General features: G+C 33.9%; 2 protein-coding genes across 8 annotated transcripts; both read right to left on the minus strand.

The window, feature by feature from the left end:
* Positions 1-21,406: 21,406 nt before the first annotated feature.
* Positions 21,407-24,988, minus strand: LOC107926773 (probable low-specificity L-threonine aldolase 1). 7 transcript variants are annotated; one of them, XR_005920653.1, is made up of 11 exons: positions 24,309-24,459; positions 23,768-24,215; positions 23,558-23,669; positions 23,336-23,386; positions 23,046-23,117; positions 22,828-22,960; positions 22,647-22,705; positions 22,337-22,437; positions 21,981-22,047; positions 21,739-21,894; positions 21,407-21,654 (listed from the first exon to the last, which is right to left on the minus strand). XR_005920653.1 is itself a non-coding variant. In XM_041104566.1 (11 exons), exons 1-11 carry the CDS (start codon positions 24,442-24,444, stop codon positions 21,820-21,822), a joined length of 1,149 nt encoding a protein of 382 aa, XP_040960500.1. In that variant the 5' UTR covers positions 24,445-24,459; the 3' UTR covers positions 21,407-21,819. The 7 variants fall into 7 exon arrangements, 5 of the variants coding, with proteins under 5 accessions (XP_040960500.1, XP_040960501.1, XP_016713190.1 ...); XM_041104566.1 differs by having other exon boundaries at positions 21,407-21,894; positions 23,768-23,912; positions 24,018-24,215; XR_005920654.1 differs by having other exon boundaries at positions 21,407-21,894; positions 22,647-22,721.
* A 569-nt stretch (positions 24,989-25,557) lies between these two features.
* LOC107926813 (cell division cycle 5-like protein) lies at positions 25,558-31,001 on the minus strand. The gene is made up of 4 exons (XM_016857741.2): positions 30,649-31,001; positions 28,147-29,859; positions 27,358-27,639; positions 25,558-26,554 (listed from the first exon to the last, which is right to left on the minus strand). Exons 1-4 carry the CDS (start codon positions 30,823-30,825, stop codon positions 25,841-25,843), a joined length of 2,886 nt encoding a protein of 961 aa, XP_016713230.2. The 5' UTR covers positions 30,826-31,001; the 3' UTR covers positions 25,558-25,840.
* Between the last annotated feature and the right edge of the window lie 30,055 nt (positions 31,002-61,056).

Raw genomic sequence — 61,056 nt, forward strand, 5'->3', positions numbered from 1 at the left:
CCTGCTGGTTTACTGGTTAAGCATCTGTCTGTATTCTGTTTAATTTCGAGTTTGAATCATATCGTACGCATTAGGAAATATTTTTTTTTGCAAATGCCGGAAGGGGTGGTGGTTAACTTAAACATTCTATCGTTCTTTTTTCTTTTTTTCTAAAAGTTTAGCCCTTTGTTTTCCTATTCTTCCTTCTTTTATTTTTCTTCTTTCAGCAATTGATTTTTTTTATGTAAATTGGGAAGTCTTGTTGCCTGTGAGGTCGATATTGTGTAAGTTCCGTTGTGATTCCCTTACATTTGAGATTTTCGTTGTGTTAACAATTTTCTGTCAAAACGGGATTTTTCTCGTTTACTTGACGTTCTGTTAAACACTCAATTGGTTACTTTGTTTAGGAAAAGATATTGCAAGAAACGTTAATCTGCTGTGTTAGTTTGATTTCACCTATTTTGTGCGATGTGAGTGTGCGAATTGAATTGGAATTGCGTCGAATCTTTCAACATGATCTTAGCGGTAGGTTGATTTTGCTAAATATGGAAATTGATGGTGTAATTGATTGTTGAATGATTAATTAGGTTCCGGGTAGTCTCTGTACTGCTTTCCCGTCAAAACAGAATTAGGTGCGTACCGGGAACCTTAATTTTGAAAGTTTTGAGTCACCGGAAATGGTGGATGTTGACGTCATACGGCCAGACACACGAGCGTGTGACTAGGCAGTGTGAGCTACATGGGCGTGTGGCAAGTCGTGTAATCGACTGTGTAACTCATTTTTCATTGAATTGGGGCCACACTGGCTGACACACGGACGTGTGTCTAGGCCGTATGTGGCCATGTTAGTGCAGGTTCACACGGGCAACGGGTATGGGTGTGTGTCTGGGCCGTGTAATTCACTATTTGTGGAATGAGACCGCACGGCCAGGGACACGGGCGTGTGCCCAGACCGTACAACTCATTGTTTGTGGTATAAAAGCCACACGGGTAGGGACACGGGCGTGTACCTAAGCCGTGTGAGTCACACGGGCAAGGACACGGGTTTGTGTCTAGGGCATGTAACTCATTGTTTATGCTTAAAAAAACCACACGGCCAAGGCACATGGACGTGTGACTCAGCCATGTGGCAGCTTATTGGGCTCGAGAATTGTCTTTTGAGGCTGAAAATGTTACTTAACCATGATATTGGTTTCCTCAATATACGAATTATATGTGCACTGTGAGCAACATAATTAGATGTACACTGTAATACTTAGTCTGCTATTGAATTGTCTTATTTAATTGTATATTGAGTTCGTATGACCGAACATATGTTACGGGTAATTGTGTTTTGCATTGCCATGTATTAGGGAATTGTGAAGGGGAAATGAGTTTTTTTGAAATCGTGGCTATGCCACAATGAGTATTACTCTGATTCTGGTGCTTGTCGCATATTAATCTAGCAGCTACGCTGCGTTTCTGTGAATGTGTCAATGAACACTCTAAAGGTGTACAGGGTTGGTGGGCATTAAATGTCCATAGTGGTGTGTTGGGATGGCCGAAGATGGTGTGTAATGGACTGAAATAGGAAAATTACATCTGAGTCCGATTTGAATCATATTTGAACTGAAATTGTATTTATGCATACATATGTAACTCATCTGCTCTAAATCTAGATTGAAATTACTTCTATATCCAATCGAATATCTGAATTTGGAATTTCTTTATAAGCGAACATTATTCAATTACATTCTTTTACGCACTGAGTTCACAACTCACTTTGTTATTGATTGGATTTCAGGTGATCCCCAATGTTGATCGGGTCAGAGTCTCGGGAGCTCGGTCAAGCTTTTATTTTTTTTCTTTTTAAGCATTACTATTAGGGCTTTATGTTCTATAATGTTATGGTATTTATGAAGATTATATATTTAAATTATTGTTGTAATGAATGGTTCAATTCGACTGTGTTATGATAGTAGGAATTTCAGTATGGGTGACGTAACTCTCCAAACTTAGTTTGGACGTCTAGGCTGGGTTTAGGTTGTTACATATCATATTTTCATAAACATATATCAAAATCTGTTTATGAAAATGTTGTATTACCAGAAACATATATCAAATCATAATGTCATATTTTCGGAACATATTTTGGATTGGAATATCATATTTTCATAAACACATATATCAAACCAGAGTGTCATGATAGACTAGAACAAATGTAGACACAGATCCTACTTGCATCCGCTACACACCAACTCCATCCAACCAATCACACCAGTTAGGACTACAAGAGTCCATCCATCAATCACACCAAGTCGTGGTGGTATGCCATGCATATAAGTGCAGTTGAGCTGCCAAACATAAATATTGTGGTAGTCCGCCTGAATCAAATATGTGGTCAAGCCACTATAATTGCAGTCAAGCTGTCATAACTGATATTGTGGGTACATCGCCAGAAGATGCAGTAATACTGCCTGAATCACACTTCCTACATCACATATCATATCCTACCCCAATGCTCATGCAAATACTAACAGACATCATATGCACATATGTCATAAATGCTTTTCACATCAGAACATACTAATAGAATTATCAGATTACAGATCATACACAAATTTCACATTTTACACATGCAGTTGTAACACATACCTTATCACTATCACGTACATTTGCAAAATATCATATTTCATATTTTAGCATCATATTTAAGCCTAACAAACCCCATTGAAGGTCTAATTACAAATTTCAGAATCTAACGGGCGTAAGTAAAATTTTCTAGAAAATGGGCCCACAGGACCATATGGCCCACGCGATCTAAATAGCCCAGCCCGTGTGGTCTACATGACCTGGGACACTGTCTAATACACACTCATGTAGCCCACATGCCTGTGTGATTCTAACCCAAATATATGAGTCGTGCACTTACCACTTTAAAGCAGCGTCCAAACGAGCACTACCCCATTGGAGAAACTCGATCTTCCAAACCCTCGCCTAACTAGCAATCATGGAACCATTTAAGCATAGAATAGGATGGCTAAAACTCAAAGTTAATCTTGAATCCTAAACAAAAATACAACTAGTAGTCAAAAATAATGGTCGAAACATACACTATTGATGAATTAAAATCACAACAGACTTTCAACGTAGCCCGACGACAATCGAAAGGTAACGAACAAGAAATGAACCAAGAAGAACAAAAGAAAATCCCAAGAATAATCGAAGGAAAAGAAAAGAAGGAAAGAGGAGAAGATGATGAGAAAAGAAATAAATGTGAAAAACTGAATGGGAATTTTGGGAAAAGTGGAAAAACATGGACAGTTGAAGGGAAGCAATTTTAGGGGAAATAAAATTGTTAATAATATATATATTTTTTAAAACCACCCATATCCCTACTAACTCCCACCAAATCCAATTAGTTATTCTTATCATATTTTTCCCTAGAGTTTAAAAAAACTAATTCCTACTTTGCATAAGTAGGGATTCGAACACAAGACTAAATGGTAAGCTGACACCTTACCACTGAACCAACAAACTCATTCTATCATCAGTTGAGTGAAAATTAAACTTAAGTTTGATGTCCAAAGTTAGGGATTGAATAAAAAATTAATAAAATCATAAGGGAAAGGGTCGAACCTAGAACCTTACACACACACACAAGCAAAACATTTATCCACTTAACCAAATCACCCACTTTACATAATTTTCAGTATCTTAACTTAAAATCAGGACGTGACCACTCTTGGTTTCACTATCCAAACTTTTTCTAACTCGATTTTTGGGATGTGACGTCTAATCTAGTGGCTTGACCATACTATTTGATTATGGCGGATTACCACACTATTTCTAGCAGTTTGATCGCACTATTCTGAAAAGTGACATATGCTCACTTATAGATGTTTGGGGTTGGATAGGTACTCATTACCCTATTTGGTTTGATTGTTGGGATGGAGATAGTGTGTAGCGGATAGGGTTAAGATATATTTTTATGTCTATATTTGCATTTGTAATTGTATTTGTATCTGGTTCTGTGAATGAAATTGCATTCTTATATGAAAACACAAACTGAGCTTGTAAGCTCACCCAATTTTTCTGACTTTTCAAGTAATCGGTAGATTTACGAGTGGGCGGCTTTTGGAAACTCGGACTGATTTTCTTGTATAAGATGTTTTGATTTATTAATAATTTAAATTTTCTAGACTTTTCATTTTTGGATAAATTTTCGGATTTAATTTTGGTGTTTGTTATTTAGTTAAAGTTTTCTGCGTGATTTTTGTCAATTAAAATAAACGCTTGATTTTCAAAGTTAAATGAGCCAAGAATTTTTCACTGCAAATTTGAAAAGAGTTTTACGAATGTTAATAATGAGAGTTTCAGAATATGCTCAATCAAATAAATTATACATTTTCAGTTATCGAAGTCACGAATTTCAACTTATCAACTCTGAAATTTCTATTGAAAAATAAAGTATCAATTTAAGTGCTTTTTCGCAAAACAAATAAATTACGTGCGTGTGTTTTTGTAAATTACATGTAAGAGTATTGCCAAAAATAATATTTTTGATTCACATGATTTCAAAAGCTAGATTTCATTTTCTGGTTTTTTTAAACAAGCTAATGTAATTCCTCCATATTCAACCATAACGTCTAGGTCGGGTTTGGGTTGTTACACTTAGTGGTATCAAAGCCCGTTTCAAAACTCGGACTGTGTTTTTTGGGTTCAAAATTTTAGAGAAAATTATTTTAAATAATTTAATTTTTTATTGATTTTTATATATGAACTTATAAAAAGAGAATCTGAATCTCTAACGCCAATCCAAGTAAGATACTTTTTACTTTAGTTCCTTTAGTTATTTTTACTTTAGTGCTTTAGTAAAATTGTTGGACTTTAGGGATTGTAGAATAAAACATTCTCTACTTTAATATAACTAATCATTTTTGCTAAACTTCAGACTTAGGACTTTTTCTTAAAAATAACCTAAGCTAAACTTTAGAATTTTGGACTATAGATAAGTTAAATGAGTTCACGCGATGTGTATGGTTGGGGTGCACGAGGACGAAATGGACGTAATCAAGCAGCTCACATTTAGATCTCTACTTTAGGTAGCTTGCTTATTCTAGAAACTAGCTAGACTGTGAAGATGCCCGTTTCTATGGGCGGTTATCAAAGAACAGGGGACGATGTTGCGTCCCAAGGTATGCTTGGAGATTTGCAAAGGGTTGTCGTGGCCTAATCTATACCTCTGAGCTAAGGGTTAGTGACTAAGTGAGTCCAATCGAATGAAAACAATTTGGTTGAAGAAAGTAATCGCTTGGAGGGCGAGGATAAGGAAAGGAATAAATTGTAAAATAGGAAGAGTTCTGGTCCTACTGGCTCGAATTCTCAACCTTGAAAGTGAGTCAGAATGGACAAACCTCAATGGGTTGACGCAGCTATGGGTGTGGATCGGGCTTTGATTTATGATTCCTGTGATAGGCACCAACTGGACGATTGTTAGAGGAAAACGGAACCATATTTTAAATGTGGATCCATTGAGCATCGTGTTAGAGATTGTTCGCGATATTATCTTAGTTGGATGGAAGTTTCATATCAGAAATGGAATTGGAGACCAGTCCATACAACTAGGCGTCGAGAGGATCGAGATGCAACTAGCAACAATACAGGTACTTTTGCGACCCATTTCAATTGTACCTTGCATTGATATAGAATTGTTTGTACCCAATTTTTTGTTGTAAATGGTGTTTCTAAGAATATGGGGTAGAAAGATCGTTAGTGATATTTATATAGGAAGTTCTAGAGACAATACGAGATAGTGAATGGGAAGTTAGCTAGAGGTATTGTTTGGATTGCATTAAAATCAGAGTTGCACAGTGGTAGCGTGATGGTCAATTTGGAATGAGTTGTCAATTCGGAATGGTCTAACGGTAAAAATTTCGAGGACGAAATTCTTTTAAGGAGGGGAGAGTTGTCACATCCCAAAAATAGGGTTAATAGAAATTGGGTTAGTGAAACCGAGAGTAATCACATTCTATTTTTGAATTTAAGTTGTGAAAATTTTTCCAAGTGATTCATTTAGTTCAATAGGTAAGAGATATGTTTATGTGCCTAAGGTTCTGTGTTCAAATCCCTTCCCACGAAATTTTTGTTATTTTATCCCAATCTCTGACTTTGGATATTAAGCTTATCTATTATTTTAACTCAACTAATGACAAGAATAAGCTTATCGGTTTAATGGTATGACTTCAACTTACTCAGAGGTCCCGTGTTTGAATCTTGCGTGTGCAAAGAGGAATTATTTTTGTTTTAAACTCTGGGAAAATTCTGATAAGGATAACTAATCACATTTACTAGGAGTTGGTGGGTGTTTTTAAAAAAAAAAGAAAGAAAAAGAAGAGAATTATATCCTAAATGCTCTCACATGTTTCCCACTCCCTCTCACGTCCCGCACTCTCTCCCTCTATCATTTTTGTCGTAAATTTGTTTTTCTCATCCATTTTTCCTAATTCTAGGTTTTCTTCATTTTTTTTCTCTTTCTACCAAAAATATTTCTCAACCATATTTTTTTTTGTGATTCCAACCTATATTCTTTTGTTTTCTATTAACCATTTTTAAGATTTCTTCATTGATGTTTTGACCTTTTCCGTCTATAGTCTCTGAGTGTGTGATTGGTGTGTAAGAATTGGAATAATAGAGTTGCTGTAAGTTTCACATAATTGGTGTTCGTCTTATTTTTAGATGGATATTTTGAGACAACCTTATTTGAGAATTTTTTTGTTAGAGTTGATTGCATTTTGATACCCTCTTTTGTGTGGAAATTTGTGAGGTGAAGTTCGCGAAGCACCCAAGACTTTGTCGACAAGCGGTGTGTCTTAAGAATTGGTTTATTTTTAGGTAAGGGCCAAATACCTTAACATTTATGGTGGAACAATTGACTCAAGATTGGTAATCCTTGTTAATTTGTTTATTTTGAATGACATTTTAGGGTCTGGAAGTGTGCTGTAACGTCAGTTTTTTAGAATCGACTAGGTGTGTAACGAAAATCTTGAAAAATAGTGAAAAATGCAAAGCCGAAAAGGCCACTGTCGACACTACACAACTGTGTGGGTCACACAGGCTAGGTTAGTTGGGCTGTGTGGGTGACACGGGTGTGTGCTAGACCGTGTAGGTCACATAAGTTGGGTTATTTGGGCCGTGTGGGACATACAGATGTGTGTTCGGCTGCATGGGCCAAATAGGCATATAGACCCATTTTTTTTGTAAAACTTTGCTAGAGCCGTATTTGAAGTGCGATTCAAAAATTTGTCACTTCATAGGTTCCGAAATGTGTTATGTAGGTATTATGGACATGAAATCTTGTATTTTTCCTTTCTTAATGTGATTTCTGAAAGCATGATAGTATGTTCTTATATGTACGGTATGTATGATACATAAATACATTTGTTATCTAATTAGTGTTTATAGGTGAAACCTGAAATTTGAAATACTGATATTGCATGTTTAACATTCGAGAGCATGTCTATGGTATAATCTCTGCTTCTGATCTATAATTTGAGAAATATGTATAAGCATGATTCGTTTATATGCACCTAAGTATGTAATATGTTTAGACATGTGCATTCAGGTGGGATAATGATGTGATGGTGGAAGTGTTCTGGAATTTTAACTGCATACTGATATTACTAAGTCATCATTATTGGGTAAACCAGGGTGGCAGATCATCGTTGTCAGGCAACCCGAGATGACTTATCTAATCTAGTGGCTTGACCACACTATTTGATTTTGGTAGATTACCGCATTATTTCTCTAACAATTTGACTGCGCTATTCTGAAAAGTGACATACGCTCACTTATAGGTGTGTGGGGTTGGATAGGTACTCGTTACCATATTTGGTGATTGGAGGGACAGAGATGGTGTCTAGCGGATGGGGGTAAGATTTATTTTTGTGTTTGTATTTGCATCTATATCTGATTCTGGGACTGAAATTGCATTCGATTCTGAAACTAAGATTGTATCTGTATCTGAATTGCTTCTATTTTTATAATTGTTACTATATTTGAGGTTGTTCTATTTGCTTGGGTTGAGTTACGCACTGATCTTGTAAACTCACCTAATTTTTCAAATTTTCAGGTAATCTGCAAAATTAAGAGTGGACGGCGTTTGGAAACTCGGACTGATTTTCTCGCATAAAATGGTTTGATTTATTAATAATTGAACTTTTCTTGAGTTTTCATTTTTGGATAAATTTTCGGATTTAATTTTGGTTTTTGTTATATAGTTAAAGTTTTCTGCGTGATTTTTATAAATCAAAATAAAGGATTGATTTTCAAAGTTAAACTAGCCAAGGATTTTCGCTACAAATTTGAAAAGAGTTTTACGAAGGTTAATAACAAGAGTTTTAGAATATGCTCAATCGACAAAATTATACATTTTCACTTATCGAAGTTACAAATTCAACTTATCAACTCTGAAATTTTCGCTAAAAAATTAAGTAATAATTTAAGTGATTTTTCGCAAAATAAATAAATTTTGAGCATTTGTTTTTCTAAATAACTGTAACGCCCCAAACTCGGCCTAGACAATATGGCCAAATCTAGAGAAATTACATTAGTTAACTTTTAAAGAAAACCCAGAAGTTTAATCCTAGTGTTCGAAGTTGATAATTTTGAAATTAATATTTTTAGGAAAACACTTACATGTTATTTTGGAAGTTACACACCAAACTTATTTATTTTCCAGAAGAGCTCTTAACTTGATCTTGTTTGAAACTACTGATTTAAATGAGTATTTAGAAAATAAAAATATGGAAAACATTTCTCAAAAGCTATTTATTTGTTTACAGAAAAATACTTAAGAAATTACTTAATTTGCAACAGTAAATTTTTAGAGTTTTAGCTTTGAAAACCGAATTCAATTTTGTTAACTCGTGTGATTTTGTAATTTTACGTTCAAAAATATCAAACATCGACAACTAAAACAAAAAAAAACAAAGCCCAAAAACAGATTACAGTCCCAAAAGTCCAAAATAGATAATCACGAAATCACCATATTTTAATTAACTGAGAAAAAATTTTGAGCTCTCGCATGCCGTCCGGTCCTAAGTCAGAAGATTACCTAAAAAGTCAGATATTAAACTAAGGGGTGAGCTAATAAGCTCAGTGTGTAACAAACTCAAACCGAGAACTCAAATAACACAACCAACAATTCACAAAATCGCAGAGAATTTCATAACGATCATTTGAGCAAAATTTAGAATGCGTGTTTATGCCAATGCAGTATTTTTCAGAAAACGTAATGCAGGTTTTTTTCTAGAAAACATCCTATTCAACTCTGCTACACACCAAATAGAGTTCCCCAAACCTCATCAATCCAATCACACCAACAGAATAATTGTGGTCAATGCCATCAGATATTGTAGTTAAAACTGTCAGATCGGATATATGTGGACAAGCTACTATATTGTAGCCAAGCTACCAGAACAACATATGTGTGTGGTCGAGCCACCATAAATGCAGACAAGCTTCCAGACAGAAATGTAGTCAAGTAAAACCACCAGATAATACAGATAATTAAATTGCCAAAACTTCCTCCATACCATAATATCCCAACTCCATGCAATGTGACATGGTATGCATAAACTGAAACAAAATGGTAAGCATGTTGAACATGCATTCATATTCTTAACAAAAACCAATAAGCATGTGATTTCATGCTTTGTAGATAGATATATCAACATTACAAATCACCTTAACTAGAAAAGCCACAATGTCACATGCATAGTCATATAACCGATTCAGAAATACAAATTAACAAAATCGCACATCATACACGCATATACAGACATAACAAATCAGGACATACCATCAGAACTATCAATATGAAATCACGCAAATATATTTCACATACCTTAAACACATCATACACAGAAGCATATTAATAGATACATTGTTTCTAAGCCTTAATTAAGCAATATGGGCCCTACGAAAAATCTAATTACAAATTTCAGAGTTAAATAGGCCTAGGTGAAATTTTTAGAAAATGGGCCCAATTGGCCAGCCCGTGTGGCCCGCACGACCTCAAACACGCCCGTGTGGACCACAATAAACTGACATGAAGCCTGTTGAGTTATCAGTGAGGCTACTATCTACGAGAAAGGTAGCTTCTACATTAGACTTTTGGGGAAAAGTAGTGATGTAAACTGGGCAGTTGTAACAAATAAATGCAATAAGTGAGGTATATCTCAAAAACTTTCCTAGTGTTTTACACTTTGGCTTACTGTTGTCTTGGCAAAGACACGATGCCTTTTCAGAGTTTTGAAACAGGTAAGTAAAGGAGCTTACAAACCAAAGTTAGCGGTAATACTCAAGGTTAACCTGATGTTCAAACAGGTGCTCCGAAGCCTATTTGTGCGGATTAAAGGGATCCCGACCGAGGCAAGTCACAATAGAGCCAAGTAAGAGTGGTGGGCTCTTGAGAACAAGATGTACCAAGGAGAATAACAATTCAAGTTAGGCGACAGAGAAAATCGAGGCAAATGTTTCGAGGGGCGAAACTACCCGACAAAAGACTAGTTAAAAATCGACCGAGAGGTTGAGATAGTTCGAAGACGAGTCAAACTAGTGTCATTTTAAAGAAGCGATGAGGGTGTCGCAAGAATGGGTGGGAGAGAATGTCACAAGCCGCGGATCCAAGCCCGTGACTAATGCACAAAGAGTATCCCATAGAGGTCAATTGATTAAATGGGGCTAATTCAACTCACTTGAACTGACGTAATCCGTGGAACATGTGGAGAAGCCCATCTACTTGAAGCTTTGGTGACCTAGTGAAATACTTAAAGAAAACTAGGGTTGTCATGGTAAATATGGAAACTAATATTAAAATGTATTGTTGGATCTGGGTGAGTTCAACTATAAATAGAAAATTTCCCCCTCATTTGTAATCGTGTCATTAAAAGTAATCAAATACTTTTGAGAACATTTACTCAAATACTTGGTGTGCTATTACTTTCCTGTATCTTTTTTGTTCTCTTGTTGCATCCTTGTCTTTGAGTTATTTTTGCTTTACTTTCGGCGCTTTAGAGAATTTTCGTTAAGAATTCTTATTTTCAAGATTTAGGAATTTGTAACATGCGGATTGCAAGATTAAAGCTCTAGCCCTGTGACACTAACACATAGATGAAATAAGAGTGTGTTTGGATTAGGAATTTGAAGGAAGAGTTTCATTTATATCAAGGTTTTCAAATTTCTAAAAAATAATTTTTCTTATTTGGATAAAAAAATTGGAGAATTTTGAAACTTGTGAGGAATTTCAATGAGAGATTTGGGTTGATCAATTTTCCTTTTTAAATTCCACATAATTGAGAAAAATATAATGTCGGTAATGACAATATATCGCCAAGAAAAATAGAAATAGAAAAATAAAGAACACACAAATTTTACGTGGAAACCCTTTCGGGAAAAAACCACGGGCAGAGGAGAAGAAAATTCACTATGTCGAAAACTTAATTACAAGAAGAGTAGACTATGCCTATTTATAGGCTTGTAAACCTTATTCTAATAGGAGTGAAACTCCTTATTCAAATAATATCAAATAGATGGAGTTTAATAAGGTTTAGAAACCTTATTCTAAAATAAAATAAAAGAAGTATAATTCTATAGGGATTTTACTTTTATTTTATTTTACCACAGCATTTTATTTAAATAAGGATTTGGGTCACTTAATTCTAACAATATCCACCTTGACACGAATTCTTAATGAACAAGTTCTTCATCGCGAACTCTCAACGAACAAGTTTCTCCACCTCTTCCATAAAACCCCTTAAGGGTTTATTTGCAACAATGAACACCAACCAAGTCTAAGCAATACTCAAACTTGGTTATAGGAAGTGACTTAGTCATCATATCTGCAGGATTTTCATGAGTACTAATTTTGCTCACAACAATATCACCACGAGCAATAATATCACGAACAAAATGATACCGAACATCAATGTGTTTTGTTCTCTCATGAAACATTTGATCTTTTGTAAGGAAGATGGCACTCTGACTGTCACAAAATACTGTATTGATTTGAAGGTCTTCATTGAGTTCACTAAAGAGTCCCTTCAACCATATAGCTTCTTTAGAAGCTTCAGTAATCGCCATGTACTCAGCTTCAGTGGTAGACAAAGCGACTGTAGTTTGCAAAGTGGCTTTCCAACTGATTGCACAACCTCCGATTGTAAAGACATAACCGGTGAGAGATCTTCTTCTATCGAAGTCCCCAGCAAAATCAGCATCAACATACCCAATGACTCCATCTCTAGTTCTTCCAAACTGTAAGAAAACATCGGTAGTATCTCGTAAGTATCTTAAAACCCACTGAACTGCTTTCCAATGTTCTTTACCAGGATTCGCCATGTATCTGCTAACTGCACTAACTGCATATGATAAATCTGGACGTGAACAAACCATGACATACATGAGAGATCCCACTGTACTAGAGTATGGAACATGTAACATGTACTCAATCTCATCATCTGATTGTGGAGATAAAGACGATGAAAGTCTGAAATGGGCTGCTAAAAGAGTACTAACAGGCTTAGCATTCTGCATATTGAATCTGGAAAGAACTTTCTCAATGTACCCTTTCTGACTTAGATACAATTTACTTACTTTTCTATCCCTGAGAATCTCCATACCAAGTATCTTCTTTGCTGGTCCCAAGTCTTTCATCTCAAATTCTTTACTTAGTTAGGCTTTGACCTTTCTTATCTCTCATTTATCTTTCACTGCTATCAACATGTCATCAACATAAAGGAGTAGATACATAAAAGAACCATCACTGTTTTTCTTAAAGTAAACACAACTGTCAAAGCTACTTCTTTTAAAATCATGAGAAGTCATAAAGGAATCAAACCTTTTATACCACTGTCTTGGTGACTGTTTCAAATCGTAAAGGGACTTTTTCAGCAAGCAAACATAGTCCTCTTTTTCTAAAACTGTAAAACCCTCTGGTTGTTGCATGTAAATATCCTCCTCAAGTTCTCCATGCAAAAATGCAGTTTTTACATCTAACTGCTCAAGCTCCAAATCATGCATGGCCACAATACCAAGCAAAGCCCGAATCGAACTATGCTTCACTACTGGAGAGAACACATCTGTGAAGTCCACTCTTGGAATTTGACTGTAACCCTTTGCAACAAGCCTTGCTTTATATCTGGATTCTTCAACTCTTGGAGTCCCCTCTTTCTTTTTAAACACTCATTTACAATGGACAACCTTTTTACCTTTAGAAAGTTTCACAAGATCCCATGTTTGATTTTTGTGTAGCGATTCCATCTCCTCTTGCATAGCAAACATCCATTTTTCTGAGTCTTCACAACTAACCACCTTAGAATAATTAGATGGCTCTTGATTTGCATCTATATCTTCAGCCACATTTAAAGCATAAGCAACTAGATCAGCCTCGGCATACTTCTTTGGAGGTTTAATTTCTCTTCTAGTTCTGTTTTTGGCGATAGAGTATTGTGGTGAAGAAACAACTCTATTTTGATTTTTTGTCCTGGCTTTAGTAGTCAATTCTATTGTAGATTCTAGATCAATCTGATTCTCCACCTGCTTTTGATTTTCTTTATTGGAAGAGTCTTTAAGAGATAAGTTAGGTAGCATAGCAGTTTCATCAAAAACAATATTTCTGCTAATCACAACTTTTCTATTTTCAGGACACCATAACTTATACCCTTTTACACCAGCTTTATAACCAAGAAAAACACATTTAATAGATCTTGGTTCCAATTTCCCATTATCCACATGAGCATACGCAGGACAACCAAAGATCTTTAAATCAGAATTGTCAGCAGGATTACCAGACCATACCTCTTGTGGAGTCTTTTTCTCAATGGCAACGGATAGAGATCGGTTGATAAAAAAACATGCAGTAGAGGCTGCTTCTGCCCAAAATGACTTTAATAAGTTGGCATTTGACAACATACATCGAACCTTCTCCATGATCATTCTGTTCATTCGTTCTGCAACGCCGTTTTGTTGTGGAGTATGACGAACTGTCAAGTGTCTCATGATCCCTTCTGACTGGCACAATTTATTAAATTCATCAGAACAGAACTCTAAGCCATTGTCTGTGCGGAGATATTTTATTTGCTTTCCCGTCTATTTTTCAATCATGGTTTTCCAAGACTTAAATGCGGAAAACACATCGCTTTTCTGCTTCAGGAAGAATGCCCACACTTTTCTGGAAAAATCATCAATAAAAGTTAGCATATAATTAGCTCCACCTCTCGAAGGCACTCTGGATGGCCCCCATAGATCATAATGTATATACTCTAACGTTCCCTTCGTGTTATGGATTCCTCTGGTGAATCGAACTCTCTTTTGCTTCCCAAAAATGCAGTGCTCACAGAACTTCAGTTTGCAAATTCCTTGCCCATCAAGAAGTCCTCTTTTGCTCAATTCTGCCATGTCATTCTCACTCATATGCCCTAGGCGCATATGCCAAATTTTAGTAATATCATCATCTGACAAGGAAGAGGATGACACAGCTACATCACCAGTAACAGTAGAACCCTGCAAAACATATAACTTGGCAGTCTTTCTCTGCCCTTTCATCACAATGAGGGAACCTTTGGAAATTTTCAAAACCCCACTTTCAGCTGTGTATTTGTACCCTTTTGAATCAAGAGTACTCAATGAAATTAAATTTCTCTTTAATTCTGGAACATGTCGTACGTCACTGAGTGTTCTAACAACTCCATCAAACATTTTAACTCTAATTGTTCCAACACCTGCAATTCTACATGAAGCATTATTTCCCATCAACATAATACCTTCAGACACTATTTTATAAGCTGTAAATCAATCCTAATTGGGACTCATGTGGAAGGTGCAACCCGAATCAAGGATCCACTCCTCGCTCACTTTGGAATTATTGACAGAAGCGACTAGAAGTTCACCATCGCTGTAATCTTCTACAACATCAGCTTTACCAGAATTTTCTAGTTGTTTTCCATTTTGGTACACAGCCTCCCTTTTAATCTTATTCTATAGCTTATAGCACTCAGATTTAATGTGCCATTTCTTCTTACAAAAGTTACAAGTTTTACCTCTGTTTGAAGACTTCGATCTACCTTTAGATTTACTACTAGGATTCCGTTCCTGTGTCCTTCTACGATCATCATCAGCATTCCGATCTTGTCTCCCACGAACAATAAAACCCTCTCCTTGAGAGTCGGTTTTAACCACAAGATGCTTTATCTTATCATACGAGGTTAAAGAAACATAAACCTCATCAACTGTGAGAGACTCGCGACTATATAAAATCGTATCTCTAAAGGTTAAATAAGACGGGGGCAACGAACAAAGTAGAATCAGCCCTAGATCTTCCTTATCATACTGAACCTCTATGGTCTCCAAGTTTGAGAGAATTTCTTTGAACACTGTTAAGTGTTCGTGCACAGATGCACCTTCCTCCAAACGATGAGCATAAAGACGCTGCTTCATACTTAGTTTGCTAGTTAGAGTTTTTGACATACATATATGTTCCAACCTCTTCCATAATCCAGCGGCAGTCTTTTCCTTCATCACATCCTGCAAAATTTCGTTAGACAAATGCAGATGTAACTGTGTTAACGCCTTTCGATCCTTGCGCTTCTTCTCTTCTTCCGTCAAAGTTGAAGTCATCTTATCTACCCCTAGTAGGGCTTCCTCTAAGTCCATCTGTGCAAGAACTACTTGCATCTTTATCTGCCACAATGCAAATCTGGTGTTGCGATCCAACAGCAGAATTTCGTACTTCAAAGACGTCATTACCCTGATTGAGATGAACAACCCGGAAACTCGGATACCAATTTGAGAAAAATATAATGTCGGTAATGACAATATATCGCAAAGAAAAATAGAAATAGAAAAATAAAGAACACACAAATTTTACGTGGAAACCCTTTCGGGAAAAAAACCACGGGTAAAGGAGAAGAAAATTCACTATGTCAAAAACTTAATTACAAGAGGAGTAGACTATGCCTATTTATAGGCTTGTAAACCTTATTCTAATAGGAGTGAAACTCCTTATTCAAATAATATCAAATAGATGAAGTTTAATAAGGTTTAGAAACCTTATTCTAAAATAAAATAAAAGAAGTATAATTCTATAGGGATTTTACTTTTATTTTATTTTACCGCAGTATTTTATTTAAATAAGGATTTGGGTCACTTAATTCTAACAATAATAAATAATTTTTCATAATTTTATTTCATTCAATACATATTCTCCCACCATAAAATAAAAAATTTACTTCAAAATTATTTTTATTTAATTCTATTATATTTTAAAATTTTATTTTATTAAAAATATTTATAAAATTTTAATGATATTCATATTGAATTTTTTATATTATTTATTTTTAATACCATTATCCTTTTTATAATTATTTATAATTTGTAAAATCCCAATAACCTAAGTTTTCCTTATACAATTATTTATCCAAAAAGAGTAATTACAATTGTTAGCATCCTAAGTTGATAAAATCTAAAATTTTAACATTTTAAAAACTTTTAAAACTCTCCGTCCAAACCTTCACTTTGGGGGATGCCAAAAAAATAAAGCCCTTTATTTTCAATTATTGTCATGGGTTAGTATTTAGTGCATTGAGAGTGTACTTTTCTTATTTCACAATAGTCTTAAAAAATGTCATGCGTCTTTTTTTTTAATATTTTACTAGACTACCCATAAGACACTTGTTAACCCCCTGACCCTACTTGTAGAATCTAAAAACTCCACTGATAGTGTACCAAATATTAATCCTATTATTAAATCTCTATATATAAATTTTTAATTTTTTAATTAGAAAAATATTAAGTATATTTGGATAGCATAAATAAATTGCAAGAAAATATAATACTAAACTAGTAATTACACTCATGTAATTGCAATGAATTATCTTTATCAGACATATTTGGTACATGGGCATAACTAGGGGTCGCAGGGCCCCGGCCTCCCTAAAATAAAATTCTTTTTATTCATGCCCTTTAAATTTTTTAAAATTTTAAATTAATAAAGATAAAATTGTAATTTCCTTTTCCTAAAAAATGATAAAAATTTGATTTAGTCTTTTAAAAATTATAAAGATATAAGATATTAAAATGGTGAAATTATACTTTTGCTATCATAACGTTAATCATCTCATGTTATATCTCTAATTATAACATTTTATTATAAATTGAAGAGTATAATTAAAATACTTTAACTACATTAATGGTCTGTTTGATTGCCAGTAAAATATTTTTCGTAAAATGATTTAGGGAAAATGTTTTACTTTTCTGTAAAATGAACTGGAAAATATTTTCTGGTGTTTGATTGAATCTGTGTAAAATATTTTCGGCTGTTTGGCAGATTTCCTGGAAATATTTTTCGAAAAATTGTTTTTACATATATTGATATATATTAATAAATTTTTATATTTTAAATTATTTTTACATATATTGTAATGATTTATTTATAATAATACACAATTATTAAGCTACAATATTAATCGTTATAAATTGAAAAAAATTAATATCAAATAAAAAAATAAGTTACTGGAAAATCGATAAACAGAAGCAATTTTCTACCGAAAATGAAGGAAGGAATGAAGGAGGCGATAGAGAGGAGAGCATGGAAAATGTCCTACGGAAATTGAAAGGGTAAGACATTTTCCCTAAAATGTAACCCATTTTCCCTTGTTTTGGAGTTCATTTTCCAAATGGAAAATGTTTTCCGCCAATCAAACGCTGAAAAAGTTGGAAATGATTTTCCGAAAAATTAATTCCTTCAATCAAACAGACCATTAATTTAATGAGATCCATTAATTACATAGTTTAACTAAATATATTGTACATATAAAATTACGAACAATTACGCCAAAATTGAATCATTATTAGATAATTTTATGTATATAATATTAATTTGTACCATTAAACAATGGTTAATATTTCTTTCCTCGTAACAATAACGGCGAGCCAAGAGAAATAGGACCACGTCCCTGTGGTAAAAGAGGATCTAGGGAGTAGGGACAGGAGAGGAAGTCTTCTTTTTGTCACTCTCTTTTTTACCATATATTTTTATTTTGAATATTGGGATTATCCAAAATATACAGTCTCTTATTATATATTAAGAGGAGGAGCCATGATTGTAACAGGTGAGGAAATAAGAATAAGAATTTGTTAAAAATAGAAAACAAAATTGTTCCCACTTTGAGTAAGAAAACACATCTCCTGCATTTTTAATCTCAAACCTACAAATAGGGCAGCACACTAAAAAGGATTAAAATATAATGTCCTCTCCATAATTTCCCATAGCTGTTGGAACCAAGGAGATATAGCTATAGCTAGATAGCTTGGGTTAACCAAGTTATATAGGTAGGTTGCTTCACGTTTAGATTGTACCAAGAAAGGAATGTAAAGAAAACCCAAATTTTACCCTAATTAGTTAACATTGCCAACACCACTATTCCTTTAGGGTTATGTTGTTCCCTTTTTTGGGCTACATTTCCATGCATTTCTACATAGAAAAGATAACGTTGAGAGATCTTGCAAGTTGCAATGTTTTCTTTTTCTCTTTGGTACTAGTCAAGAGCATTACAGTAATAAAGTTTTGTTTAACTCATAAATTGATATCTAAATTAAATCTATTTATGATCAAAGTAGCTCGTCTAACCTGATCTGCGTCAAGCTTGGGTAAGTATTTTTATACCTTAACCCAACCTAATTTGACTCGAATTTAATTTAAATAATATTTTAAATTTTAAATTTAATTATAAATATATATAATATCAACTAAAAATATTTTTTTACTTTTTATTAATTTTTAACAGTAAAACGACGTTTTTGGGCTATTCAAGCCAAGCCGAAAGTGGGCATGTGCTTGATTTTTTTTTTTGGAATCGAACTTTGGTCTGGTCCAACCCATGGACATCATAACCTAAACTATATTATTTTTCTCATCTCGGTACTTAAACTGTTTTTCGTCACAAGTGATACATAAATTACTTTTTTTCTCAAGTTGATACCTCCGTTTGTCTAACTGTTAGTCAAATTGTTAAGTTTATTTTTAAAAAAGGCTTAACCTACGAATTGGTACCTAAATTATATTATTTATTTCTCATTTTGGTACTTAAACATTTATTTTGGTCACAAGTGGTACATAAACAACTTTTATTCCCCAAGTTGGTACCTTTATAGCTTAACCATTAGTCAAATTGAGAAGTCTATATTTAAAAAGATATTACTTCAAAAAATTCATGGAAAAAAAAGATAAAAAGTATCATTTTCTTTATATATATATATATATTCTTTTTACTTTATTCTTTATTCTCCCTGTTATCTTGGGCTTCTTTTACTAATGTAAACATTTTGGGTTTCATGGTTTTGATCAAGGTTCTCAAAATCGGAACGATGGTCAAATCGATTAAACCACCAGTACCCAGTTTGAACGGCTCATATGATTTGATCAAATACGTTATTAAAAAATTATAAAAAAATATTTTTTTTAAATAGAGAAAACCACTTCAATCGTTTTTAGCTTGATTTAACCAACCTTAATTTGTGGGTATAGTTTAAGTATCAATTTGTGGGTTGAACCGCAAAGTTTAAATCCTGTCGATTAGGGTGCCAACAAATGGTCTTAATCACTTCTCTCTCTCTCTTTTAAGCTCATTGATAATCAATTGTAGAGTATAGAGAGAGATAAATATATGGTTTTTTTTACTAAGAATATGCCAGATGGGGTAATTATTTAAAAAATAGTTCAACTTTTAGATAATTTAAAAAGTTATGATATTTTTTTTAGATATAGATCTCACCACGCTAGATGACAAGTCCACTATGCAAGTGACATGTCACTCACTTGAAGAAAAAAAATTGAGCGAGATGGCACATGTCAACATATTGTGTAACTGTCACTTGATGTTGTAGTTTTACATTATGCTAACATGTGGCATTCTACAAAAAGATTAAAAAGGAAAACAATAAGATCATAGGTCATTTTTGACTCCTTGATCGACACCCTCCCTTCTAAAAAAATTCGTCCATTATCGATTCCCCCACTCCCAACATCTGTCAACATAGCAAACAATTTCACTGGTTTAATGTTACTAGTAGAGCAATGCATTACAATCATTGTCTCCGCATCCTCATCATCTAAGAGTTGCATCTTGTTTTATATACGAGGATTTGACGAAACTAGAAATTTGTAGAATAATTTGGACATCATCCTCTCACAACATCAAGTGATTTTTGCACCAATATTTTTTTTCATTTCATCAAGTTTTACTCTCTTATTGAAACTCATTCCTATTTGATGGTGCAATTCAAATACACAACCAACCTCAGTATGGCGAATTACCCCCATCGAAATGGATTGATAAGTGCGTAATCTCTCAATTATTTATGATGTTTCTTTTCTTGAATTATTTGCGATAAAAACCGAAGTTATTTCATGGCTCGAGCCCAAAAAGATCAAGAAGGTGTCCAAAATATTATAATTAAATGTTTTGAAAAATCAAGACTATTTCATTTTTTTTATCATTTGGATTTTAAGATATTTTATTTTCAAAATAGAAAATTTTGTAATTTTTCATGAAAATTATGATTTTAATAATCGGGTTTAGATATCTTATTGTAATTTCTTTCCTCTTAACAATGAATATAATTTAATTAAATATGAATTTTGAAAATTATTGATATTATTATTTTCATTAAAAAATGAAATATCATAACAGAACAATTATAAAGCAAATAATGAAATATGATAACACAACAATTATGAAGGGTTAGCAAGTAAATCAAAGTTGCAAAAGGAATTAAAAAGAGAAAATCATAATGGAAGAGATCGTTACCACAATAAAAGGGATGATAAAGGAGACAATGTTACAAATAAAATGCAATTAGTAGCAATACATTATGTTTATTAAATAGAAATAGAAAGTGTTCTAATATTATTTAAAATTATTGTTATAAATACAAGATACACAAATTTTAGTTTGCATCCTTTACAAATGCATCCCTATTCATCACTCTTAACTAAAATTCATGTACAATATATTTTTTATAAAATTACATATTCAATCCCATTAATACACTTCATGATTGGCACTATTTATTAATTTATTGTCAAATTTGAACAATTTTGTAACACTAAACTTCTCTAATAATTTGTGTATGATGAACTATAAAAAATTATTTATGAATTACTATAAATATTAAATATTTTTCAAAAATAAAAATATTAGGAATTATTATTTTAAATTAAAATAAATTTTCAGTACCCTTGTTTTGTACTTTAATTTTGTTTCATTTCGTAGGGAAATTAATTCCATTTCACTTCAAAAAGAAGGTATTATTTTTATACATTATTTAGAACATAAGAGTTTGTGGAATGCTTGAAAAGTGTTTATTTTCACTTGAAAAAAACACCTATGAATATTTCAAAATGAAGAATAATATTATATATCGAATGCAACCAACTTTACACCAGTGCCACAACCTAAAGAAACTAAAGTATGAAGCAAATTAATTGATGATTCACATGAAAGGTAGGCCCAATGTCAAATCATATTTAATGGGGCTCATATGTCGCTAATTTTTTTGGGTTCTCACCTGAAAGGGACCCTGTCTGCCCCTCCCAATGGTCCCTATATATCCTTGCAATATCTGTCTCCTTGTTTGCCACTTCTTCCATGCAACATAAAATGAAACATTTTACTAAATGTAACAGAACTATGCTTTACTATTATGAGACTGCCCTTGCCTTACTTCTTTTTATTTTGTTGTTGGTATGAGAATAGAAGAAAGGATTGTATATATTCTTATGAGTGTGATCTCTTAAGTATAAGATTACGAGTATGAAACATCCCGAGATGTTGATATCGAGTAGCTCCCGTTTTCTTGGTGCATACCACTGAAAGCTTGCTACAATATTGAAAGAAGAAGAATATAAGTTGCATGGAAAAAATCATCACGAGGCTGGAATCTTAAGGGATGATGATGTTGATCACCTGAAAGCACGACAAAGTGTAGTGCACATCACTTGATGAAATTTGGTGGTGGAGGACAATTCTAATCCTGAATCACCATAAAACACCCACCATTAACCTATTATATCTAGCTTTAATACTTGTACAACTGTATACTTGTTCCGGTAGTATTGTGAGTTTCTATCTATGGTAACTGCTAGACATGATATAGGTTCTGTTTTAGCTGATTGAATGCAATTAACCATCCAAAACCATGGTTTTGGGGCTATGAATATATACACATGTCATTGTCATTAAACCTGCAAGTTTAATCGATTTCCGAGTAATTGAAAGCAATATGAATCTATGGGGGCGGCTTTTTAAGGGAGAATACTGACCTGGATAGGCCCTTTGGCATTACAAGTACACCATGTTCCTCTAAATTCTTGTATAGTTTCTCTGCTGTGATTTTTGAGCCCTCCACTATGTCAACATATATCTGTTGAAATAAAGCCTTTGCTTTTAATTTTTAACATCAAGTTCTTTTTCTTTTTCTTGGTGAACACGGAAGCAACAAGTTTTGTACATATGATCTTTAGTCTTTACTAAAGAACCGAATAGCAACTCCAACCATAAAAACTCGAACCCGGTTTGCACAGAAAGAGAAAATTGGCATTAATGTAGGTTTAGTAACTATGCCATACTCACAATATTGGTTTCCACTGCAGCAATATCCACTTTTAGACCTTTGATTTGATTTAGGCCCTCTGAAACCATACAAAACTAACATAAAGTTGATGACTTTTTACACGTTAGTTCATTGATTGAAAGCAGTGGAGAAAAGTAACGTCTGTTCTTCCAAACCGAAAAGTTCGTATATAATGTTTACCTGCTAACTCCTTTGCCTTCTTGTGATCACCATCAAGCTTTTCAACATTCTCTTTCAAAGCAACAAAAGCGGCAGCGCAGATGAAGCCAACCTGCCTCATCCCACCACCTAAGGTTTTCCGAAGTCTCCTAGCCTAAAAAAGCCGAAAAAATGCGGAGTTTGAGCATAAGTTTCATAGATTGTAAAGATCTTTTTGCAGCAAAGTCTTTTGCCTTTACCTTGGTAATGAAGCTTTTCGAACCAACAATGACTGATCCAACTGGAGCACCCAAACCTTTTGATAGACACACCTACCACAGACAAAATAGGAAAAAGTTCCTTACTATATAATCACACCGTATGCAAGATGTTTGATAGATCGAGAACTTTGCAGAATAAAGTCGTAATCTAGCAAAACAAAGACCTATAAACTAACATGACAATTAAAACTGCTATTAAGTAAACTTATCGGTATCGTTAGAAGATGCCGAAGCTGAAATAAAAAATAATGTTTACACCAAGTGTATACCGAGACAGAATCCGCAGCTTGTACAAGCCTCTGAACTGGAACTCCAAGTGCCTGCCAGACCAACCCTTTAGTTAGATACTTGGGCAGATACACACTGATAAGAAGAGAATTCGGTTAGTATATAAGCTGTTCTGATTTTTCGATGAAACTTAAACAGGAAGATCAGCAGGCCATACAATTGCAAGAAGATATAAAGTGCAAATATAAAAATGTTTTACTCACCACTGATGCATTGAAAATGCGAGCCCCATCGATGTGAAGCTTCAAGCCGTGCTTCTTAGCTAGCTCTCCAACTCTGTCGGTGTATTCCGCAGACAAGCATCTACCACCGGAGCTGCATTGAGTATTAGTGAAGTAAACAAATCATTTAAGAACTTCAACTGAATACGAAACCTGTAGACTATAGATCATATTGTAATGAATGATTCTTACTTGGCATGCGAATTCTCCAAGCAAATCAACTTTGTAGTTGGGAACACAAGCTCTCCTCTCGGATCTCTAATAGCGACTTCGATTGAATCGATATCCATTGTTCTATCTTCATTGTTCTTGACTGGCCTTGGATGTACACCTCCAACTGTTGAAATACCCCCATTCTCATAAATATGGATATGAGAATTGTCACCAAGAATGACTTCACTTCCTCTTATATCACAATGAACTAGAACACTTATGAGGTTACCCATGGTGCCTGATGAGACAAATAGACCAGCTTCCTTGCCCGTGATCTTGGCGACCTCCGATTCTAACCGGAACGCAGTTGGATCAGCTCCCAAGACATCATCATCAACTTCAGCAGTGGCCATTGCAGCCCTCATTGTCTCTGTTGGTTTTGTTACTGTATCAGATCGAAGATCCACTGTTCTAGCCACTATTGTTGCTGAAATTAATCCCAGAAAAAAAAACACAATCAAAACAATATTGATTTTTTGCAACCATTTTCTAAATAAAATGAGACAATTTTAGATGTCACATGAATTTAGTGTCGAAAACCATATAATTTGTGAATTTATCCCATGACATGTTGAACTAGTCTCAAGGAAACTCCATCCATTAAAAAAGAAAAGAGAAAGGAAATTGGAGAATTCTAAAAACCCATTAAAGAACATGCACGTGCACTCACTTTCCTATACTCTCGCATATAGAAAGATATATAGATACGTGTGTATATATGGCCATATTTTACCGGTTCAAGCTCTCCCTGTTTCATTGCCTTAAAAAGCCAGAATGTAAAACTTATGACCCAACAAACAACAAAGAAATACAAGAAGCAAAAGAGAAAGCCAAAAAATCAAAAACTTTTACCACTGAAAGAAATTTCAAGCTCACCTTTTATAGCAAAACTAAAAACAAATTGTTGTATACACAATCAAATTCAATGAATCAAATATTGAGATATAAAAAATAATTTCTTTTGCATACCTTAACCTTCTCAAAGTTGAGACAGTTTTAATAGCCCATAAAATAAGATGACTGACAAAGGAGCAGATGAAAACCAAGTAGGTAGATTGTTTTTGTCACCTATACTTACCATACAAAGCCGTAGAATAGAAGAGGTTTGAAGAGAGTCACAAGAGAAACATGAAGTTATATATAGTAGGCAATCCCCCCAAGAAGGGAGTTCATGATTTTAGTTAATGTTTTGGTAGCTTTTGTCCATTATCTTTTTAGTTTTCGTGATGGAGACTTTGCTTTCTCCTTTCCCACTACGTTTGAATTTAGATAACAAACAAAATTACGATTCAACTCTTAAATGCTAATCGAACAACTACTTCACCAACTTTAAGATTACTGCTTCATCTTATCTCTTGGGGGTTAGTTTACAAATTTTTCCATTAATAGCTGAAATTCAATGATATCCGAGGTGCCATTTCAATCCTAAATCAATATCAGATAATTTTGGGTTTGATCCAAGTTTAAATGGATTTCAGTCATTATGGTGTTTTTTCAATCTGTTTCCTAATTTAATATCTTAAATCAAAACTTTTAACATTTGTTATCTTAATATCTTCCTTTAGTTTTGGGACGGCCTTAGTGGATCAACATTATTAGAGGATAATCTGGATCAAATGAAATATGAAATTTCAAGTTTCCAAACTTCATTTTGGGTAAGAAAACTCCAACAAATTACTGCCACGCATAATATTTGACTATCAACTTCATGTTTTTAGTTGAACCAAAAATGAAGAAAAGATAGCATCAAGATGTCTACAAGGAAAAACTGAATAAATAAACCATTTCAATACATCTCATAATAATCACATTTTGAACATTTCCGGGTGAGAATCCAAAATATCTGGCGCAAGAAAACATCGTGATGCAAAGATTACAACAGATAATGGTCTGCTCCAAAATTGCTAATTGCCATGGAAAATTAAAATACAGAGGCAGATGTGGATCCATCAGTCCCCCCAATATTACTGGTTGAATGAGAGAATTTCCTGACCTAGTTTCTCATAATTCGAAAAAACTTTTACCTTCTTAAGAGCTAAAAGCCTAAAACAGCTATTCCTCCATTGCAGTTTGGTTTTCAGCAGTATCTCCACCCAAGACACATGTACTGTCAATCTTGGCATGATCAGTAAAACCTTCACCTTCAAGCGTTTCTTCGATGCTTTCCGGTTTGGTAGAGACTGTGTCAGGATTTACAGATTCTGCAGCAACCTCAGAACTTGTTCCAGCATCCTGAGCCGGTGTCTTTGTGATATTATCTCCGTTGTCTTCCACAACCAAAGGCACATTACCAGACATGTTTCCACCTGTTTCCGAATCCATAGTAGCATGCAGTTCTCGGGAATCAACATTCATATCAATTTTCAGGCTTGGCTGGCCATCAAGAGAAGAGTAAACATCCTCCGAGGAAGGTGCAGGCTCAGAAAGTCCTGAGCTTGGCACAGCAGCTTGACTTGCTGGAGCCTCAGACGACTCAAGAGCATGATCCTTTTCAGCTGCCTCTTCTTGTTTTTGTGCTTGTACTCTGTATACATTCATGAGCTTTTGTATCCTTTCTATCTCAGCTATGAGATTCCCGTAGTGACTTTGTAAGGTTTGTTCAAGCTCTTTCTGTTTCTGAGCTTCCTCCCAGAGACCATTTATTCTGTGTGAAGCTGCTAGCTGCTCCTGCTTTTGTAATGCTTGAAAACACTCTAGTTCTGTTCCTGCAGTATCAATCTGCTTAAAGGTTGATTCAATCTGACGCCAAAGTGTTGCAGCCCGTCTCTGATCAATGAAATTGCCCGTTGTTTAGTGCAAAAGGAATTACAATTTCAATTCCCTAACTGAAAGTATGAAACAACATTTACAATATGGAGTAAAATAGAGTTCATCAATTTATTTTTATAGAAACTGGATCGAAGTAACTCTATGTTAGACTCAGGTGTGAGTGTCGGATACGGATATGTAACCGACATGCATTTCATTAGATTCTTTTTTATGTTTTTCAGTATATCTCAAGGATCCTTGGATGTTTTTCCCCATATCCATGTGTTGGACACGGGTTCCTCAAGATGAAGAGTCCAAGCAACATAGAAGCAACCATCATCCATTAAGTACCACCAAAGGATTGAGTACTAAATTTTAACATAAGACATCAAGAATCCCCAGATTATAGAACTTATTTTAAAAAAAAAAAAACACAGATTCATAGGCCTCCCTAGGAAATTTAAAACCAGCCCAAAACTGAATAATATAAAAACTGGTTTATGCAATCCTTAGCTTTATGCAGGTACTTCTTTACATGCTAATTCTTCCATCTTAAGCCCATCCTACTCTAATCCAACATGTAATTGTACAAGCCCACTTCCAAACACAGATCTCGAGGCACCAAGTTTACTGGACTCTGACAGAGAAAATACATGTATAAAGACTTCTTTAAATGTTATTAAGCACTATGAAACTCCTCAATGAACTCTAATAACAGAAATTGCATAATGGAGATTAGGTGTGCATTTTACAAGTTTCATGAAAATCAAATTATTATAATGGTAGAACAAGAAATCATTAGCTAGTATCTAGTGATGTACCTCATAACCCTGTGTGAGAACATTGAACTTCTTCTCCATGCCTTCTGCTTTCAACTTATCATTATCCATCTTCTTTTTCACATGGTCAAATTCAGTCTGCAGGGCTGCAAGTTTCTCCGTATTTCCAGCAACACTTGACAGACCATAAGCATGACGAGTAGGGAAGTACATGAGATCATTTAGGCAAGTATTATGTGCTTCAACAAAATCATCAAGAGATTCATTTTCGTGCCCCATTGCCACACGAAGGAATTCAGCCTCTTCCTTTACCCACGAATCAGCCTGCCAAGAAAAAGAAGGCTCATCATCAGTAACGCTCACACATCATTTGTGATATACTGTTATTACAATAGTCAAGGATCAAAAGAAAATAGAAAAGATAAAAAGAATCTTAGCATCAGGTTGACAGGGAACTGAAACTGAAAAGTGAAAATAGTTGGTATTCAGCAGATAGAGTTTAGAGTAGACGACCTTACATAAACAAGTAAGCTGCAAGAATTACAGACACCAAAGTATTTACAAGGTTATAAAAGCAAATGAAAATCGCTTTTCCACCACTCATTTGAGATTTTAGGTGGTTTGAAATCCTTAATGAATAAAAACCTGTGATAGGCGATGTTTAACACAAACTCAACTCAATTCTATAGCACCAAATGAGAAATTCTTACAGTAATAAGAAATTATACAGTTTGATGATAATCTCCCATGGATTCACTAAGGCTCAGAAACATAAATTGCATATCAAAAAATGAAACAAAGGCAACATAATCAGTGAAATGCATGACAAACCTCTTTCATTTCATCTTCCTCAAAATCTTCTATACTGGGAATAGATCCATTAGCAGAACGCTTGGCACCCTTTTTCTTCCCTTTGTTTGCCTTTTCATCAAGTGGATACTTAGCATTGTCGTGCTCCAGCAAGGACAGAAGCTCTTTTCTTATCATTTCATCAGCCTGCTCAATTAAAGTAGGAGGAACAAAGGTACTTTTGTCTCCATCAGTCCTCATCAAAGAATCTCTAATTAGTTCCAGTGATGCACTAGGTGGTCTTGGAAGCTCCCTTTGCAACACTTTTGATCTCTTCTTAAGCAATGCCTGCTGCCGTGCTTCTTCCTCAGCCCTTTCTCTGGCTATTCTATCAGACATGTCTTCTTCAATCTTCTCCTCTGGTTCTTCACTCTCCTCTGGGGGCGGTTGAACGACTATTTGGTACTCATTCTTTGGCTGTGGAAGACTACCAAGCCCAGATCTCAAGTTCCTTCTTATATCAGCTTGTCTTCGTTGCTCAAGCTTGGCACTGTCATGTAGATCCATGTCTTCATTTATGTGGAGCTCATCCCTGATGGGAGTTCCTTTAGGGGTCAGACCAAAAGAGTAGCCATCCCTTGATGGTGTCATTCCAATTCTAGGAGTAAGACCAGTACCACCAGGGGTTGCCGCAGGAGTCAACATTGGGTTGGGTGTTTGGACCTGCATTTTAGGAGTGACCCCAGAAAAATCTGAAGGATGCAGCTCAGGATTTTCTCCACCAAGTAGAGGCGTTTGGGATTCTCTCAACCTAGCCAGATTTTCAGCTTCCATCATGATAGCATCACCTTTTCCAGCAGGTGTTCTTTGTGGGGTCCGTAAAGGTGTCACTCCCTGCCGTGGAGTCTGGGAATAATTTGCAAGAAGAGCACGAGTAGCACTACTCCCTTCAGCCAGTTCCTCATTACCAGCAAGAAGATCACTGGCATATCCCATCTTGGCAATCTCCTCTAGTTCATGATTCGATATCTGAGGTTCTGGTAGCATAAGTTTGGATCTCTTCCTCACTGCTTCTGGATCATTTAGCTTGTTGGCCTGCAATATTGCCGATGCGGCATCCTGCCTCTGTGCAATTTTATTTTTTGCAATATCCTGCTTCCTTAACTGTGCTTCAATATCAACTCTTCTTTTTCCCTCAAGTTCTTCAATGGTTGTTGGGAACTTAGGCTGTTCCACAGGTCTATCTTCATCAGCAACATCATAAAACCCCGGAGGAGGCCTCTTCTCAAAGGGGATTTCAGCATTATAATCAATTCCCTTTCTTTTTCTCTTTCGTTGCCTTGTATCAATCCCAGCAGCCTTAAGTTCCCTCCTTTTCTGCAAAGACGCAAGCCTCCTAGCCTCTTCGAGTTGTTTCTCCCTAGCTTTCCTCTTCGCCTTCTTACCCCTAGTATTAGCTAACCGGGCACGAGCTTCAGAAAGCATTTCTTTCTCATCCTCATCCATATCGACAGGATCCGGTCGTGCAGGTTTTGATTCAGGGTTAGGATCAATCTCTCCAGGACGTAATTTCCTGGGGTCATCACCAGGCTCATAATTTTCATCTCTAGCACAAGCTGCATCAAGGAGTTTCTCATATCGCTCTAGACATTGAGATGGAGTCCGACCAACAATTGGAGCAATTGTTCTCCATTGTGTTGGCATGAGCTTTGCGAGATGCAACAGCTTTTCATCCTCTTCTCTTGTCCACTCGGTCTACATATATCACCAAAGAAAACAAATTATCACTTAAAAGCTCCTACTTTAATTGGAACAATTAGAAAAAATTACTGATAATTTAATTCATCAAAAGGAATCAAGTAAAAACACTTGAATTAACATTAATAATCCAACACAAAGAGATAAAATAGAACCCATCTTTCAGCAAGAATGCCACTGACAATTTGAGCACCAATAGACTCCAATTCATATAATTAGAATGCCGTTGGCTCTTGTTTTAGCCTCTTTCTTTTCAAATGCACTGAAAGCAAAAGCCATATTTGACACAGAAGTACATAGATAGTTAGATTTAAAATTTTGAGACTGTTATTTGTATATCATATAATTACATCCGAGTGTGGGTTAGTTCACATGTTAAATATTTACATACTTTTGATCAAACGTTTTTTGGTTTTCTACAGTTAATTTTTTGCATTCTAAAACCAACTTTTGTGCAACCAAACAGCAAGTAACAAGAAGCTACAACATAGTTTCTTTTAATTAAGCTTAGCTTATTTAACGAAAATAAACCAAATAAAACACTTCTAATGTAGCTTAACTATTCAATACTCCCAAAAAAAGACACTAATGTTTAAGAAAGAAGCCATCTTACAAATTGAAACACGGAAAGGCTTCAATGCCGATAAGTGAGTTGATGAATTAAGAGAAAAAAAAACCCAAATAAACTAAAAAATATGAAGCAATGTACATTTCTATCAACACACATTTTTAAAAAGAAACCCATCTTAGTAACCTAAAATGATTTCCAAATAGAAAGAAAATTACCTTTTTGATAGAAGGGTCAAGCCATTCATACCAACGAGCCTTACATTGCTTAGCAGATTTACGAACAAGTAAAGAAGAAATTCGGGCCCATTGATTCTTCCCATATTTCATAACCGCCGCTTTCAATATCTCATCCTCCGTGTTCTTCCATACTCCTCCTTTTATCATAATCCTCATTGTCGCTCACTTGTTTTTTACTTGCACCGCCCTGGAGGATTCAATAGAAAGAAACGAATTATACACCCCACCTTCTTCGATTAACAATCTCAGCTTTTTACATAAACCCTAATTTTTTATTTATTTTTTTTCTGATCGAGTGGGAAATTAACTACAACTCGGAGAAGCAAGTGAAAGCCAGCAAGGGGATGTTGATCTTTTAAATTGTTATTTGACCCCTCAACTTTTGTATAATTAAATCAGGACCCTCATGGATAAGTGTTTGTTTTCTATGGGCCGTCGGCCTACTAAAATTGCAAATTAATTTTGAGACATGCTAGCTTAGCATAATTTATCTTGGCCCACTCCCAATAATTACTTCTTCTTTTTAACAAGTTAAATCATACAAATACAAATAAATTCACAACCAAATAGCTATAATTAGAATAAAATCAACGAAAAAATAAATCCGAATATCTTTGGACAAATGTGGAGTAGTATGGTACTTAAATCAGAATAAATGTGGGGAGAATTTAAATTAGACTTTTTTATGGATCGAGTTAGCTATTTAAGTTTAAAAGCCCGTCTAAAATTTAGAAAGTTGGACAAAAAATTAGATCAATTTAAAATATGAGTTGAACTCGAACTCATGTATTCATGGCCTAAGTAGATCCTAGCTATGCTTGTTTCTAATGTTATAGTATATTATATTATAATTTTTCTATATATTATGTGATTTATTAGACAAATTTTAAATTTATAGTAATATGTAATACTATAATACAAGCATATTAAGAAACTGTTAGGGTGCCTATATAAAAAATTTTAATAAATAAAAAATATATAAAAGTATTAAATATTAAATTAAAAATAATATATTTCAAAAAAATTAAAATAATATGAGTTGACTTAAAATTAGCTTGCGGTAGCCATTATCAGATATAGGCATGGGCAAAATTTTGGGTTTATATTTTAAGTCAAATTAAGTTTAGACAAACATAAAATATATTAATATCATACTTGAGCCCGACCCATAAACACCTTTAACCTAAACATAATTTACATAATTTGACACTTAAACTTGAGGTAAGAAAATTTCTAAAGTCTCGATATTTTCATTAGGCGAATGCCTCATTGCCCTTTTTCCCTTTGCTGAAGCAAAGCATTCAAATGAAATATTTTTTAAATATTTAAATCATACATTATTTACTAAATAAAGAGGATAAAGAAAAATAAAAAACTACTTGATATATTGTATTTTAATTTTTCTTTTCTATTTGTAATTTTGTATAAGTAACAAAGTTATTTATTAGCCAGACTATTCGATCAAGTTCAAAAGCTCAATTAAAATATGGGAAGGTTTAGATAAAACTATAATGTATGGAAAATGGACTTAAACAAAAAAAAAAGATCTTTTACAATATGGGTTAGACTAGACTTTGATATTAATTCAAGACATCAAACTCGAGTCAGCTTAGTCCGTTTTATACATTTGTAATATATATTATTTTATTTTTATATATTATGTAATTTACTTTACTTAAAATTAAACATATAATAATACAACATTGTGTGATGTTAAGTTGTTTAGGTTTACAATTTTAATTAAAAACCATCTAAAATATTAAATATTAAATTAAATTTAATAAATATATTTAAATAAATTATTATGAGCGGTTTTAAAACAGGTTTGATTTAATTATTTACAAATATAAACGGATTTAAACAAAAATTTTAATCACATATTTTAATTCGAAACAAATATAAAATAAATTAATATGTAAAAATAGAACGTCAGTAATGACAATATATAGCAAAGAAACGAGAAATAAAAATAAAGAACACAGATTTTTACATGAAAACCCTTTTGGGAAAAAACCACGGGCAGAAGAGAAGAAAATTCACTATGTCAAATTCAAATGATTACAAGAGGGGTTTCGACTACATCTATTTATAGGTTGAAAAAACCTATTCTAGTTAAAGTCAAATATATTATGCTAATAAATGCTAAATATGTTATACTCATAAATACTAATTCTTCTAGAAAGAAGATATATTTTGTTTAACTTGACTTGCAAGCAATCTCTTAGAATTTGGGTCACACAACTCTAACAATCTCCACCTTGACACGAATTCTCAACGAACAAGTTTTTCACCTCTTCCATAAAACCCCTTAAGTGTTTAACTTCAACAATGAACACCAACCAAGTCTAAGTAATGCTCAAACTTGGTTATAGGAAGTGACTTAGTCATCATATCTATAGGATTTTCATGATTACTAATTTTGCTCACAACAACATCACCACGAGCAATAATATCAAAAACAAAATGATACCGAACATCAATGTATTTTGTTCTCTCATGAAACATTTGATCTTTTGTGAGGAAAATGACACTTCGACTGTCATAAAATACTGTACTGATTTGAAGGTCTTCATTGAGTTCACTAAAAAGTCTCTTCAACCAAATAGCTTCTTTACAAGCCTCAGTAATCGTCATGTACTCAGCTTCAGTGGTAGACAAAGCGACTGTAGTTTGCAAAGTGGCTTTCCAACTGATTGCACAACCTCCGATTGTAAAGACAAAACCTGTGAGAGATCTTCTTCTATCAAGGTCTCCAGCAAAATTAGCATCAACATACCCAATGACTTCATCTCTAGTTCTTCCAAACTATAAGCAAACATCAGTAGTACCTCGTAAGTATCTTAAAATCCACTGAACTACTTTCCAATATTTTTTACCGGGATTCGTCATGTATTTGCTAACTGCACTGACTACATATGATAAATCTGGACGTGAACAAACCATATCATACATGAGAGATCCCACTGCACTAGAGTATGGAACATGTGACATGTACTCAATCTCATCATTTGATTGTGGAGACAAAGCCGATGAAAGTTTGAAATGGACTGCTAAAGGAGTACTAACAGGCTTAGCACTCTGCATATTAAACCTGCAAAGAACTTTCTCACTGTACCCCTTCTGACTTAAGTACAATTTACTTGCTTTTCTATCTCTCAGAATCTCCATACCAAGTATCTTCTTTGCTGGCCCCAAATCTTTCATCTCAAATTCTTCACTTAGTTGGGCTTTAACCTTTCTTATCTATCCTTTATCTTTTGCTGCTATCAACATGTCATCAACATAAAGGAGTAGATATACAAAAGAACTATCACTATTTTTCTTAAAGTAAACACAACTATCAAAACTACTTTTGAAATCATGAGAAGTCATAAAGGAATCAAACCTCTTGCATCACTATCTTGGTGATTGTTTCAAACCGTAAAGTGACTTTTTTAGCAAGCACACATAATCTTCTTTTTCTGAGACTGTAAAACCCTCTGGTTATTGCATGTAAATATCATCCTCAAGTTTTCCATGTAAAAATATAGTTTTTACATCTAACTGTTCAAGCTCCAAATCATGCATAGCCACAATACCAAGCAAAGCTCAAATTGAACTATGCTTCACAACTGAGGAGAACACATATGTGAAGTCCACTCCTGAAATTTGATTGTAACCCTTTACAAGAAACCTTATTTTATACTGGGTTCTTCAACTCCTAGAGTCATTTCTTTATTTTTAAACACTCATTTACAACGAACAACCTTTTTACCTTTAGGAAGTTTCACAAGATCTCATATTCTATTTTTGTGGAGTGATTTCATCTCCTTTTGCATAGCAAACATCCACTTTTCTAAGTCTTCACATCTAACCACCTCAGAATAATTAGATGGCTCTTGGTTTGCATCTATATCTTTAACCACATTTAAAGCATAAGCAACTAAATCAGCCTCGGCATACTTCTTTGGAGGTTTAATTTCTCTTCTAGTTCTGTTTTTAGCGACAGAATATTGTGTAAATAAGCAACTCTATTCTAAATTTTTGAACTGGCTTGAGAAGTCGACTCTGTTGTAGATTTTGGATTAATCTGATGCTCCACCTGCTTTTGATTTTCTTTATTGAAAGAGTCTTTAAGAGATAAGTTAGGTAGTATAGCAGTTTCATCAAAAACAACATATCTGCTAATCACAACTTTTCTATTTTCAGGACATCATAACTTATACCCTTTTACACCAGCTTTATAACTAAGAAAAACACATTTAATAGATCTCGGTTCCAATTTTCCATTATCAACATGAGCATACGCAAGACATCTAAAGATCTTTAAATCAGAATAGTCAGCAGGGTTACTAGACCATACCTCTTGTGGAGTCTTTTTCTCAATTGCAATGGATGGAGATCGGTTGATCAAAAAACATGCAGTAGAGGCTGCTTTGACCCAAAATGACTTTGGTAAGTTGGCATTTGACAATATACATCGAACCTTCTCCATGATCGTTCTGTTCATTCGTTCTGCAATGCCATTTTGCTGTGGAGTATGACAAACTGTCAAGTGTCTCACGATCCCTTCTGACTTGCACAGTTTATTAAACTCATTAGAACAGAACTCTAAGCCATTGTCTGTGCGAAGGTATTTTATTTGTTTTCCCGTTTGTTTTTCAATCATAGTTTTCCAAGACTTAAATGCGGAGAACACATCGCTTCCCTATTTTAGGAAGAATGCCCAAACTTTTCTGAGAAAATAATGAATAAAAGTTAGCATATAATTAACTCCACCTCTCGAAGGCACTCTAGATTGCCTTTACAGATCAGAATGAATGTACTCCAACGTTCCTTTCATGTTATGGATTCCTCTAGTGAATCAAACTCTCTTTTGCTTCCCCAAAATGCAGTACTCACAAAACTTTATTTTACAAATTCCTTGCCCATCAAGAAGTCCTCTTTTGCTCAATTTTGCATATCATTCTCACTCATATGCCCTAGGCGCATAAGCCAAAATTTAGTAATATCATCATTTGACAAGGAAGAGGAAGCGACAGCTGCATCACCAGTAACAGTAGAACCCTACAAAACATATAATTTGGCAGTCTTTCTCTGCCCTTTCATCACAATGAGGGAACCTTTGAAAATCTTCAAAACCCCACTTTTAGCTGTGTATCTGTACCCTTTTGTATTAAGAGTACTCAACGAAATTAAATTTCTCTTCAATTCTAGAACATGTCGCACGTCATTAAGTGTTCTGACAACTCCGTCAACCATCTTAACTTTAATCGTTCCAACACCTGTAAATCTACATGAAGCATTATTTCCCATCAACACAACACCTTTAGACATTGTTTCGTAAGTTGTAAACCAATCCTGATTGAGACTCATGTGGAAGGTGCAGCCCGAATCAAGGATCCACTCCTCGCTCACTTTAGAATTGTTAACAGAAGCGACTAGAAGTTCACCATCGCTGTAGTCTTCTACAACATCAGCTTCACTAGAATTTTCTGGTTGTTTTCCCTTTTGATTCACAGCCTCTCTTTTGATCTTGTTCTGTAGCTTATAGCACTCAGATTTAATGTATCTTTTTTTCTTGTAGAAGTTATAAGTTTTACCTCTGTTTGAAGACTTCGATCTACCCTTAGATTTATCGTGAGGATTTCGTTCTTATGTCCTTCCACGATCATCATCAACATTTCGTTCTTGTCTCTCACGAACAATAAGACTTTCTCTCTTAGAGTCGGGTTTGACCACAAGATGCTTCATTTTATCATACGAGGTTAAAGAATCATAAACCTCATCAATTGTGAGTGACTCGCGACAATATAAAATCGTGTCTCTAAAGGTTGAATAAAACGGGGGCAACGAACAAAGTAAAATCAACCTTAGATCTTCCTTGTCATACTAAACCTCCATGGCCTCCAAGTTTGAGAGAATTTCTTTAAACATTGTTAAGTGTTCGTGCACAGACGCACCTTCCTCCAAACGATGAGCATAAAGACGCCGCTTCATATGCAACTTGCTGGTTAGAGTTTTCGACATACATATTTATTCCAGCCTTTTTCATAATGCAGCGGCAGTCTTTTCCTTCATCACATCCTGTAAAATTTCGTTAGACAAATACAGATGTATTTGTGTTAGGTAGTATAGCATGTAAATATCCACCTCTCGAAGGCACTCTAGATTGCCCTCACAGATCAAAATGAATATACTCCAACATTACAAGTTTTACCTATGTTTGAAGACTTCGATCTACCCTTAGATTTACCGTGAGGATTCCGTTATTATATCCTTCCACAATCATCATCAACATTTCGTTCTTGTCTCCCACGAACAATGAGACTCTCTCTCTTAGAGTCGGGTTTGACCACAAGATGCTTCATCTTATCATACGAGGTTAAAGAATCATAAACCTCATCAATTGTGAGTGACTCGCGATTATATAAAATTGTGTCTCTAAAGGTTGAATAAAACGGGGGCAACGAACAAAGTAAAATCAACCTTAGATCTTCCTTATCATACTGAACCTCCATGGCCTCCAAGTTTGAGAAAATTTCTTTAAACATTGTTAAGTGTTCGTGCACAGACGCACCTTCCTCCAAACGATGAGCATAAAGACGTCGCTTCATATGTAACTTGCTGGTTAGAGTTTTCGACATACATATTTATTCCAACCTTTTCCATAATGCAGCGACGGTCTTCTCATTCATCACATCCTGTAAAATTTCGTTAGACAAATACAGATGTATTTGTGTTAACGCCTTTCGATCCTTACGCTTCTTCTCTTCATCTGTTAATGTCGAAGGCATCTTATCTATCCCTAGCAGGATATCCTCCAGATCCATCTGCGTAAGAACTGCTTGCATATTAATCTGCCACAACGCAAATCTGGTGTTGCGATCTAACATCAGAATTTCATACTTCAAATACGTCATTACCGTGATTGAGATGAATAATCTGAAAGCTTTGATACCAATTTATAAAAATAGAATGTCAGTAATGACAATATATTGCAAAGAAAAGAGAAATAAAAATAAAGAACACAGATTTTTACGTGGAAACCCTTTCGGGAAAAAAACCACGGGCAGAAGAGAAGAAAACTCACTATGTTAAATTCGAATGATTACAATAGGAGTTTCGACTACGTCTATTTATAGGTTGAAAAAACCTAATTCTAATCAAAGTCAAATATATTATGCTAATAAATGTTAAATATATTATACTCATAAATACTAAATCTTCTAGAAAAAAAGATATATTTTGTTTAACTTAACTTGCAAGCAATCTCTTAAAATTTAGGTCATACAACTCTAACATAATATCATATATAAACCCGACTCAACCCACTGAATAAGTGATAACTATTATCATTATTCTCTTTTAATCAATAAACCTTGTCCTAATCTTAAGAGCATTGTAAATTGGAGAAAGACAGCATTATTGGTTGTAATGAAACGAAACGGGAAATCATTATAAAGATGGATTACAAAAGAATATTAGTCTAAATCAGAATGCATTATAAAATTCAATTACTTAAAACCTCGGATTATCGATAATAATAATATATTATTACCTTTGAAGTTCCCTTAAGCATGCTTTAATTACATATTTAGGCAAACGATTCTAATCGCAATTATTGAGTTTTAAGTTGGAATTATTTTAATACAAAGACAAACTAAACATGATGCCACAACATGTTGTAGGTCAGCAATGACAAAATCCCTTGGAGTGGTGCATGAACCATACAAATTCTTATTTTTTAACTATTTATATTAAACTAATCTGTGTTAATTACTTGCTAAAACCCATGCTTAAACATGTTAATGGATCATGCATTAAATGCAATATATGACCTAAATGTATGGGAAAAAAATAGTTATATATGTTTAGATCACTACTCACATTCAGAGTGGATTTAGATGGACAATGCGGTACGTTCAATTTATCTTTTATCTCATATTATAGTATTATTGTAGCATCTAATTTTACTGTTACTGTTGTTTTTATAATAGTCACAGATAAACTCACCATCACACTTTTTTTAAATAATAAAACAAGCCTTTGGTTAAGTTTAGTTCATATCTTATCAAACCAAAATGATTATATATTATTTGAATCCATACCCATTTAACCTAACTCATAAGCTTCCAATACTAATACTTTTTTTATTGTATATTTTTAGATACTTATAATAATAAATTCAGTTCCAACCCTCAAGAGAAAATAATAGAAATGTAATTTTCGCATGACAAATGCTGTTCAATTAACGTAAGGAGTAACGAAGGGTGGCATAAAAAATAATTATTGTTGGTAACTTAATTAAATTAAAGGAAATTCAAGTGAATGCATGGAAAGAGCAAGTGATAAGTTGTGATGGCATGAGACATTTGGTGTTTTGATAGGATTCCACTTGGCAATTAAACCCTAATCAATGAATAAAAAAAGAGTCAAGCCCATAAAAGATTGGGTTGCTTGCTTCATGAAGCAGGTGGCAGTGAGAATGAGTGGTGGGGACAGGTTTTGCGAAAGAAGTTGAAATTAGTACACAGAAAAAAATTGATATGTGGTGCTGGTTTAGTGGTATTCTTATTTATTTATTGCACTTTTATTTGATGAATTTTATATTATATTGATGGGACTATTTTGGTATCATATCCAACTGTTGGAATCTATATATTATAAATATTCGTTTTCGCGTTAGTTCATGTGATTCTTTTTGGTGGGTTGTTTTGGAATTCTCACCTATACAAATGTAAACTGCTAATTAGAAGTTGGAAAAGGACAAAGCACAACTATGATTTTATTATTGGGTAAATTACACTGAAGGTCAATATATTATTACTAAATTTATATTTTATTCACTCAACTTTAAAAAGCTATAAAATGATAATTGACCTCTTCGGAAGCTTTTACTTAAGTCATTGTATTGTTCAATTTTTTTTTATAAAAAGTTCGGGTAGCAAGCTCCAAATAATGATTTAACAATCGATACTCATCAACGATTAGAATAATAACGAGCTTCTGATTTTTATTCATGTCCACAGGAATGTAATTTTATCATTAAATATATATATTAAACATTAAATTTATTATAAATTCTTATCATATCTCTTCTTTTTTATATAATTTTCTAGAACTACCCATAACCTCTCCCCAACCCTTGAATAGGAGGATAATGCGCTTGAATGCACTAAAACTCACGTCTTCCTGCACTGGCAATAATGTCGATGCCGATCGAGCTAAGACTCAATCGACATATATATGGATAGAATTTATTGTTGACCAAGTGTAAAAAAATTATATTAGTGAAAACAATCCAATTTACTGTAAGCTGAAGTTTTAAAATAAAATAAAGTTATTATTTGATAAATCGTGTATTTTTTATTTCATAAGTAACCTTAAAAATTTGACATGTGACTCTTTTTTAAAAAAATTAACCCTTGCGTGGAATCTAAAAACTCCATTTATAGTATACCAATTATTTTTCCAATAAATATTTTTTAGAAAAAAGCTTCACATATTAAAAACAAACTTATAGTTTTTAAGAAAAATAATAAAATAGAATCTTATCTGAAAAAAAAAAACAAATATTGAGTTGTAAGCAAAATTGATATGAAAGAGATGAGAGTTTGAATTTTACGATTCTAAACAAAAACACGTTGCTCAAATTCAAGGGTAGACAAGTCTCTGTTCATTTATTTTTCCTATGATGGGATCACCAAAGTTACAGTAAATTTTGCAATATTGAGGGATTGGGATAATATTAAAACTTTCCAAGGTCAATGCTAAAAAATTTGACAGAAAATAGTCTAAATTAAATCAATAAATGATCAATGTTAAAAAAGATTAAATCGAACTCTAAATTGTTAAGAGGGACTAAAAGGAGAATTATACCATTTAAACAAGAGTATATAAAATTTAAATATAATTAGGTTGTGACATAATTTTTTACTTAGATATGCACTTTATGTCAAATCTCAATGGGGATTAGATCGAAGGACTTTACATGTTTTGGGATCAAAATTAAGAATCTTATCCAAATTAAACAAGCTGTTGCTCCTCCACTAATTGTTGCTTTTTCTTTAAAACATTTCTTTCCATTTCCAATCTAGAAACACCCAAAATAGTTTATTGAGTCTTTAACTCGATTAGCATGGATATTATTGTCAATGTAGGAGGACATGGGCTCGAGTACTTTGAAGCGCATTACTCTCCTATTAATAGGCTGGGGAGGAGTTATGGATTGTTTTAAGCATTGTGTTAAAAATAATAGATATTATCAAAACTTATAATAAGTTTATTCAGAAAAACCACACACAAAATTTTTGAAATATTTTTGTTCAAGATAATTCAAGTATAAGTTTACAACTATAACTTTTAAAATATATTTATATTCATCAGAAATATTCAAAATGCCAACTATTTAACCTTTTTGCAAATTAAACATTATTTACTTTTAAATTCAATAATTTATTTCTTCTGCTATTTCAATTTAATAATTAAAGTCTAATTAATAAATTCCGAATTCCATTAAATTGAATGATATAACATTTTTAAAGTAAAACAATTTGCTCACATGGCCAATATTACAAACGTGAAAGGTTATATAAGTAAACAAAAAAAAAAGTTGAACTTTTTTTTCTTACATAACTTCCACACCATTCTAAATTGGTCAGGTAAGGTTGTGCAAGGAAATCGAGAATCGAAAAATTTATTCAAATCGATGTATTCGGCTCAGATTTTGTATTGTTTGATTTGGTTTTAAGTTTGTGTTATCATCTAAACAACACAATTTAATTCGGATTCGAGTTTTTCACATGGAACATGTTTTATTCAAATCAAACCGAATGAAAAAAATCTATGTTTAAAGGAATAGTTTTAATAGAATAATAAATTGGCCATTTCAATATATATATATATATGAACTAATTCATTTAATCTATGTTTAGGGTTGTACAACTATAAATAATTTATTAACATAATAACTTAAGTTAAAATTATTTTTTAAATAGTGTCTCATCGATAGTTACGATATTAATTTAATTATTTAATTCACCTTATAAATATTAATTTTTTTTAAGTCCAAACTAACTTTTATTGTTATGCACCTAAATAGGTGTAAAAGAGGTTTACTTCCATAAATTTTACATTTTATTAGCCAAAAATAAAAATCTTGTAATAAAATACTATATATTGCTACTACAATTATAAAAAAAAAATATTAAATGTTTGGTTTATTAAGGAAAGAAAGCCTTATCCTTATCCCCAATGTCCTTGCTTTGTACCTTGCACTGACCTGAAAAGCATTTATCACCACCACTCCTAAAAGCTTGGGCTCCATTATCATCTTTTTTAGAAATATTAAATCATAATGTAATTAATTTTTTTTATTTAATAAAAATATGAAATATTTTTTAGAAAAGGTAAATTTTTATTGGCAGATTTTTTTATGGTATCTACGACTTAAAATTTGTATTAAGTAGTTTGAGTTTTCTTTTCATCAAAATTTCGGTCTATCAATTATAAAATTTTGATATTTTAAATTAATATTTAATTAAAAAAATTTTGATGTATTTTTAAATCATATCGTAATTAAATCGGTCAAGTCATCAGTTTAGTCGGTCTCCAATTAAGAAATATTAAAAATTTAAATAAATTTTTAAAAAATTTAAAAAAATCCCAATTCGACCATTGGTTCAAACAATTCGTATCGATTTCTTATCTAACAGATTCAAAGCACCTTCTAGACTAATATCCTTACCAATTCCCAATCTAACCAATTCAATCGGCCAATCTAATCCGATTCAAATAACATTACAATTTTTTTATTTCACTTTATCTCTTAAATCTCCTTTTTGTTGGTTGATCTTGAGTCACTGACTAGTTTAATGATGTGTTTGTTGGAAGTGCATCTTTTAACTTTCATTATCATATATATGGGACATGTCCTGTAATAAGCATCAATGTTAGTAGATCAAAATTTTGAGTTCTAGGACAAAAGATAATGATATATTGTAATAATTTATATGACGGAATATTTGTTTCTTATCCTCTTTATTTTTGTTGTCCAATTTTTTTTGGGTGTTTTAAAAATAATACTTAATAAAAATAAAAGAACACATCAAAATCATTTCTCCTAGTTTTTAACTTACAACGGAAGTATCACATAACGACAAATAGGAGACGGAAAGAAAATAGAGTGAAGTAATAAAGTTTCCCACTTTCTTATAGTTTAAAGTTTACTACCAATCCCCTATCATTTCAAAAACTTCATTTTAGTCCTCTACCTCAATCAAGTTGATATTTCTATCTCTACATGTTCAATTTGTCTTTGATGGAACAACGTGATTTAATGGTTGTTGACATGGCAGTAAATCAAATTAAAAAATTGATTCATCTAGAAAATAAATAAAATAACATGACTTAATGATAGTTGACGTGGACCAAATTATAAATAATTTAAACACAATAATTATATAAAAATAAATAAAACTGAAAACAATTTCTTACCTCAACTCATTCTTCAAAACTGTAGTTTAACCTTCTAATTTAACTTGATGCCACATCAGTCATTGTTAAATTATATCATTGCATTAAAAGCAAAATTAACGTGTTTAAACTAAAATGTTAGCTTTTTTTTTAATGTACATGAATTAAAATATTCCTGGGCTAAAATGAAATTTGCATATACATAGAATAAAAGGACTCAAATTTAAAATTAATGTAACCAAGAGGTGGCTGCCAATATATATATATATGTACATATGTATGTATAGTCCCAATTCTTAATAATTGAGCTGGTTCTTGTGTTTACTTGATTTGACATGCCTCCATCAATGTCATGCTCTGTTGTACAAAAGCCAAAAGTATGGTAATATGACCATTCACCCTTAATTTTTCTTTCTATTTTTTTATAAAATTAATTATTAATTAGAGATCTACTTACACTAATATAAAATTAAAGTAGTTTTATATCTTTTAATAATTTTTATATGATTAATATTTTAATAATTTAATCGTCATATTTCATGTTCTATTTATATAGATCATGCATATCAATTTTGATATAAATTAAGAATTTTTAATTATTCGTTTTATGTAAAAAAATCTTTCAATCATTAAATATATAATAATATAAATAATATTTTAGATCAATATGATAGAGATATCGAATCGGTTCAATATTTTACATGCGTAACAAGTGCAAATATATTGATAAATTCAACGATTAAATTATTAAAATATTTGTTATATAAAAATTTACGGAATAATATAAATCTATTTTAATTTTGTACATATAGAAATGGATCCCTTCCCTGTTATTAAAACCTAAATCTAGATCATTAATTTGATACTAAAAAGTTTTAATTCTTTATCAATAAATATCATAATTATAAAAAATAATTTAATTATTGATTTAATCTTAATTTTTTTTCTAAAGTTGAACTTTATTCATATTGTTATTGTTGCAATAATACGTGAGTTCAAATGTTTTAAATATATAAAGATTTATTTTAAGGATTAAAAGAATTATGAGTGGTTTAGACACTAAAAAAATATTTTAATTAGGTTTAATATATAATTTGATACCTGAGTTTGATATTTTTTAATGTGGTAATTGTGTTACATTTTGATACTGTTAATTTTTTAGCGTTTAATTCATGTTTTAAAATTGATTTAATGAAACTTTATTGTTAATATTATTATGTTTGAATTTCTATGATTTTTCAATAGAATAAATTTAGTGATAATTGTAAATTTATTTAATTTTGCGTTTAATTTGTCAAATACAGTCTCATGGATGTGATTTAATTCGGAGGAAGTGGTACAACTACAGAAGAATCCTATGTGAAGAAGAAGCAGTAACACTTGATGATCACTAAACAAGGGAATTTTAGGTCCTGAAGAGAAAACCAATAACATGATCTAAGAAAGAGAGAGAGTAAAACCATATTAAGAGTTTATGTAACACCCCATACCTGGCCTATACAACAAGGCCAAATTTGGAAAGTTACATTGAACAACATTCAAAATGTAACTTTGAAACCTAGCCTTAAAAATCTTCCAGAGTCATAAAAGACTTAAAAGAATAACAAAATAAGCAGTTCGAGGTTTATCATCCTACTAAGTTGGAAATACGAAAAGTTAACTAACAATACTAGTAGTACTTAACAATTTAAAACAACATAACCAAGCTTCCCATTCGCCAAACCGCTCAAGTTTGTGATTTACCTGTAGTTCATTCAATAACAAAATAAATTAATACTTTATAAAGACACCAACTATATATATATTCAATAGAGTCATGGTTAAACCAATAGATATCTAAGTGTAGACGTTGATTTAAACTTATGATACAATACATTCAATTATAGATCAGAACCGTACAGATAGATAATAAATCAAGTTGTAGTCAAATTCAGAACAGAATAGATGCAATTTTCTAATTCCATCCGCTACACACCATCTCCGACCAACCCAACACACCAACAGGGTATTTACTACCTTTCTAACCCTACACATCATATAATGTCGGTCTGACACGTTTTAATGATTTTAGTTTAACGGCCAGATCAGAGTACAGATACCAATGGTATAACCACTGGTTTAGAACAGAATACTTCCTCCTTACACAATTCTAGTCCAATGCAGATGCAAGTCTCAATGACAGTTATTACAGAGTCCTATGCGAATATCCAAATACAATTCATGCTCGAATGCAGTAGATCGATACCATTAACATTTTTCATACGCAATACACACACAGATTTTTAGTACACAATCTTAGGTTATAGAATATCAGTTTATATAGGTTAATTCAGTTCACACAGCCTCACTGAAGGCTTGTATTCATTTTAAGCGGTGCTCGTGGTTCAAGGGAAAAAATTCAGTATATTAGCCCACACGTTCGTGTGGTTTCACACGGTCTGAATAGTTGGCCACGACCTAATACACGGTCGTGTCATTCGCCTGTGTGGTCCCTATTTCACAATTAGTGAGTTACACGGCTTGGACACATGCCCGTGTCTTCGGCCCCTGTGAACCTTGCTTAACATGGCCACACACAGCCTGGATACACGCCAGTATCCCTTGCCCACGTGGCACTATTTAGGGAATAGTGAGTCACACAGCCTACCACATGGCCTGACACACGGCCGTGTGGTGTCGACAGTCATGTTTTCTAGCGTCCGAATTTCGTAAAAACTTGGGTTTTCAATACACACCTGAAGTAGTTTTGATGTAAAAAACAATACAGAGGAATCTCGGAGCCTAAATTAACCAACCAAAAACCAATTAAAAGACTATAACGATGTAATTCGCACAATTTAACACTTACTAAACTATGTCGAAAACTTCGACATAAAACTTCCAACGGAACTAACGCTTACCAGCGAATCAGCGACGACCGCTCGAATAACATGTCAGCAAACGCTACTTCTGACACTTACGCCTAAAATAAAGAAGCCAAAAGTCACTTAATCATAAGAATTCAACCCAACAAAAATGAAGTCATTTCAACAGAGCGAGCCCGATGTTTTAAAAAATTCACAACGAGATTTACACAATTAACTTTCAATCAACAATATGACAAACATACTTACCCGAATATATTGAAAAGGATTTAACGACAACCAACGAGGAGAGACAAACCAAAAAAATTAAGAAAAAAAAAGGAAACAGGAAAAACAAAACAACAAAAAGAAAAAAAAAAGAAAAAAAAAGGAACATTAATTTTAATGGTTAAAACCACCAGTCAGGATTCCAACAATAATAAAAAATATTTCCTAACACACACGCTGAGACTCGAACATATAACCAGAGAGAATACAAAAGCTTAACCATTAAACTAGCAGGCTCATTCTTGTCATATATTTACATAAAATTAAACTTAAATCAACTATTGAAAGATAAAGGTTATGCTAAAATAAATAGCAAAGCTTTTTAAAAGTATGACTTGAACCCCTAACCTCAAACACATACATAGAGCACATAGCCACAAATACAAAGATTTAACTACGCTAGTATTTCTTAGTCAAACATTCAAATTTTGGGGTGTTACAACTCTCTCTCCCTAAAAGAAATTTTGGCCTTGAAATTTATCTAACTCAAATAAATACTCAAATCGAGTCATTGGGTTCCCAAGTGGCTTCCTCATTACCATGATTCCACCATACGACCTTAACGAGATGGACGATTTTATTTATTCAATACATTGACATCTTGATCCAGAATCTGAACAGGTTCCTCCTCAAAAGTTAAATCTGGTAGTACTTCAATCTCTTCAATAGGGACATTGTGCGATGGATCAGATCAATACCATCTCAACATCGAAACGTGGAACACATCGTGAATTCGATCTAACTTAGGAGGTAATTCTAAGTGATAAGCAACAGGTCTGACCCATTTTAGAATTCAGTAAGGTCCAATGTACCTAGGGCTCAACTTGCCATTACGTCCAAACCGAAAAACCTTTTTCCACGGAAACACTTTCAAAAACACCTAATCACTTACAGAAAACTCGATGTCTTTTCTCTTTAAATCTGCATATGAATTATGTCGATCAGAAGTAGCCTTAAGTCGATCTCGAATTAATTTAATAGTATTCTCAATCTCAGAAACTAGCTCGGGACCCAAAACCCGATGTTTACCTAACCCGGTCCAACACATAGGGGTACAACACTTACGACCATACAGAGCCTCGTAAGGTGTCATCTAAATATTAGACTGGAATTTGTTGTTGTACGCAAACTCAGCCAACGATAAGTAATCCTCCCAACTACCCCGGAAATCAATTACACAACCACGAAGCATATACTCTAAAATTTGAATAACTCATTCAAACTATCCATCGATCGAGTTAAGTGTCTAACGCCTCATAAAGCTTCTTATAAAACCAAGAAGTAAAACACGGATCCCTATTTGAGATAATCGAAACTAGGGCTTTGTGCAGTCTTACAATTTCAGAAACATACAGCTAGGAATGCTTTTGTAGTGAGTAGTCTATTCTAATAGGAATGAAATGAACGGACTTGGTCAATCGATCAATGACGACCCAAATCGAATATTTTTTAGTGAGTGTTAAGGGTAACCCACTAACAAAATCTATCTTTACTAGTTCTCACTTCCACAGAGAAATTTTAACCGGTTGTAGCAACCTAAAAGGCAATTGATGCTCAGCCTTAACTTTTTGGCATGTCAGACAATGAGTGTAACACCCTTAACCCATATCCGTCGCCAGAACAAGGTTATGGAGCGTTACCAAAATTTATAGATCAAAAATAGATTTAACATCAATTAACATTTATATCAGAAATCAATCTTATTTAATCATATTGTCCCTTATACAAGCCTTCGAGGCCTAAAATATACATTAAAACCAAGCTAGGACTAAACTAGGTACTCAGAGAATTTTTCATAAAATTTTTAAATATTTCAAATATACAGGGGACACACGCCCGTGTGGGAGGCCGTGTGTCTTACACGGTCAAGAGAAACACCTGTGTATCAGGCCGTGTGGGAATTCGAAATAGGGACACACGGTCGTGTTCCAGCCCGTGTCCAAATTAAAATGCTCACTAACTTAGGCTACACGGCCAAGCCACATACCTGTGTGTTAGGCCATATGAGCATTCTAACTTGCATTAAATAGGTGTGGGAGTCACACGGCCAAGTCACACACCCGTGTGCTAGGCCGTGTGAAAATGCCTGAACATTTTGTTTTAAAAATTTAAAGATGCAAGGGACATACAGCCAAACCACATACCTATGTGTCACACGACTGAGACATATGCTCGTGTGGACAAAATAGGTCATTTTCAAACCTTATTTCTAGAGGTGAGCAAAACTCGATTCGATTCGAAAAAGTTGAAAAGTTTGAATTTCGAGTTAAACGAATCGAGTTATTCGAATCAACTCGAATTTTTTTTCAAATTTCGAGTTCGAGTCGAGTTGAGTTTTCGAATTCGAATAACTCGAATAATTCGAATATCAAACTATAATATTTTACATTTTTACCCCAAACTCCCAAACCTTTTTACTTTTCCCTTAAAACTTTTACTCTTTCCCACTTCCCCCCCAAAACTTTTACTCCCCTCCCAACCCCCCAATCTACCCAACATCTATTTCCCACCAAAATTTTACTCTCCCATTTACTTTTTCTCAAAATTTTACTCCCAAAAACCCTCAAAATATTTTATTTTCCCCCCAAATTTTTACTCCCTCTCTCTTTTCTCCTAAAACTTTTATTCCCTTCCCATCCCACCTCTCATTTACCCCAAATCCTCCCCCTTCAATTTTTTTAAAATATTTTCCCTCCAAAATTTTACTTCCCCCTATTTACTTTCCCTCAAACTTTTATTCCCCAAAACTTTTTATTTTCCCCCTAAACTTTTACTTCTCACCCTTTACTCTCAAATAAAAAATCAAAATTATCCAAAAAAAATCACTAAACATAAATAGTAATAATTTTATTTATATCTACTATTTATATTATTAAATCAAATTTCACATTTTATATTATTTATATTATTGAATTGTTTAGTCATATTGAATATTTATATTAAAATTGAATTATTAATTATGCCATAAAGTATTCGTGTTAAATTTTATATTGGTATCAATCATTTTATTTTTAAAATAACTTTTATTAAAAAAATCATATTTTTACATTTAATATATTTTTTAATTTCAAAATACATAGTGACAATAATCTGAAGATAATTGAAACAACTAAGCAAGCAAAGAAGTAACCAGTATATATAAAAAATTAATAAATAAATTATGAGGTGATGAAAGTTAATAAAAAAGTTGATTAAGGTGGACAAATTTTATTACGATGGGTGACAGTGGTTACAAGGGCCCAAAATTATTTTTCAAAATTTAACTCGAACAAATATATTCGATTCGATTCGATTCGAATTCCATCTCACTTAACTCGATTCGAGAAAAATTCAAATAAAGTTAGGATGATAAAATGAGATTCGAAAACTCGATTAACTCGAAAATTTTCGATTCGATCGAATGCTTACCCCTACTTATTTCTCACCCCATTTTGGTATCAACCTAAACACACAATTTACATAATCACAAGTCACAATAAACTCTTCAATTCAAGTCAAACTCAAGATCAATACATGTCAATACACCCCATATGTCCAAGTATTAAATCTTACCTAATTGACCATATAACATATATGCATATTTTACCAACCATGTTATTTCAAACCATTCATCAACATATCCATAATTTATTCATCACTCAACCATATCAAAAACAACAACGTGATAAAGCCACACATATATATATATCAAAATATGTTCAACTCAAGCCATTCCAATGGCTATTTACAACAAAATGCTATTAAGGCAACATTGGCCAATTTACCCTATACATGCCATTATAACCAAAATTAGTTTGCTATATGTACCGAAATAGGTCGATGGATAGTGTGCTGATATCTCCGCAAAGCTTCCAACCCAACGAGCCTCCGAGTTACTACATAACAGAGGAAAATAAAACAGAGTAAGCTTTTAAGCCTAGTAAGTTCGTATAATAGGAAGTTTACTTATCATTCATTTACATTTAAGTTAAGCATACAAAATACATCCAAAGCAATTTGGCCAATAGCCTATACACACATCCTCATCAAACATGTTAGTCATGTATTTCACATGAATTTCAAGAAACATGTCTGAGCTCATCAAATATCAAATTTCCATATTTATAAACTTTCCACATCTTGTGTTCATACATCAATTCCATATATTTCGGGTATATATTGGTATAGTTCATTTCAATTTCATGTTATCTCATGTCAGAATTTTACCTGTTGAATCATTTAAAATATCGATGGATACACGGGTAGTATACACGAAGTATACAAATCTATAATTCGTCAATCCATATTCGAGAATGCTCATATGAGCACTTAAACAGGAAGCTCTCTCTCTTGAGCCATATAACGGGAAGCTCTTGTGAGCCATGTAACGGAAAGCTCATAAGAGTTGAAATCGGGAAGTTCAAGCGAGCCAATATCAGGAAGCTTCGAAGAGCCATTAATCGGGAAGCTTATGAAAGAGCCTTTAATCGGGAAGCTCTAAAGAGCCTTATATCGGCACACTCATAAAAGCTGCGATGTGTCCACAACATATGCAGGATCATAGCCAATTGGGATGCTCAGAAGAGCTATTAACGAAAAGCTCGTGAGAGCCAAATATCGAGATGCTCATGAGAGCTAATAACGGGACGCTCTTTCGAGCTGTGGTGTGTCCGCAACACATGCAGGACCACAACCAATTCAGGAACCCTGTATCCATCGAATTTCATTTATTCAAACGAGCCTTAATACTTGACAAACATTTTCGGATATGTGATTATATTTATACATGAAAAATGTACAAAACACACAGAATAATATTCAATTTAAAACGTTTAAATTTACAATTTAGTTACACGAACTTACCTCGATAAGTATTCGTGTACTCAAAATTTACTAATCCGACAATTTTTATTTTTCACGATCTAACTCCGTATTTGGTCTATCCCGATCTATACGAATGAATTTAACATCAATTTAATAAATTTACATTCAATTCTTTCCAATTCACATCCTAGGCAAAATTTCCATTTTACCCTTATACTTTTAATTAATTATGATTTCGTCCTTAGGCTCGAAAAATAAAAGTCATGCAATTTAATCCTTATTCCAAGCCTAGCCGATTTTTACATGTAACAATAACAGCCCATGTATTTCATAAAATTTAGAATTTTTCCATGAATTTTACATCTTTTCAATTTAGTCCCTAAATCATAATTTCATCAAAATTCACTTTACAAAAGTTGTTTATCTATCAACAACCTTTCACTTTCTATCGTAAAACTTCATAATTCATGCATATTCATTCATGGAAAACCCCTAGTACATTGATAAATTTGTAAATTAATCCCCGAGATAACTAGATTAAGTTATTACGATCTCAAAAATATAAAAATTACTAAAAACGGGACAAGAATACATACCTAATTAAGCCAAGTAAGTTTGCCAGAGCTCAAGCTCTCATGGCTAGGGTTTCCATGTCTTTAATTTGGGAAAGATGATGATAACTGATGATATTTTTTATTTAACTAATTTATCATCTTTTATTATTTCATATTTCCAATTTAGTCTTTTTCTTTATTTAATTTTCCAATAATGAATCACCATGCTTATCTACTAACTCCTCTTAATGGTATATTTTCCATATAAGGACCTCAAATTTTGAATTCCATAGCTATTTAATCCCTTTAGCTACTAGAATTCAACATTTGCATTCAATACGATTTGGTCATTTTCATCAAATTAATCATATAACCGGTAAAAAATTCTTTACGAAATTTTCATACATCATTTCTATCATAATGCAGACCATGAAACGATATTAAAATAAATTTTCTTTTGGACTTGGATTTGTGGTCCCGAAACCACAATTCTGATTTTAATGAAAACAGACTATTATAATGAGACACAAAGGTAACCATTTCCTGTTTCAGACCAGGCCGCCAAAAAGTTCTCAGAGATCCTGATACATTTTATTTCCAGTTGGATGCATAGCATAAGGGCTACTATGCGCCTCCTGTAGAATTGATCGCCTCAACTCTTTATCGTAAAGCACACAAATCTAGCCCCTAAAACACAAAACTCAATCACTATTCAAACCTAAATAAAAAGTTTCATCCGCTTTGACCTGACACAAACGTAGAACCAAAGACTCATTCGTTAGTTGCTTAGTTCAAATTTAATCAACCCAAATGGTTTTAACTTGCAAATCGGCTAACAGACTCCCGTTTTCAAATAAACCCAGACGAGTGAACATCGCTCTTAGATCGGTCATCACTCTACGACTAAGAGCATCGACCACTACATTAGCCTTACTGGGATGGTACTCTATCCTGTAGTTATAATTCTTAAGCAACTCAGCCCATCTACGCTGCCTAAGATTTAACTCATTTTGACTTAACAGATATTTGAGACTCTTAATACACCTCTGACCATACAGGTAGTGCCTTCAGATTTTTAGAGCAAACATGACTGTAGCTAACTCAAAGTCGTATGTAGGGTAACTACCATCATATGACTTAAGTTATCGAGATGCATAAGCTACAACATCGTCATCCTGCATCAGGACACATCCCAGACCGACATGTAACACATCACTATACACCACAAACTCCTAACCCAGCTCGGACTGCACCAAAATAGGAACTTGTGTTAGAACAGACTTGCACTTTTCGAAGCTCGACTGCTGCTCCTCAGATCACACAAATGAAGTGTTCTTATGCAACAGTTTAGTCAGAAGAGACACAATCAGAGAAAAACCCTTAACAAATCTCCGGAAGTAACCAACTAAGCCTAGAAAACTCTGAAGTTCAAGCACATTCTTTTGCTATTTCCACTTGACGATAGCCTCAATTTTCAGAGGGTCAACTTGGATCTTTTTGGCAGGTTACTCGATTTTAGAACTCACACTTACTGCAACTAGAACTTACATTACTAAACTTGGCATACAGTTATTTTTCTCGGAGCATTTATAAAACTATGCGAATATGCTCATCGTGCTCAATCTCAGTTTTGGAATAAATCAGTATGTCGTCAATAAAGACCACTACAAATTGATCCAAATACAACTGGAATACTCGATTCATCAAATCCATAAATGTAGTCGGAGCATTCGTTAAACCAAACAACATAACCAGAAACTCGTAATGACCATAATGAGTCTTGAAGGTGGTTTCATACACATCAGTCTTTTTAACCTTGAGTTGATGATAGCGAGAACGAAGGTAAATTTTAGAAAACATAGATGCTCCTTCAAATTGATCGAATAAATTATCGATTCTCAGTAGCAGCTATTTATTCTTTACAGTGAACTTGTTCAGCTGACGATAATCTATACACATTTTCATCGTACCATCTTTCTTCTTAACAAAAGGAACCAGTGTTACCCACAGAAACACATTCGGTCTAATGAACCCTTGATCAAGAAGTTCCTAAAATTGAGCTTTTAGTTCCACAAGCTCCTTAGATGCTATGCGATACAGTGCAATGGATACCAGAGCAGTACCCGGTAATAGTTCTATGTCGAATTCGACTTATTTGTCCATAGGTACACTAGGTAACACTTCAGGAAAAATAGTCGGAAAGTCCTTGATCGTATGAATATCCTTCATAGATGACTTTGTAGGATCAGAGTCAGACACGAATGCGAGATATGCCTCATAACCTTTTCGGGCTAGTTTTCCAGCTTCGAGAGTAAAAATTACATTAGAGAGATAATCTCAACACTCCCCAACCATAGTAATCTCGCAATTATCATCGGTTCTCAGAGTAATCCTCTTAGTGACACAATCTAGACTACTTAATGTTCCATAAGCCAATCCATTCCCAGAATCAGATCAAACTCACCAAAAGGCGACTCCAACTAAGTTAGTAAGAAATACCACACTCTAAATCTCTAACCGAACCTATCTTTACACTTTATTAACTCGAACCAACTGACCTAAAAAATTAATCACAGAGAACTCTCTAGTAGTATTCTCAACAGATATATTCAAAATTGCAGAAACGGTACTTGCTATATAAGAGTGAGTAGGCCCGATATCAATCAAAGTAAAATACGGAGCAGAGTGAATAAAGAACGTACCCACTATGATGTCGGTGTTACTATTATCCTCACAGAATCTCACCATATAAACCAATACAAGCTATCGTGCCTCAGTCTGACTCGTATCTCTACCCGGTACTCTCTGTCCTCTACCAAAACCATTCTCACCCCTGACCATACCATTGCCTTTAGGTGGTTGCTGAACTACTCTCGGAGGCTGAGCGATCCCGGAGCTAGAGTCTATGCCGTAACAGGCACCTGATCTGGTCGACGAGTACAATCTCTAACACGATGCTCCATCGACCTACAGTGGAGACAAGCTCCAGATTTCCTCCAGCACTCGCTCGGATGGCGCCTCCCGCAATCACTACAGATCTGAGTCTCAGTCACTACAACTAGTGCATCGGTCCTCGAAGACTCGTCAAACCTCGCATATTTCTTATGGCGCTATCCAAAATTAGAGGGACCCAAATCCCTCCTAACCTTACTCTGGACTCTCTCACGGTCTCGCCTCTCGCGCTCGTTGCACTTTAATTCCTCTGTTATCTTAGCCTTGTCTACCAAAACTGTAAAAACCCGCTCCCTCTGTGGAGCTACTAGAACTCGCAGGTCAAAACGCAAACCTTCCTTAAACCTCACACACTTATCGTAGTCAGATGCTACCAAATCCCGAGCATACTTACTAAATTTTAAAAACTTGATCTCATATTCGACCACAAATCTCTCACCCTGCACCAGATTTATAAACTCGCATCAGCGAGCTTCCACATAGCTCGCCCCCAACAAACTTACTCTAAAAGGCATTCTTAAAGTAATGCCAATTAATCTATTCAGACTGAGCACCCTGTTCAACTGTCAACCACCATTGATAGGCTTCGTCCTAGAGTAGAGATACAACACCCCTTAATTTCTGAGCAGGAGTGCAGTAAATATCAGTCATAATACGCTCAGTAGCCTCTAGCCAATACTCAACAACAGTAGGGGAAACTCCAATGACATCCTTAAACAACTCAACACCATTCGACCCGAGTCACTCAATAACTAACCCCCAGACTTCAGATCCAAAATGGGTTCCAACGACCCTCTCTTATACTTGAATCATAGCCTGAGACAGTGCGTCATTCCCAGCCGTTGGAGTTTGAGACCTCATTTCAGCAGTAGGATTACCAACAATTTCGCTGGTCTCCAGATTTAACATATTGCCCATAGAGGATGACTCTACTCGAGCTCCTCCTTGGCGTCCAAGACGTCCATTAGAACCACGTCTACGACTACTGTGCAAACTCATAATATTAGTTTATCTACAATGTCAGAAGTGCACAGATCAGTACAGAGGCTTTATCATAGTTCTTCTACTAGTTCATATTAGAATATTTAACCAGACAACAGTACAATACAAATATGGAACATAAATACTTACAAGTTCGGCGTCGAAGGCTCGGTCATTTAAAAAATTGATTTTGAGAATGAATCAGATATTTTTATTCTCATTCAAACATATTTTTACACATAATAGGAGCCCAGATTACAGTCCGAGTGTTGAAAAACTTGACTCTGATACCACTAAATGTAACACTCATATCTAGCCTAGATGACAAGGACAAATCTGGAGAGTTACATTGAACAACATTCAAAATGTAACTTTGAAACTTAGTTTTAAAAATCTTTCAGAGTCATAAAAGACTTAAATGAATAACAAAACAAGCAGTTTGACGTTTATCATCCTACTAAGTTAGAAATACGAAAAGTTAAACTAACAATGCTAGTAGTACTAAATAGTTTAAAACAACATAACTGAGCTTCCCATCCCCTGACCCACTCAAGTTTGTGATTTACCTGTAGTTCATGCAACAACAAAATAAATTAATACTTCATAAAGAAAACAATTATATATATTTAATAGAGTCATGGTTAAACCAGTAGATATCTAAGTGCAGATGCTGATTCAAACTTATGAGACAATCCATTCAATTACAGATCAGAATCGTATAGACAAACAATAAATCGAGTCATAGGCAAATTCAGAATAGAATAGATGTAGTTTCTTAATACCATCAGCTATACACTATCTCCGACAAACCCAATGGACCAATAGGGCATTTAGTACCCTTACAACTCTACACACCACATAATGTCGGTTTGACACGTTTCAGTGATTGTAGTCTAATTGCTAGATCAAAGTACAGATACTAGTGGTTTAACCACTATTTCAGAATAGAATACATCCTCCTTACTCAATTCCCGTCCAATGCAGACGCATGTTTAAATGATAGTCAGTATAGAGTCCTATATGAATATCCAAATGCAATTCATGCTCGAATGTAGTAGATTGATACCATTAACAATTGTCATACGCAATACACACAAAAATTTTCAGTACACAGTCTCAGGTTACAAAATATCAGTTTATATAAGTTAATTCAGTTCACACGGCCTCACTAAAGGCTTGTATTCATTTCAAGCGATACTTGTGGTTCGAGGGAAAAAAATTAGTATATCAGCCCACACATTTGTGTGGTTTCACACAACCTGAATAGCTGCCTTGTTTGTCCCCACACAGCCTAACACACGGCCGTGTCATCCGCCTATATGGTACTTATTTCATAATCATTGAGTTATACGACTTGGACACACGCCCATGTCATTGGCCTGCGTGAACGATACATTAACATAGCCACACATAACTTGGACACATGCCCATGTCCCTCGTCTGTATGGCTCACACAGCCTACCACATGGCTTGATACACGACCGTGTGGTGTCGAAAGTCATGTTTTTCTGTGTCTAAATTTCATAAAACCTCAAGTTTTCGGTATGCACCTGAAGTAGTTTTAACGTAGAAACAACGCAGAGGAATCTCAAAGCCTAAATTAACCAACCAAAAACCAATTAAACGACTATAACGACATAATTCACACAATTTAATACTTACTAAACTATGTTAAAAACTTCGACATAAAACTTTCAACAGAACTAATGCTTACAAGTGAATCAACGGCAACTACTCGAATAACCTGTCAGGAAACACTACTTCCGACACCTACGCCTAAAATAAAGAAGCCTAAAGTTACTTAATCACAATAATTCAACCCAAAAAGATAAGGTCATTTCAACAGAGTGAACTCGACGTTTTAAGAAATTCACAACGAGATTTACATAATTAACTTTAAATTAACAATACGACGAACGTACTTACCCGAATATATTGTAAAAGATTTATGACAACCAACAAAGAGAGACGAATCGAAGAAAATTAAGAATAAGAAAATAGGAAACTGGAAGAACAAAATAACAAAAAGAAAAAGATAGGAATGTTAATTTTAATGGTTAAAACCACCAGTCAAAATTCTGACAATAATAAAAAATATTTCCTAACGCATACGCCGAGACTTGAACACAAAACCAGAGAGAATACAGAAGCTTAACCATCGAACCAGTAGGCTCATTTTTGTTATAAATTTACACAAAATTAAACTTAAATCAACTATTCAAATATAGAGGTTAAGCTAAATGTAACATCCCAAAATTCGAGTTAGAAGAAATTGGATTTTGAAACCAAGAGTGGTCATCCCTTGATTTTGAGTTTAGATTTTGGAAATTTTAATAAGAAAATTGATCTGGTTCAGTGGTTAAGTGTTTTGGTTATGTGTGTGAGATTTTGGGTTCGAATCCTGTTTCTTGAAATTTTGTTAGTTTTATCAAACCCATATTCTTGATCATCTGGCATAAGTTCTATTTCCGATCAACTGACTAGAAGAATGAGTCTGCTGGCTCATTGGCTAAGCATCCGTTTACTCTCTAGTCTTGTGTTTGAGTCTCTACGAAAGTAATATGGAAATGTTTTTATTCTGCTGCCTCGTGAGGTATTTTTAGTTTGTTTTAAATTAACCAATGCTCTTAACTTTCTTTTTGGCTTGTTACATTCATTTGATCCTTTTTTTACTATCATCTAAGTGTTTTCTCTTTTTATTTTTCAATTCTTCCACTGACAATTTTTCGTTAAATCTTTGAGACATCTGTCCTTTTAACTCATTGCACTGTTCATCTGTAATCAGTCGTGTAAGTATTTTATGTCAAGTTTCTGCGTGAGTGTATTGTTAGACGAGGTTGTAATTTGTCTCTGTGACAAAAATATTGAGTTACGTAATTTCATGTGTCAGGCGAATGTCTCGAGTTTAATGTTTTCTTGATGACATAAGGTCTGCGAAATTATAGTTCAATTATCGGTAAGTGTGCAGAATGATTTAAAGTTGTACGTTAATTTTTTTGACATAACTTTGATTTTTTGTGCTAATTTTAGTGATTGATTTCGAATAAGTTATCTGATTTGTTATTGTAATGTTGTTTAAGAACGAAAACTCATCCTTATTGTTTCCACATCGAATTCGTATCAGGTGGGTATTGGAAACCCCTTCTTGTTTGGATTTCAGTCGTCAGAAAATGAGACTGTCGACGCCACAAAAATAGTGTGCCAGGTCGTGGAACTTACTGTTCACAAAATTGGAGGCAAACGGACATATGCCTAGATTGTGTGTCGATTATGAGATATGTAGGGTTCACACGGGCTAGTGACACGGGCGTGTGTCCAGGCTGTGTTACTCACTGTTTACGAATTAAGACTACACGGACAGGTGACACGGGCATGTTTCAGGGTGCGTGAGACACCAGTAAGCACACATGTATGTGCTAGATCGTGTGGAGTCACACGAGCCAGCTTTTCAAGCTGTATGAAACCACACGGGTGTGTGAACCAATATTTGGAATTTTTCTCTTGGGCCACAAGCATTATTCGAAACAAATGCAGTCCTATTGTAGGGTTCGTATGATCTAAATTAGACTATATAACTTGATATCTGATGATCTGATGATGAACAACTTGGGAACTATACGTATGTCTGCTATGTTGAACCTAAGTACATAACATCTGTCAGAATGTAATGTGCTATTGTATAATGTATGTGAATTATCTAGGTACGATCTATATTAAAATGTTAAGTTTATCGGTACGTCTTTACGTGATTCTATTGCTTAAGAACATGTGATATCCGAATATGTAGAATTTATTGCACTGATTCTGATCTATAACTATACATGTGACTTCATGGAAAATCTATTATTATTTGTTAAGTTTCGATAAATCTGTTTTATAGCGCATGAACTCCCATGCCTACTAACTCTGTTACTATACAATACTATGACTTACATGCTTATCACTATGCTTTTGTATATGCATGCCATGACACATTGTATGAGACTTGGGATGATATGAAAGGAGGAAGTTTATGGCAGTTTGATTATCTGCATTATCTAGTGGTCTATCCACGTTTCTGTTCTGGCAGCTTGGCTGCAATTTAGTGGCTTGACAACATGTATCCGATCTAGCAGTTTTAATTGCAAAATTCTGGTGGCATTGTCTACAATTACCTGTTAGTGTGATTTGGCTTGACGAGTTCTGGGGGAACTCTATTTTGGTGTATAGCGGAGTTGGGTAGGATGTTTTCTGATAAATTTGCATTTTGATCTGTTTGAAAAATACCGCATCTACATAACACACATCCTCTGCACAATTCTATTAAATTCTATTCTGCTCTGTTACGTTCTGCTCTATCATGTTCTGGCTGCGTTGTGTTGTTCTGTTATATTACACTTACTATTAAGTTCGATGTGTTTACTCTGATTTATATACTATGTTTTGTTAACTATAGTTGACGTTGGTTATACATTGGGCTTTATAGCTCACATTTTGGTTTTATCTTTGTATGTTCAGGTAAGTCTCTGACTTAAGACCGGACGACAGGTGGGAGCTCGGATTGTTTTGCAATAATGTAAAAGTGATTTTAATCTTTTGGGTTTGTAGTCTATTTTTGAACTCGTCTTGGTTTTTGCTAAATTCGTTAGTAGTTGATGATTTTTAACGTGAAACTATAAAACCACTCAAGTCGAATTTTTTTTTCAATTTTCAATGTTAAACTCTAAAAATATTTTCTACCACGAATCAAGTAAAGTTTTGAATGTTTTCTGGGTAATTGTTGAAATCAGTTTTCAATACATTGGTGTAACTCGTCCAGATTCAGCTTAAACTTCTAGCCCAAGTTTTGAGTGTTACATTAAAATAAATAGCAAAAACTTCTAAAAGTACGAATCGAACCTCTGACCTCAAGCATAGACACAGAGCACATAGTCACAGATACATAGATTTAACTAAGCTAGTATTTCTTAGTCAAACATTCAAATTTTGGGGCGTTATAGTTTAAGTCAGATGCAATGAAAAGAGAACTGTGTTTGTGGATTTTACAGTATCTTCTCTTTTTCTTCTTCTTCTTTTTCTGTTGCTACTGCTATTAGGGTTTTTTTTAATTTCTTCTTAAATTGGGTGGGTTTTCATCGTGGACATATCCAATACGGCCAGTTAACTGGCCGTGTCAGCTAGTTAACTGGCCACGTCAATTGTCCTGTTAGGTTTGTAACAGAAAATGTTAGTGGGTGACTGGTTTGTCACTTTTCGATAACGTTTGTGAACGATTATCATTTTTCGAAAGTTGAGTCATTGAATTGAAACCAGAGTGACTGTTTTGTCAGTTACATAAAAGTTGAGTGACTGTTGGTGTAATTTACCCTTTTTTTTAATATCAATCTCATTATAGATTCTTATCATATCTATTATTTTTGATACAATGCCTAAAACTATCCATCCTCCCTCCTCAATCCTTAAATAGGAGTATAATGCGCTTTAGCACACTCAAACCTACGTCCTCCTACGCTGGCAATAATACCGATATC

The sequence above is a fragment of the Gossypium hirsutum genome, chromosome D11 (genome assembly GCF_007990345.1).
Source record: "Gossypium hirsutum isolate 1008001.06 chromosome D11, Gossypium_hirsutum_v2.1, whole genome shotgun sequence".
Lineage (NCBI taxonomy): Eukaryota > Viridiplantae > Streptophyta > Magnoliopsida > Malvales > Malvaceae > Gossypium > Gossypium hirsutum.

Excerpts from the sequence above, each read along its gene's own strand:
- LOC107926773 (XM_041104565.1), bottom strand. The coding sequence starts at position 24,444 with ATGTTCTTTAATGGGTTTTTAGAATTCTCCAATTTCCTTTCTCTTTTC. Across the intron at positions 23,387-23,557 it reads GCATTTTCAATGCATCAGTG|GCACTTGGAGTTCCAGTTCA; the intron begins GTGAGTAAAACA and ends TTGGTCTGGCAG. Across the intron at positions 22,438-22,646 it reads CTGCAGTGGAAACCAATATT|ATATATGTTGACATAGTGGA; the intron begins GTGAGTATGGCA and ends TTATTTCAACAG.
- LOC107926813 (XM_016857741.2), bottom strand. The coding sequence starts at position 30,825 with ATGAGGATTATGATAAAAGGAGGAGTATGGAAGAACACGGAGGATGAG. Across the intron at positions 27,640-28,146 it reads AGGAAGATGAAATGAAAGAG|GCTGATTCGTGGGTAAAGGA; the intron begins GTTTGTCATGCA and ends TTTTCTTGGCAG. Across the intron at positions 26,555-27,357 it reads TTCTCACACAGGGTTATGAG|AGACGGGCTGCAACACTTTG; the intron begins GTACATCACTAG and ends TTCATTGATCAG.